Here is a 72,089-nt window from a genome sequence, read left to right as displayed (position 1 = left end):
TCTGAATTTGGCTAGGTTCACACAGTGTTTTAGTGTAATGTGCCTAATGTTTACATTTTATATACATGAAAAAGAAAAATAATATTTTAAAGAAAAGTAAAAACTGATGTAGCTGTATGCCATAAAGCAGAATCCATTTCCCACTGACTTACATTATTTAAAGGGCAACTCCGGCATTTTTTTTTTTTTTTTTAGCTTATTTAACACACATTACAAAGCTATAAAAGTTTGTAATGTGTCTAATCAGCCTATTTGGCTCCGATCCCCCCCTTTCCGACCAGCGATCAACCCCCCCCCCACCCCCCCCCAATTACGGTCGACCCTGTCCTCTTCTCCCGGGCGCCATTTTGTGACGATGTTATCACAGCAGGGGGCGGGCCTGGTCTTCATCCTCTTTGGCGTCTTCTGTTGAAGTGAATGGGACATGAAAGGACTGCATCACATGGATCCCAGCTTGCTCAGCCCCGATTTGCTGAGCTTGCTGAAACCATGTGATGCCCTCCAGCCAATGAAAAGGCTGCTGGTGCGCATGCGCATCGGCAGTCTTTCTCTCCCATTTACTTCACACAGACCCGGAAGTGAGGGAGTTCTGATGATCGGAGCCGGAGGTGACGGAGTCGGGGGCGGCGGGGGATTCAAGTGCCAATCGTCACCGGAGGGATGGTGAGTATGATCTCTGTGTGTGTCTGTGGTTTTTTTTTTTTTCCATCCCGCAGGAGTTGTCCTTTAAGTATTGCTAACCATATATTTGTGTATGTCAAAATTCAAAGTATTGTAACAGACACATTGAAACGGTCACATACACAATGCGAACCTAAATAGCCAGTGACTGAAAATCTGGCTTAGGCCGCTTTCACACTACGTTTTTCCTGTCCGCATTTGTGTGCATCCGTTTTGATCCAATTTTCCACTTACTCCCATAAAATAAAATAAAAATTAAACATTAAACATGGCACCAGACTCAAGAGGGAAAAGGCGGCCTCCCTGATAAAAGCATTTGCCAAGGTTTCCTCCCTCGAGCTTGCCCACAAACATGCCCTCTTTCAATTTTGAGGGCCGTCTGTTGCAGACTTGTCGTAGTAAATTTTACGAATACGGCAACAAATGAGGGCGTATGTTGGCAAGGGCCCTGAGGGATAGACAGACGCAATCACATATCCCATGTATACGGACCACTGCGAATGTGACCACTCATGTCACCCCAGAAATCTGCTTGATGGACCAATTTTATAAAGTGCTCCAAGAATCCTTAACCCCGATTATGCTTTTGGCTTTTAACTCCATATCCGATGCTACACTATCCTTACCGCAACACACTACTATGGTCCATGTTGCACTCATCCCTAAGCCTGGGAAGGATCCTCAGTCTTGTGGGAGCTATAGGCCCATATGCCTCTTAAATGTAGACTTTATGCCAAATTAATTGCCCATAGATTGAATCCACAACTGCCCATCTTTATCCACCCTGATCAAGTGGGTTTTGTACCAGGAAGGGAAGCCCGTGATAATACTCTCAAGACACTGGACATCATTCATCATGCTCAATCCAGTAATGTCCCCCTGATGTTTTTTTCGTTAGATGCGGAGAAGGCTTTTGATAGGATCTTGTGGCCCTTCCGAGTACAAACCCTGCAGCATATAGGTTTAGGTCCCTCTTTTCTCTCCAAAATATTAACCCTTTACCATCCCACCTCTGCTCAGCTAAAGGTCAATGGTACATTGTCGGCACCCTTTTCTATTTCCAATGGAACTAGAAAGGGCTGCCCCCTGTCCCCCCTCCTCTATGTTCTTCTTATGGAAAATTTGATGTCCACCATTCGCTCTGACCCAGACATACGGGGTATCACCATCGGAACCCATGAGTATAAATGTTCTGCTTTTGCGGACGATCTATTGGTCTATGTTATAAACCCACACATTTCTTTCCCTTCCCTTATGTCTCGTTTAGAACAGTTTGGCATGTGGTCCAATTTTAAAATTAATCTCTCTAAATCTGAAGCACTTCTTTGGACGACGCCACAGTGCGCACTCTTCAAGAGAGCTTCCCATTTGCATGGCCCTCAACAGGCATGACGTATCTAGGTATATGTATTCCCCCTAAATTGTCCCAACCCTCCCCCTATTAGCATGTTTCCATACAGACTTAAAGACCTGGACCCAGAAGGATTTTTCATGGTTCGTGAGAATCAATATCCTAAAATGACCCTCCTACCTTGATTGCTCTATCTCTTGCAGACCATCCCCGTTTAATTCTTAGTTTCTTTCTGTAAACAAGTGCAGCATTGTTTCTCATCCCTTGTCTGGTCGTCCCAGAATCGGACGTGAAGTTCTTTCACGATCTAAAGATGGGGGGGAGGCGGGGGTGAAGGTTGGTCTGCCAGATTGCTGTCTTTACTATTTAGCCTGTGTCCACGCACGGATTCTGGACCTGTTTCACCATTCTACCTCTAAACTTTGGGTGCAGTTGGCACAGGCCCAATGTTCCCATCCTTTGTTCACGCTCCCATGGACATGGTCTCCTACTTTGGAAGACCATACGTCTATGTCATACACTACTTGTCATACCCTTGCATCTCTGCCTGCTGCCGGGACTCCTTGTGCTTTGCTGGACAAGTGTGGTCCTATGACCCCTATTAAAGATAACACAAATTTTCAACCAGGACTGTCCCAGACCTTTCTGGGTACGTCTAAAGGCCTCCCTCTCCACTTTTATCAAGTGGTCAAACAGGGAGCTTTGCTGCCTTTGACATTCTTACCACTGTACAACCCACACCTAGACACTTGTTTGAATAGGCTCAGCTGCAGCATTATTATACAACCTCTTTACGTACTCACACTTTTCATAAGGAGCTGTCTGACTTTAAAAAAACTGCCACCTTCCTGTGCCCCACACGTCATCTCTCTTATTTATCAATTGTTGCTTTCTTCCAGATCAGATCACCTGCCCCCCTATTGCTCGGTATGAGAGACAAAGTTGGGGAAGACCTTTACGCAGCAACAATGGTCAAAAGCTTTTTATCTCTCCCACAAAGCCACTATCGCTTGTAAGGCACAGGAGACTAGTTATAAGATTAGTTCCCAATGGTACAGGGTCCCAGCTGCCCTTCATAACTGTCAGTCCCTCAGTCCCTGATGTCTGTTGGCGATGTGGGGGCATGGGAGGTAACATGACACACATTTGGAGGGGTTGCCCGAAATTACGGACGTTCTGGATTACAGTTCTGCGTCTTATTAAAGAGATCACTGGTATTGTTATCCCCAACACTCCTAAAGCGACACTACTTTTCGTGTTTCCCACGGCCCAATTACGTTTAAAAAATCATTGGTGCGCTACTTGCTCGAAGCTGCAAAATCTGTTCTTCCCCGGAAATGGAAATCTGCGGACCCTCCAACAACATTGATGAATGGTTTGCAGAGATTGCTCAAACACATCATATGGAGAATCTTATTGCTGTTATCCCGGCGGTGGTGAAAAGATATACTGTCACATGGGGTCAATGGCTTGCATTCCAGGATTCTGATTCCTTTAGAACCACTATCACTTAGAGCTGTTTCCTTGTATTTGGATGCTCGGAGTGCACTCCCCTCCCTCCCCGCCATCAGGAACGGCTGCCAACTTGTGACTCCCTTTGTTATCTTGTCCTGTATGTCATGCCTTTCCCTTCTTCTCCCCTGTTTTCTTTCTAAAGTGCGGTTCAGACATGGTTGTACATCATTTTTATTGTTGAATTGTGGAGCAACTGGTCAAGATTTCTGTCTCTACTCTCTTGGTTACTTAACAAATTTTTGCTATCTGCTCATTGGTTTTTCTTTATGTTTTATGTTCCATGATTGCATTTGGATCAATACGTTGTGTGCATTTATATCCTTTCTTGTATTTTCCCTTCCCCTTTACAGGGACTTGGAGTCCCGTGTTCCCATTTGTATTGTACATCTTTTTTGTGTTTGGAAAAATAAAAAACCTTAAATTAAAAAAAAAACAACACAAAATGAGGTCAGCTACGTTTTTGTGTCCGTTAAAAAAAAGGATCCATTTTCATCAGTTTTTTTTTTATAATAAAAGTCAATGGAAAATGGATCAAAATGGATGCACACATGGATTCATCCATTTTGTGTGGATCCCCACTTCACACAATGGAGCGTGCGACCGCACGTTAAATTGTGTGAACTGCCAGTTCTCTGCGGCTGCTATTTAATGAAGGTGGCCGCGGAAAACTGACACATCAATCTTTTTGCGGGGCCGCTAGTGATCCCAGACGGAGAGCATACTATGGGGGACATAAGGTAAAAAGGGGTATTTTTCAGCGGAGAGGGGCCAGATGCGAATAAATTTATTCACTTCTGGCCACTTTCCGCCCGGTATGCCAAGGGGGCAGGGGGCGGACCGGGGGGCACGGACTCAGAGTCCGCTCTTTTCATAATTTGTTTTGCTTAAAAATAGTAAGCAAACCTACTCCAGCTCTAAGTTGGCATAGGTTTCCTGGTGCGCGCACTGGTACACACGGGATTTATGTAGAGGCAGTGCGCCTCTACATAAATCTCCGTACCGCTGGTGATGCGGAGACATTTTTAAGTCCTACGCAGAAAACGCCGGATAAATGTCCCCCTATGTGTGTAGACTCTGGCCGTGATTCCATAGGCAGCAGCACTACGTAAGTTCCGTATTAATCATGGCTGTTGTTGCATATTGGCAACAACAGCTGTGATTAATAAGAAACTTACGTAGTGTGAAGAGTATTTTGGTATTTTGAACCAAACCAGGAGTGGATTGAAAAGAGAGAAAGGCTATGATCACACACTGTTGAAATTGAGTGGATGGTTGCCATTTAATGGCAAATAACGGCCGTTGTTTTAAAATAACTATAATTAATTATTTGCCATTAAATTATGAACATCCACTAAATTGCAACAGTGTGAGAACAGAGCCTTTCTGTGTTTTAATCCACTCCTGGTTTTGGTTGCAAAATACTGACCAAAATACTGAGAAAAAATACTGTGTGTGAAAAAAGCCTAAATGAGAAAATTCCTGATTTATTTTCATCAGTATTTTAGTTTAGATTGGAAAGATTGCAGACACAACAATTGTGAACTCCTCTGAATGATTAAAAAACGTTTCCCCAAACAAATGTCTTTTGTGGGTGAATTGCAACTTGTGCACGTTGCTCCCTTCCTGCCAGCAGCGAGATGACATTCTGTACGGCTGTGTATTGCTTGCTGCAGGATGGCAATGAACTCATCTTTTGCCAGTCAGTTCCTGCGAGCTGCTTCCACACGGTGTCACAGAATTCTAATGACAGGTACCAATTCACTCCCTCTCTTCCAGCCGAATAACAAAGAACGGGATGGATTTGTCAAGGTGATACTAATTAACAAATACTTCTCCATTGATAGAGAATGAATTCACTAGCAGGGAAAGAACACAAATGATACAAATGAAGAGAGAACAGCATACACCATCTCTAGTACTATGAAAACAGTACACGCACAGCATGTTTTCTTATATAACAGCGTGGTAACAAGCCAGATGAAGCGTGAATAGCAGAACTCAAGTCAATAAAAAATATAAAACGTTTTAAATTGCTTTTATTTCATTTAGACATACTTCTTTCTATTTTTTTTTTAACTCTGTAATACAGTGTAATGGGAAACATAAGAAAAAAGATACAGCAGTGGTACCATTCCATTTGCTGATTATGTATTTCTTATATCTGCCTGGGTTCCACATAATTACATACCTAAACATTATGCAACATTAGGCCATGTTCACACAACGTATGTTTTACATAAATCAAGGCCGTTGTTGCAATTTGCAACAACGGCCGTGATTTATGCAAAACATACGTTGCGTTTTAATCAATGGAATCCCGTCCAGACCATATACACATAGTATACACTCCGGCCGTGATTCTATCCAGCCGGAGTGACATGTCAGTTTTCTAAGACAGCTATTTATTGAATAGCGGCCACACAATGGCCATGCTTCATTGTGTGCAGCGGTAAATTGCTATGCGGGCGCTCACGGGTGCGTCTGCATCCCAATTCATCAGAAATGAAGATCATCTTCTCTGGCACCGGCTGTTCTGTGACCTGGCCGGGTCACAGATCGTCCGGTGTCTTACACCGTGTGAACATGGCCTAACACACATAGAAACATCAAAACATTCACTCTAACTTTTGCACATGAATAGAATTCCACCGGCTTGGGGAAGCCGGTGCTGCGGTTCCCTTTTTAAACCGTGGTCCGGTTCCAGCGTACAGCGCCAATCTATTACCAAGCACCACTCTGGACTAAAGCACCAGAGGTGGGCCGGCACCCCCCCTCTTGGGGGGGAAACCTGCCCTCTATGATGCGGCTCCATTAAAATCAATTAATCAATTATAATCACCATGGTTGGCCAAAGGAACCCATAGAAAAAAAAATTACAGTTGAAAATAAAAAAGAAACTCACCTGTCCTAATCCCCTGCAAATGTTCCTGCTGTTGTTCCTATGCTCCTATTCAGTTTGGTTGGGACTGGAAGAGCCAGAATGGCAGCTATAGGGAATCAGAGCAGGTGAGTATGACTTCCTTTTTTAACTTCACTAAATTTGCCAATTGTGCATTTTCTTCTGTAGCTAGACATCTCCTTTAAGTCCCTTTCTATTATTCTGCATTAATTACTTCTTTATTTTATCACCCTTCCATGTTTAAATTTTTATCCTCAAGAAAATCTCAATAAAAATATGCAGCAAAAACTATGCAAACCCCTGATGTGATCTGTATGATATAAATTATAAATTATAGCATGTGGGACATTTCAATATTGTATTATAATGGATAAGGAGATTGTCCGGCATAATCTGGCATAACTCACAATCTGTCATCGTTTTTACAACGTCCTCTCACGTGCCGCTCCCAAGGGAAAAGGCCACCAAGTATAGACCCCACTATTCTATGCTATGCACTATGTTCGGCAGCCATTTCCTGTGGCGGAAGTTGTCTAAACAATGACAGCAGGGGGCGTGGCCTGGACATGGCACTGACCGGACGCGTGGTGTGAGAGCTCCGTCCCGCCGCCGGCCCGAACCGCCCCTCATCAGCGTCTGTCAGCTTCAGCATTGAGCCCACATGCCGGGGAAGCCCCGCCGCAGGTCCCCGTGCGTCTCTACAGCCCCCCCGGGTCGCACCAGAAGCGGTATTCGGCAGTTTCTCCTGGACACTGCCGGCACTAGCCAGACCGCGCAAGGATCCAAGATGGCCGCCCGCAACACTCTTACTGCTGCGCACCGGAGCCCTCTGCAGGACGCGGCACCCGCTCTCTCACAGGACTTTCCTGCCCTGTTACGGGAACAACCACCTCCCGACCAGCCTGCCACCTCCACCTTCAGCCTGCCTGGGCCATCGGGTAAGGAACTGCAAACTTTACAGTCCCATATAGCTGCAATGCCCACAAAATCAGATATGGAGGGCTACATAGCCCGCATGGAGGCCGTTTGCAAGTCTGAAATTAGATCCTTAAAGGATGACCTGGTCTCTCTCACTACCACGGTGCAGGCCCTAGAACACACTACAGGGGACCTACAGGACGAACAGCAAACGCTGCGATCCCAGCTTGATCTCCATACGCAGCAGATCCAGATGTTGTTTGATATGGCGGATGACGCCGAAAATCGAAACCGCCGGAACAACATCCGGGTAAGGGGGATCCCAGAATCGATTAAGCCCCCGGACCTCATGTCCACTTTGCAGGGACTCTTTAACCACTTACTGGGGAAACCCCCCACTGCACCCCTGGAAATAGACCGTGCTCATAGGACGCTAGGCCCACCTAGCAATGACCCTGCCAGACCCCGAGACATAGTGTGCAGGGTGCATTATTTTCAAATCAAAGAGACTATAATGCGCAAAGCCAGAGATCGCGATCACATTGACTTTCATGGTGCCGCTATTCAGCTACTAACGGACCTGTCCAGGACCACCCTGGCTAAGCGGAGAGCGCTTCGTCCCTTGCTATCCCTACTCCGAGAGCGCAATGTCCCTTACTCGTGGGGCTACCCGTTCCAGCTCCAGATCCGCCACGAGGGAGGCCAGATTCATCTTCGTACACCTTCGGACCTATCACATGTTCTGGAGACCCTGGACCTCCCCCGCTTAGAGATCCCGGAATGGCCGTTTCAGCCTCCCCTGCCACAGGGTGCAGCGCGAGCAGACCGACCAAGACCCCCACGGGAGCGGAGACGTGGACGTCGCTCTCCAGAAAGGGTGTGACCTGATGGTTACACAGGAACCGTCTCTACTTAGCCCACATGAATGACTTCCATCACATGTTGGGGCCTCGTTGGTGATTGCAGAGACTATTGCGGACGCTGTGATTGCGATATCACCGCCATAGAAGTTGAGAAGGCCTCACTCCCCCCGCTCCCTCCCCACCCCTCCCCTCCGCCTTCCTTCTCCCCCCTTCCCTCACTCCTTCCCCCCTCCCTCCCCCTTCCCTCTCCCCCCCCCCCTCCCTCCCCCTTCCCTCTCCCCCCCCCCCCTCCCTCCCCCTTCCCTCTCCCCCCTCCCTCTCCCCCCCCTCCTCCCCCTTCCCTCTCCCCCCCCCCTCCTCCCCCTTCCCTCTCCCCCCCTCTCCTCCCCCTTCCCTCCCCTCCTTCCCTCTCCCTTTCACCCCTTCCTTCCCTTGGAGTGTTGTGTCCCCCTCATTGGGGGCCATAAAGGAGGTCATTCATCGTGGACTTTATAGCCCTGGTTAAGGTTGGCATGTATGTCAGATGTTAGGAGGTGGCGGGGATGCTGCTTGTTTGGGGGCCGGCCTGGGGTGGTCTCTCGCTTAGGCACCCTGTCAGGGGCCGAATGTGGAGCCGCTCTCGCGGTCAGTTATTATTACCTGCAGATTGTTGGGACCCACCCGGGGCCGGCTACCCATGTATTCCGTAATCCTGACTGGCCAAATGTTGCTCTACCGCCAGGCTGGGTTTTGTGTTGTCTTATCCTGGTGTATTGCGGCCTTTGATCGAAGGCTACCCCTGTGTCGGGTGTCCCGGTCACATACGGGCATGGGCTGCAAATGAGGGGGACCGCGTGTGTGAGTTCGAGTCGGGTGTGTGATAACATACCTAGTGGCATGGCTGTGCCCTGATTTTACTCTGCGGACCACATACGCGCTCCACCTCAGCTCTCCCTCATATATTTCTTTTTTTGGGGTTCCCCCCTTGGGGGTAGTTTATGTATGTTCATACCCTCTGGGTTTGCTGACACAAGATGTTTAGGCGGCGAGGTGCTGGAGGCGTTTGGCGCATATGTTGGTGTCACTCCAGTCACTTCCCCACATAGCCTACTTTTGGTGTTTACTATAAACACGATAACACGTAAGTGTTTATACTTTCCTCTGTCCTTAGTGGATTGAGGCGGGCAGAATCTATCCTTCTGCCTTTTTTCTTTCCGTCAGTGTTTTCATTCATCTACCTATCTGCCTCTTCTCTTTCTTCTGCTCCCTACCCTCCGCCTTCCTCTCCTTCCTTGATACCACCCTTTCCCTCTCCACCTCCCTATACCCACCATGACGTCCCTACGGGTCACGACATTAAATGTGCGGGGTTTTAACAAGCCTGAAAAACGCTCACAAATTCTTTACCATATGCACAAAAAACGGATTCATGTTTTACTCCTTCAGGAAACCCATTTCAGAACGGGCCATGTCCCGGCGCTACCCACCCGCCATTACAACTTATGGTACCATAGTACCAACGCAGCTGCTAAGACAAAGGGCGTCAGTATTGCCCTGCATAAATCACTGGCGGCATCGGTGGTGGATACCTGTGTAGACACTGAGGGACGGTACCTTTTTTTAAAACTTAAACTTTCTGGGAGAATGTTTACTATTGCTAATTTTTATCTTCCCAATCATAATCAGGTACAGGTGGGCAGACGATACCTCCGGGAGTTCAGCCGCTTCGCGGAAGGCCTTCTCATCACGGCAGGTGATTTCAATTTGGTGATGGACCGACAGTCGGACTCCTCCGCGGGTAGATCCTCAATTTCCTCCTCACAGCTTCGCGCTCTGAAAAGAACGCTATTCGACAATAGGCTAGTAGATGTCTGGAGGATTCTCCACCCAGGGGTAAGAGACTACACGTATTACTCATCTGTGCATGACTCCTATAGCCGGATTGATCTCATCCTTGTAGATCACCACCTCCTCTCCTGGCGCCCTCAAGTAGTCATAGATCCGATCATATGGGCAGACCATGCCGCAGTAACCCTGTCACTCCCTCTTCCTGATCAGGTACCGCGTGAGTGGACGTGGCGCCTGAATCCTAATTTACTGAAAGATATAGTGTGCCAAGCCCAGGTCAGGTCCGCCATCTCGGATTTTCTTGCCACCCACGGGGCTGATGACACCCAGTTACCCCTACAATGGGAAGCACTCAAGTGCGTAATTAGGGGGGTTTTCATCCAAAACGGAGCTAGACTTAAGAAAGACAATGGCCTTAAAATTCAAAAACTCCTTTCCCAAATACAGGCTGCTGAACTCACACACAAACAGACACGGGATGCGGAGGTCCTGGCGACCCTCCTGGAAGCCAGAACTCAACTAAAAGCCCTTATTGATCAAAAGTATACACGTTTCCGGGAACGCCTACGGCGTTCTTATTACGAACACTCCAACAAATGTGGCGCACCACTAGCCAGATTCCTGCACCCCAAATCGGGCAGTACATTTATCCCTTCCATAGACTCTGGACATGGAACTAAACATAACCCGACGGACATAGTTACGGTTTTCAGAGAGTACTACCACAACCTATATAACCTGAAAGGACCCTTGCACGACATGGCCCCGGCTGCCTTCTCGGACAGGGTGGAATCATACATCACGTCTAGCGCGTTACCAGCCCTTTCGGGGGAGGCGGTTGATTTGTTAGAGGCCCCATTTTCTGAGATTGAGCTATCCACAGTCATTAAAAATACACCAAGTGGGAAGAGCCCGGGTCCTGACGGGTATACCGCACAGTTCTATAAGCAGTTCTCTGACCAGCTCGCGCCCTTTCTTGCCCGGGTTTTCAACTCCATTTCCCCGACCTGTCCCTTCCCACCCCAGTCCCTAATGGCCACAATTGTTGTGATTCCTAAACCGGGTAAAGACACGTCTTCGTGCGCCAACTACCGGCCAATCTCCCTGATTAACTCAGACATCAAATTCTTCTCTAAAATGATAGCCGGCAGACTGGCCCCCTCGCTCCCCTCGATCATACATACTGATCAGGTGGGTTTTGTCCCGAGACGTGAAGCGAGGGACAACCTCAATAAAACGTTACTGTTGATGTCTCATGCCCAGGGGACGCGGTCCCCAGCGTGTATGCTGTCAATCGACGCTGAGAAAGCATTTGACCGCGTCCACTGGGCATTTCTCTGGGCCACCCTACGCCAGCTGGGCATGGGAGATGGGATGATGGGCAGGATAGGCGCCTTATACCACGGACCAACAGCCAGGGTCAAAGTAAATGGACTCCTTTCAGCCCCCCTTACAATTGCAAATGGGACACGTCAGGGGTGCCCGCTTTCTCCTCTGCTATATGTCCTGGTTATGGAGCACTTGGCGGTGGCACTGCGGGCATCTCCTGATATAGCGGGCATACGTTTGAAGGGCTCCCATTATAAGGCGGCACTTTACGCAGACGACCTGTTGCTGTATATATCTAACCCTGCTACAACCCTTCCAGCAGTCCTGCGGGAACTAGAGCTTTATGGCCAGGTCAGCAATTTCAAGGTCAACTACTCAAAAACAGAGGCCTTAAACATTTCCCTCCCGGCCCCTATGGCGCGGCAGCTCAGGGATGCCTTTTCATTTAAATGGCAATCACAAGCCCTCAAATATCTGGGAATCTGGGTTCCCACGGATCTATCATTGCTGTTCTCTCTAAATTTCTCCCCGTTGCTGGCTCGAACAAAGACTGACCTTTCTAACTATAATCGCTCCCTCCTCTCCTGGTTCGGGAGAATCAACGTGATCAAAATGGATGTCCTGCCTAGATTTTTGTATCTCTTCCAGGCCCTCCCTTTACACATACCCAGCTCGTTCTTTAAACAACTGCGAACCGTTGTCCGGAACTTTGTCTGGGGCTCTGCCAGACCCCGCATCAAATACAAGACGCTCACGCGTGCGAAGCACTCGGGAGGCGCTGGATTACCAGATTTCTCCATCTACAGTAAGGCATGTACGCTGTTGCGCCTTGTGGATTGGTTCCACAGAGCCTCAGACAAACAGTGGGTGGGGTTGGAGGAGGCCCTGTCCCCTGTCCCATTAAAGTCCCTGCCTTGGGTGCTTCCTGTAGACCGCCCTGCTATCTCCGCCTTTCCCCCGCTGACTGGACAGTTCCTGTCGGTGTGGGACAGGCTCCTCCCGTTATATAGTCTCTCACGTCGCCCGGGTCTCATGAGCCCTTTGTTTGGGGACCCAGCTTTCCCTCCAGCGTGCGGTAGGGAGTCTTTTCTGCTTTGGTCAGCCCCAGAGGGCACCCGGATAGCCCAGGTCTTGGGAGCTAATGCCACTCTTCCACCGTTAGCGTCCATGCAACAACTTTGCCCCGAGAAAAATCTATCCTGGTTCGAGCATGCACAGTTGAGAGCGTACCTGACCCTGCATTTCCCAGGAGGAGTCCGCACTGTAGAACAAACTGACTTGGAGTCCTTGCTCCTGTCACCGTCGCCGCCCGAGAGGGTTGTCTCCCGGCTGTATCGCCTTCTCATGGCTAAAGATGCAGACACGGCTCTTGCTTTCATTTCAGCCTGGGAAACAGACCTAGGCATCACATTCTCAGAGCCAGACTTGCAGAAAATCTTCACCCTGACGCATAAATGGCCACTGGCTTGTCACGCGCAGGAGAAGAACTTTAAGATACTCACCCGATGGTACCGTTGTCCCTCGCTGCTTCACAGGTTCTACCCAGAAGTGCCCGACTCATGTTGGCGCTGCGCCATAGGGGTGGGATCTATGCTCCACATTTGGTGGGACTGCCCGGTCCTGCGCCCCTTCTGGAATGCAGTTTTCGAAATCTATACCACGGTTACGGACAAGAGGTTGGTCCCTTCCCCTGCTCTTGCCCTGCTCTCCTTAGTCCCGGGCCCTCCCTCGGCCGCCAAGAAAGGCCTACTTCGTCACTTTCTGACAGCTGCCAGAGCTGTTATTCCTAGGTACTGGAAGTCCTCAGCAGCCCCTTCTATTGCTGATTGGCTAGCCGAGATGGACTCCCTCTATAGAATGGAATCCTTGACGGCGGAGGAACATGGCCGCAGTAAAAAAGTGGATCATACCTGGCTCCCGTGGGTGACCTTCAAAGCCAGCCCCTCCCTTGCAAGGTGGCTCACATGAGCTGTCAGGATGAGGCTAGCCCTCTCCCGGACCCCGTTGTTGGGGGTTGTCTTTTCTACTCTGGGAACGTCATGGCCCCCCCCCCCCCACCCTCACGTATACCCCCCCCTCCCTGATCCCCTCCTTCCCCCACATGTTCCCCCCTCCCTCCTTGATCCCTCACATGTACCCCCCCCCCCTCCCTGACCCCCCCCTCCTTCCTCTTTTCTTCTTTTTCTTACTTCTTTTCTTATTCTTCTGACGAGGAGTAGAATTACGCACCATATGCCTCTTCTCTTCTACTCTGCACTTCTTTTTTTTTTCTCCTCTTTTACAGAGGGGTGCTTTGAACAAGTTAACCGCCTAGACGGGCGTTTCTGTTACGCTATTGAATTGTATGGTGGACACAAAAGCTCACAGTTCCGTCCTGGGTGGGCGGAATTGTTCCAATATACTGCTTGCTTTAACGAATACCTCGAACTGTTCCTCTACTAGACTACTGGCTGTCTGAGGACTCATTATTTGTTGGATTCAGATTGGTCTACCATTACTTTACTACTTTATTACTTTGTTCTGGTCTGCTTTGTTGTTGTGACATACCTTTCAATAAAAGCCTGATTTACAAAAAAAAAAAAAAAAACAAAAAAAAAACAATGACAGCAGTGTCGGATCGGTGGCCCTGGAACGGCAGTTTAGGAGGAGCAGGACAAGTAAGTATACAGTACTGTAATATCCCACAACTCCCCAGCAGCATTGCAGATTATGAGTTTATGCTGGACAACCCCTTTAATCAATAATGCTACTTGCAATGTGAGGTTCAGATTTGTACAAGACAAGACAAAAATATCACTATGCAAATGTGGGAAATCTCCTCTAGTCAATACAGTAGAAATATACATTTTACTTAGGAATAGTTGGAGGTCTTTCAGCTTCATCTGTCAGGATTCCAAGTTCCATGATTTATCTAGCCGGTCAGAGGTTATGGAACATCGAAATGTAATTTCTTCCTCACCTTGGCTTCATTCTTCTTGAGCAACTTAAAATGTCATAACCAATATTCTGCCCGCAACAAATGGGTCTTTCTAGGGCTAATATTGAATAGTCAGTCCTTTTTTTAGAGACAGATTTACCTTTCAAGACAGAAAATTGTTTCATTCAGCTGAGAAATTGTCTACATGCTCACAATGTATATCACATTAATGTATCACATGGAAAGGCTGTTTTATAGAATCTGTTGAAGTGAGGGATTTTTCTTTATATTACAATATATTTCCAGATAAAAAGTTTTCTGGATATCTTTGTCACAATGTTTAAAAAAAAATGTTACACACTTAGGCTATGTTCATACTACGTCAGTTCCTTAGTAATCATGGCCGTTGTACGGAACTTACGTTGTGCTAAAGGCTGAGGAAATCCCGGCCGGAGTGTATACACATAGTATACACCCTGTCAGTTGACACAATGGAGCAAGAGGCTCTGGCCACACGCTTCATTCTGTGCAGCGGGGAATTCGGATGCAGGCGCTCACAGATGTGCCCGCATCCGAATTCAGCAGCGGCAAAGATAATAAGGATGATCTTATCTAAGACCAGCCGTTCCATGACCCGGTCGGGTCACGGAAAGGCCGGTGTCATACAGCGTCTGAACATAGCCTTATAGTTATATCTCAGGATGCACCTTCTCAGGATGGTAGAAATAGTAGAGCTGGGTTCATACTGTGTAACCTTAACATCAAACTCACCTATAGAAGTGATCCAAGAAAGGTAGAGTTTTTGGATATCTTGATTGAGAGTGATGATGTGGGTATGCTACAGACGGACGTGTTCCGTAAAAAAACCTCCACAAACTCACTGCTCCATGCATCCTCAGCACATACACCGGCAACCATTAGGGCAATCCCGACTGGACAGTTCCTAAGGATGCGTCGTATATGCTCCTCTGAGTCCAAATTTGAGACCCAAGCGGAGGATTTGAGAAACCGGTTCAGAGAGAGAGGGTATAGTAAAAGAGTGATAGAGAGGGGTTTCAGACGAGCCAAGCAGACCAAAAGGGAGGACACCCTACAGATAGGGTTAAGAAATAATAATAAAAAAAGGGATGGGACAGTGAGATTTGTGTCAACATATAACTGCAGATGGGAAATGATGAGGAAAATACTGCATAAACACTGGCAGGTCTTAATTACAGACCCAGTGTTGGCGTGTAAACTTCTTCCAGCCCCGGCAATGACAGCTAAAAGGGGAAAAAACTTAAAAGATCTCTTGGTGAAGAGCCACTATGTTCCAAAAGTGGAGAATCCATTTGGGCAAACTACCCGGAAGCAAGGGTGTTTCCCATGTGGAAACTGTGTAGCATGCCCAAATGTCATGAGGGTAGGGACTTTTCAAAATGCCGATAATACAAGACAATATATGATTCGTGACTATGTGTCTTGCAGCAGTACACATGTGGTGTATTACGCCACGTGTGGCTGTGGCAAGATATATGTGGGCTTGACTGCACGTGAATTAAAAGTGAGAGTAAGGGAACATGTGAGAGGTATAGTGGCAGCCAGAGATATAGACGATATTGATTCCCTTAAAACCATCCCCCGACATTTTAAATTATTCCATGGAAGTGATCCAAAAAGTTTTCTAGTTAGAGGGATCGAAAAGGTCAAGGTCGGTATTAGAGGAGGCAATGTGAGGAAGACCTTGGCGCAGAAGGAGTGCCGCTGGATTACAGTGTTAGGTACGGTAGCCCCTTCAGGACTTAATGAAAATTGTAGCTTTGTTCCATTTTTATGAATCCATAATTGTTTTTAATTGTTTGATTTTGATACTAATGTCTTTCTTTTTCCTTCCATCTTTCTTTTATTATATTTCTTTCTATTCTAAACTCTACCATATAGTTTTTCTATCTATATTTAGGTTCCGGGTACCTCAAGAAGTTAAGAACATTTGACAGCGGTGATATTATTGGAAGAAAAAGTTTTTAGTAATGGATAATATATATAAAATAACAGTAATTATACCAATAAATTTTTATAATAAAAAATCTATTTTGTTAACACTTATTCACTTTATGCGTTTTTTGCACTTGCGGTTTTTGATGCGTTTCTGTACGCTGCACACTTTTTTGTCTAGCAATATCATTTTTATATTCGCAGTATAGCACTAGTCACTTTTTATGCAATATATAGACAATTATGAGTATTTTTTATGTAATAATCATTGGTTATATTCAGCACTGGTCACTTTATGTATACTTATTAATATAATGTATTTATGACTTAATCACTTTATATGATGAATTGGTATATTTATGTTGTATGTTATGATATTATTTATGAGGAGTGTGGTAGGGGATGTGAATAACTACTGCTTGTATCACCAAAATGTGTCCCATACCACTGCTATTCCTATCACCGCTGTCCCAGCTATGCTAGAGTTAAAAATGGGAAGTCACCGCAGATGGGTGTACGCGCCTGGCCGGTTGCTGACGCTGCGGTCACTTCCGGGTGGCCTCAATACTCCTAGTGCGCATGTCCGTGACGTCATACGTCGCGGCCGTGCGTACGTGGGGTGAGCTGCTAACCCGGAAGTGACGCGGTCTTCGCTTCCGGTCAGGCGCGCCGACAAGCCCGGAAGCGGGGTGACTCCATAATGAGGCCCGGTATGTATATAAGGGAGAGGGGGAGTTAGGGGGACAGTTCCCTGAAGAAGCCCGGTTGCGGTGAAACGTACGTAGGGACAGCTGTGACCCTCATAGGACAGATGGGTGAGTGGCATTACGGTTTATGATTACTTGTGTGGGTCTTGAGCCATACGATTGCTGGAATAGCAGGTTTACTCTGAGGGAGGACACACCAGTGTGGTTTATTATCTTTTATTTTTGATCACCCATCTATCCTATGTTGTTGTCTATTTTACATGTATGGTACCTGGTTGTTTTTTAAACACTTTTTAATGATATTTTATATGAAATCTCTATCATGTTATTATTATAATTATGATAAATAAATTTTGCAGTGATTCAGAATCTATGCCCATGGTTGTTTTTGTATTCATCTTTATGGTGGGTTTTTCTGGTATTTGAGTAGAGTGACACCCATAGCTATAACTAATTAGTAAGCTATACTGTGAATTAGGGTGATTAAGTCCCTCTACCGTGAACCTTTGTGTATATATTCATACTGTGTATAGCAGAGTTTGTTTAGCACATTTTGCAGCTAGTAGGGCTGTCCTTATTTTATTGGGACTTCCAGGGAGACTGTATACAGCATACTGCCTATGTGCTGAATGATGCCACATATATAGCAGTTGTAATAAATGCAGCAGGTGCTGCAACCTCACAGATGAAAAATGAGATGTTCTGGATGGGGAACTGGCAGAAGTGCTGTGGAAAGTGAGTCGGGAAGGTGGGAGGGCTGTGATGGAGAGCTGCAGGAAAGCAGTGCATTCTGGGAACAGCAGTACTGAGCAACAATAAAAAAAAAACAGGCAGTACAGAACTAAAACCCAATGAATCAAATGGATTATTGGTGGTTTCAGAACAGGGGCAGACATGTAAGCACTGCTATATGGTTCTGCAGCATATTTATTCATTTACCTTAAATTGGAATACCCCTTGAGAGCACCCTTATACCAGCTAGGCTATTTCCATCCTGAAGTGTAAACACATGTTATTCCATTATTAAGGCCTTAACAATCACTAATTAAATGGGAGCTTTGCAAAGCAAGTTAAAATTCATGATCTGTTCACAGCTTAAACACCATACCCTACTGAGTGTAAGTACAGCTTGTTAAGACCTATAAGTAGTTCACTGTATGTGGCACATCATTCATTTAATCAGGGCTCGGGAGTCAACTATGGTCCATTTTATATTCACTTCATAGAAAACTGCCGGCATGGGGTGTAATTACAAGTTAAATAAACCATTGGTGTTTTTATAAATGAAAATCACATATAGACAAGAAAGACCATTATTAGCATTTTATCTAATAATGGAAATGATTTACTCCATAATACAGCACAGTAGGATGAGAGATGTCTTAATTAGAACCTAATACAATTAATACTGAGATTTAGACTACTTGAAGATTCTTTTTCATATTTATGTAAGCAAGAGAGCAGTGACTCTTGATATGAAAAGGCAGACTCATAAAACCATTGAAGTTCCAAAGGAAAAAGTTTAGAGCGGCATGCGGCCGCTGTTTGGTAACTATTGCTACTTGCCTTGGGCTAATAGAGTACAGCAGGGAAAGTAAAATGGTTTCTCAGATGAGCTCAGATTAATAGATTTTAACAAATTGTAATACTGTTTATTGTTCTTCATCATGTACAAGGTCAGATCTTAGCAGAGTTAACAGGAAAATAGGAACCCCTGCAGACACATTTCTCCATGTTACAGTATAGTTAAAGCTATTATGTATTCATATAGGAAAATCTAACTCTGAGATGATACATGGAGTGACCCATTACTTTCATGGCCTAAAGAGAATGGGAAACATTAGATGTCCTAGGCTGGAATAAAAAGAAAAGCTAAGTATTTTGATCTGTTAGCTTATATTTTGATCTGTTAAAGGGCATATGCATGCTGCAGCGATGGCATGGCAGTATTTCCATGTTCTGTATGTGCCATTCTGGTCCTGTCAGCTTCCATGTGACCTCTCCCCTGATCCTCTGACTGTCCTAAGTCTATAGAGGCCAGAAGTCTTATATGAGTGTCTATGAGAGTGATCTCATGGCTTCAGCCATATGCATTTACCAGCATGTGGGAACGTGACCTTAGTCATCCTCTTTCCTCGCACCTCTTCAAGTCTCCCTCCCCAGCTGTCAATGTTCACCTTACTAAAATATTTAACCTGTCTCTTTCTTCTGACATCTTTCCCTCCTTTTTTAAACAAGCTGTTATAACCCCATTATTAGAAAAACCATCTCCCAGACCCTCCTGCACTGCTATCAGCCAAATCTCCCTTCATCTCTAAATTGGAATGTTTGTTCTACTCTCCTAATCAGCTACCTCTCTGATAACTCTCTTCTCCGCAGATAATCTAATCTGGTTTTCACACTCTACAGAAACCACCCCGTCAAATAATCTCTTGGTGACCAAATGTAATGGGAAATACTCTCTATTGATTCTTCGGGATCTATCTGTAACACTTTAGGTCAACATCTCCTACTCAGTATTCGCCATTCTACTGATCTTGAAGAGGCTGTCTCACTAACAGGGGAAAGGTGTAGGATCACTGGGGGTCTGGTCACAGCGATCTAAAAAATGAGGGTCCCAATTCTACCATATTAATGAAGCAGCAGTCATTCATGCACACTGTTTCTTCATTCACTCTCTATAGCTTGCTTACCTTCAGCTGTCCCATATACAATAAATGGAGTGACAGTGTGCACCCTTGAAGTAGTCCACGACTCTATTAAAGAGGTAGTGCGGCGCTAATCATTTATTCACAAAATAACACACATTACAAAGTTATACAACTTTGTAATGTGTGTTATGTATGTGAATGGCCCCCTTCCCCGTGTTTCCCCCCATCCACGCTAGACCCGGAAGTGTTGGTGCATTATACTCACCACATTTGTGTCGACCCCCGTCCGGTAAGTGTAATGCACCAACACTTCCGGGTCTAGCGTGGGTGGGGGGAAAAACGGGGAAGGGGGCCATCCACATACATAACACACACATTACAAAGTTGTATAACTTTGTAATGTGTGTTATTTTGTGAATAAATGTTTAGCGCCGCACTACCCCTTTAAGATTGGCAACTCAGGACAAACCCTTTAAGGATACTACTCTTTCTTGGTGTTCTCTTTCCCTTTTTGCTACTGCAGTGTGTCAATTTCTTGTCGTATGTCTCCTCTTTTCCTTTCTGTTGAGGTTCCTCCTATTTTCTCTTTACCCAACCCCATCAGATAACCAATCAGCAGCTTTGGCGTTCAGTACTATCTGTAGGCCGATGACTAGAGATGATCGAACAGGGCTGAGGTTAAGGTTCGTACGAACCCGAACCATCGGCATTTGGCTCCCCCTGCCTTCCCGTTCCGTGGGAAAGGTAGAGACAGCTCGAGTACCGCCTAGAAATCAGGGATACAGCCTATTACCTAGGCTGTATCCCTGTTTTCCAGGCGGTACTCGGGCTGTCTCCACCTTCCCCACGGAACGGGAAGGCAGGGGGAGCCAAATGCTGATGGTTCGGGTTCGTACGAACCTGAACCTCGGCCCTGTTTGATCATCCAACTACACAGGACACCTCTTCCCATGAAATCACTCCTGCACATCTATAAAACATCAGCGATTGTTCACTGTCTTTAAAATAATGTTTCTCTTCATCCAAAATGGAACCTTTCAACAACTGCAGTTTCCACCATCTGAAGTTTACCTGAACATAATATTTTTATCTCAGTGTGTGGCATTACCATAATTCCCAGGCAGCATGCCCTCTATCCTGGGGATATGTAAGACGCAGATGTGTATTGTACAACCTATATTAAATCACATGCTGATCCTCTTTACCCAATGTGAAAACATGCAAAAAAAAAGGGTCAGTGGAGCCTCAGTTGCGAGTCTCAAAACACGGGAATTGCCAAATATCCCTTCAGAGAAGGAAAACCTGTTGCCAAGGGGTGCCTGCCTACTAGGAAACCCTTTGGCAACAGGTTTTCCTTTCCTGGAGGGATATCTGGTTATTCCCGTGTTTTAAACTCGCAACTAAGGCACCACAAACCCCTTTTTTGCATATTTAAATTTATAGGGGGCAATGTATCAATGGAGACTTTTGAGTGATTACTTCCTTGGATTTTTTTTCACTGATCTCCCTGAGCTCAGTGATTGCAATGTGAAAACAGACAAATCTGCTATTCCTGCTCTGATTCATTAGTGCCTTGATTACTGTAACTCTTTACTAGCCAGTCTTAAGGCTGTTTTACATGGCACAATATTTAAAGGGAATTAAGCGTCCACCTGTCAGTTCAGTGCTCGCTTCCCCCTCATTCACTGTCTGTGCTATTACATGCAGAGACAGAGAGCAGGGAGCAGCAGGAGGAGCTGCCTGGGTGATCCTTAGATTGTTCGGGGTGCCCATTAAAGTCAGCGGTGGTCTGCTGCTGCAGTATGGCCGATAATCGTTTAGTGTAATAGGGTCTTAACCCTTCTCAACCTCTCTCTCCTCAATGTATCCAGAATACAGTACATTTATTTATCTTGTTACCCAGCTGCTACAATAACACCCCCACCCTGTACCAGTCACTGAACTGGTTGCTTGTTCACTTTAGAACTCATTATAAACTTTTTTTTTTAATTGGCTAATTACAATTTAATTAGACAAGTGACACGCTACTGACAATCCAATGGTCCTCAAGGGCTGACACTGACAACCTTTAATTTTGTGTCAAAGTTTATTAACTACATTTGCATTAATATATTTTACTCATCAAAAAGTAAAGAGGAGTTGATATACAATATTAAAGCATAGTGAATCAAAATTGATGAGTACAAACTGTAGGTCGCAAATGTTAAGGTATGGACAAAGTCATCTATATAGAATGATAATTTGTATAAGTAAACCCAAATAGAATCTCACAGGTATAAGGAAAAATCTGAAAAAAGCGTGTACATTATAGCGTATACATTATAAGGCTATGTTCACACAACCTATTTATGCAATTAACAACGGCTGTTGTTGCAGATTGCAACACCGGCCATTATTAATTGAATAAATACATTGCATTTACTTCTATGGAATCCTGGCCGGAGTGTATACACACAGTATACACTCTGGCCAGGATTCCTTGTGGCTTCACCGAAGATTTTGTTTATTAAAAAGCGGCTGCACAAGACTGACAATGCAGACAGTGTAAAGTGCAGCTCCGGCCACACTTTACATTTTTGGCTATGGTTAATTGGAATGCGGGCACACCTGAATGTATCTGCATCCCAATTAAAAAGAAATAAAGTACATCCGGGTGGTACTGCAGTGTAGGGATAGACAGCTGGAAGGCTTAATTACTAATTATTTAAAGGGGTATTCCGAAGCCTGAAAAAAACTTTGTTTATATAACTTTATTAAAATACAAAACAATAATTTTTTTTTATTTACATGTACACTTCAATTGACTGGCAGCAGCCCCCACTACTGCAACCAGTGTTTGTGCTGGGGCTACTTAGGCCCTGCAGTTCCCAATCCCCAGCTCTGATCAAGCGCTGCTGAACAGCACTATCACTATACAGAGTAGGGTCCCATTCCCTCCCCCTCATGTATTGTATATACAGCGGTTCAGGGAAGAAACAGAGTGCTGCACCTCACACCTATGGCTGATACTAGTGCCGCTTGGCTAAATAAAAAACACATCAGAATTTTGTGTATGAATTGATCAAGCCATACTGCCCCATGTACCTCGTGCCGGTATCTGATACACATGGGTCCCTACACTAAGTCCACACCGTGCCAGTCAGTGGCCACCAACCCCGCAGGCGTGCACAGCCAGGGAACGGGGGCCATGGGACGGCCCTGCGACCCCCATGCCACAGGACCAGACCCAAAAACACCAAACCAGAACCCGGCCAGCACCGCCGGCGGAGAAGGTCGCCCCCAAGCAGCACAAGTCTGGATAAGGTATTGCGCTCACCATAGCTGCAGCAAACAGAATGGGAAAAAACAGGAGGGATTAAAACCATGTGCACTCAGGTGTCTCCTGCTAATTGCGGTCATGTGGGTCTCACCAGGAGGAGTGCAATACACGGAGAAAAGAGAGAAACTGACTGGCACGGTGTGGACTTAGTGTAGGGACCCATGTGTATCAGATACCGGCACGAGGTACATGGGGCAGTATGGCTTGATCAATTCATACACAAAATTCTGATGTGTTTTTTATTTAGCCAAGCGGCACTAGTATCAGCCATAGGTGTGATGTGCAGCACTCTGTTTCTTCCCTGAGCCACATATTGTATATACAGTACCCAGGGTGGAGGCTGCCTGACATGACCGATGTGTATTGTATATACAGTACCCAGGGTGGAGGCTGCCTGACATGACCGATGTGTGCAGCAGCCTCTTTACAGTGAGCAGTGATTTCTGAGATGGTGTAGGGACATGAAATAGATGAAATCCTTTCACATGGCCCAACCTGAGGGAGCAAATCCTTTACAAGACTATCATTGTTTGCAAGGCCTATTTAAATTCATTGTTAGCAGCTACCCATCCCCTCTTTATTGTGTGCGGCTAATAACTGATAGCCGATAACTATCATTAAAACAGCCACACAATCAGCAGACAAACAAGTACTCGCTTGCTCATCAACTGAACGTTGGCTCTTTTACTTTGTCCGAATATTGGGAAGGAGCTGAAAAAAACACCTCTTCTTTTCTTCAATAGGGGGAAGGTTAAGGCCTTTAATTCTAGGTTCTAGTCCTAGGGCCCTTTTACGAGAAGAGATTCAGCACCACATGTGAGCACAGATCAGCGAGATCGGTGCCTGTTTGCTGAACATTTACAAGGCTCAATTAATCGTGTGTTAGGGCCACACAGGAGATCACTGGATCATTTATGTGGACTATTAACTTTATGATAGTTGCCTGCATATTCCAGTCTGCATGGGAAGATCTACGGACAACTATCGATGATCTTAATGCCTACACAAAAATTGTGAACAGTTGACAAATGAGAGATTTCTCGTTCATGGGGTAATTGCTAGCCCTTTTACAAAGTCCCATCATCAGCAGAGAGCATTCCTGCCTGCCAAAACGGGCCTGCTCCTGTATTACAAAGTCCTCTCATTTGATTTGCAAGAGGTTCAACTGCCAAAGTAAATAAATGGCACAATGGGGCATCTCTGGCAAGTACCTCTAATCAAATAGGTTTTAGGTACCTATGCATTTATAGCTATACTACAGCATGTAGCTGAATATAATAAATGGTCCGATTGGACAAAAGTTACTCCAAAATTAAATCTTGTAGCGATAAGGAAATCCAATTCTATAGAATCAAATGCTTTAATGTTATCTAATGATACTATTATTCTAGTACCTACTTCATCAGGTGTAGCATGTATATTTCTGAATAAACTACAGAAATTAGGCAGTTGACTTTTCAGCCATAAAGACTATTGTGATGGCATGAATAATAGGATGGCAGAGTTCAGTGCCAGACAAAAGTTTGGTAAGGACGGTGACATAAATTGATATAGGTAAATACCATGGCTAAACAGGAGCCATAAGCTCTCTGCCCTTTCAAGCACCCTAAAAGGCCACAGGCAGTTCAAGCCTGCCATCTACAAGACCTGATACAGGCCAGAGCGATGCAGTGATGTCATTGCAGCTGTATGCATCATGAAGCTTGCACCATGCCACTAACAGCATATTCCATAGGCGCAAAGAGCCGTACTCATCATGTGACTGGCAGTTCAGTGAGTATTATTATTATTATTTTTTTTTTGAAGGCGCACTCACTGCATCGTGATACCCCAACTGTTAGGGGGCACTATCAACCCCTAGCTGCACCAGTCAGTCCTGGTAGGAGGTTAGTTTCAGCAGTTTCAGTTAGTTTCAGCAGAAAATATAAACTAGCTCGCCGTTGACAGGCGACGAGGACATTACTGAAGTAATCTTAGAGGGTGGGGCAATAATTAGAAAATGTGTTATTAGTGAAAGATGGCAGGAAAAATACTTTAAGCTTTCTCACTCAGCATTGTATGGGTTCAATATTCTTCCGTCACCATCCTTCCCTGGTAGGATCACAGAATGTCCTAAGTGTCATACCCCCCTAACTAATCTGTGGCATGGAGTGTGGACATGCCAATCCACAGTCTTCTATTGGACCAGGATAATGTCGTACATCCATACCAATTATAGGATTACACTAGATTTGGCCCCTAAAGTGCTCCTGTTTCACCTATTGAGACCCCCAAAGCAGCAGCTGATAACAGGGTAATACCCCAGTTGGTTCATATCACCTTACTGGTTGCCTTACGGTGCTTATTCACTAACTGGTTATTGCCCACTGTACCCGATATTGCTATGGTAGTAGCACAACTGAAAGTATTTTTTGGTGTTGACAAGATACAGAGAGGCATAAAGACTCTGGAACTAAGAAGTTTTATTATTTTAGAACCTTTATTTTAAAACATTATGATTTACAAGCAATCCACAACATTGTTAGACCATTCCAATTCACAAAATGGTATTGTATGGAGTCGCTGAAGGGAAATTTGGGAGTTTTGCAACTTCCATGATACATTCCATTTTCCATTGCTCTTGTTGTTTCACATTTTTGCCTGTTTTGTGGTGAAGCCACAATCTTGCTTTGTGTGCTATACAGTTATCGTGCCGTGTATGGCACTTTATGTTTCTATGCCCTGTTTTATATGAAAATTTAATAAAAATATTTTGAAAAAATAAATAAATAAATAATAATAAAAAAAAAAAAAAAAAAAAAAAATATATATATATATATATATATATATATATATATATATAAACTAACTGGGCTTTGCCTGATACTGAAAGCCTACTGCAGTCTAGTTGGTTCAATATATATATATATATATATATATATATATATATATATATATATATATATATATAGATAGATAGATATTCCAATTAAAAATAATTTGTCTTTTATCCACAGTTTAGGGCATAAGTGTCAGATAATGGGGGATTAAGCCACTGTGACAACCCTTCCCCCCCCCCCCCAGGTGGGGCAATAATTAGATAATCCCCCAGATAATGGGGGATTAAGCCACTGTGACAACCCTTCACCCCCCCCCCCCCCCCCCCCCCATGACCTCCAGGATGGGGCTCTTACTCGAAGCAGCATAATGCATTCTCGACTTGGCACTCAATTAATAACCATCATTCAGGGCGAGTTATTTGAGTTGCTTTAGTTGGAGTTGATAGCTGGCCTTATTAGGGCTTGTACCCTGTTGTCCTGTATTATGAACTCGTAAGCACTTTGTGTGCCGTCATGTGGTGCCTCTACATGATACAGTATCCTCCCCAGCAGCACTGTATAAATATGTCATAGAGTACAATGCTGGCACACAGATTGTTATTGATGCCATATTACGAAACCAGGCAACACAAATCTGTTGTGTGCATGAAGTTTTAGCACATATAAAGTGCACTGAAATATATGCTTCCAAAGTTTGGTCCCCAGAAGATGCCTCTGTAGCTATACACTCTGAAATACTACTTTACACCAGTCATAGAACCTAATACATCCCATTATCAGCATATTATAAATCCTGGGTTTAGAGATGTGGCAGAAAACATGAATATTTCATTCTAGTTAATTAGTTCCTATTATACAACCTCAAGAGCCTGGTGTATTTCCATTCAATGTTCTTGTACTGCAGGGTTACATATAAAGTATATTGCTATAGTTATATAGTCTGTAAACTTGTAAAAAAGACACAAGTCTAAACTTGAAAAAAGACACGAGTCCATCTTGTCTAGCCTGTTGATATTTCGTATTGATCCCTGATCTCTGCCTCCTGACAACTACTATTCTAAGATGGCCTGTGATAGAAGTTTAACTCTTCAGTGCCATCTTTCAGTCACTTGTGGTACTGCAAAGAGGATATTGTTCTCCCACAGTTCTTTTTATTTGTACCCCTAAAGGCATCGAATGGCTCAGTAAGATCAATTGTGCAATTAATGATTTACTAGTTGGTTAAAAAGAATAATACAGCAGAATCCTTATTCTAGGACTAAGGACCAACTATGGGATGTTGCATAACTCAACAGAGGTCATCTCTAGAGCATCTCCAGCCACACAAAGAGATAGTATAAAGGTTTCGAAAGCATCTAGTTGCTGTCATGATTCTTTGCTGTTTGGAGGTTTCCTGCTAATACAGCAATAAACACCAGAAGCAGAGCGGAAGGAATCCTACCTTGCATTTGCTTTTGCAGTATTATGTCATTTTATTATGCATTTTAGGTGTAGCAGTTTAGCAGCAATTTGGAAAGTTCTACGTGAGCAAAAAGTAACACACAGCAGCAGCAGGATCACAGCAAGGAAAGGGTTACAATAAAAATTGAGCTCCTACTGTTGTTGTTACTGTTGATTACACTGCAGCACTTTAGATATACCGTTGTAAGTACACTGCCGTGTATATATGGGACAGCTGCCCTGAACTTTATGGGTCAGAGATAATAAGGAATATGTATGACTAGCCCAGCTTTAAGGTACACAGCCCAGATTGTCTCAGGCTCTCTCCCTCTGTCTTGTACCTAGCACATGCTAAGCTCCACCCCCACTTACTGTACGTTGTCCAGATCTAGCTGTTACTAGAAATATATTTCCCCTGGCGACAGGCAGTAGACAGCAGATTGCAGAGGAGTAAGGCACCTAGTGGTCAAAACTTTAGAGCTGTTTTCTGGGGTAAGGAGTAATTTTTGGTTAGTGAAGTGATATACGTATGTTATAAATCACATTGGGGATCAAATAGAGAAACGTTGTTTGAAACGACAGTACCCAGTTGAAGATTATGAGATTAAAGAGTATGATTTAATGAATCCATATTATGTTTTTCAAGTTTCCCCACAACTCTCCCACCCATCCGGAACTTTAATACGTAAGGTTTGGACTTTAACCCCTTAAGGTAAAGGACAATTGTCATTTTTGCTTTTTCCACTTTATTTTTATAAGGCCGTAGCGCTTGCATTTTTTCACCTAGAGACCGATATGAGCCCTTATTTTTTGCCAATTGTACTTTGCAATGACAGGCTTTATTTTCCCATTAAATATGCTGTGAAACCGGAAAAAATAATTTGCGCTGTCAAATTGAAAAAAAAAGGAATTTGTTTTCATTTCAGGGAGTTTCGTGTTAAGGCCCTATGGTAAAACTGACATGTTATCAGTACGATTACAATAATATGTAACTTGTATAACTTTTATATTATTTGATGGCTTTTAAAAAATTAAAACCTTTAAAAAAAAACTAAATGTGTTTTATTTTTTGGTCTATGGGGCTGTTTGAGGTGTCATTTCTTGCGCCATGATGTGTTTTTTCTATCTATCGATACCTTGTTTGCACATATGCGACTTTTTGATCACTTTTTATAAAAAATTTTCTGGATTTGATGCGACCAAAAATGCACAATTTAGTTCCGGCGATTACACACGCGGCGAAACCAAATATGTTTGTTTATTTGTTTATTTATTTATTTATATTTATAAAATGGTTAATTAAAGGGGGGTGATTTGGACTTTTATTAGGGGAGGGGATTTTTTAAGTCCCCCTGGGGGATTTCTATATACACAGCAATGATCAATGAGGCCAGAGCAATGTATTGCCAAGCCGGGAGCAGCAACAGTGCGACGCTGAGGCCCAACCCAGCCAGAAGAATGGATCCCTCCCACTAGACACCAAAGACATCAGGTATAAAGCATTTGAATGCAGCTGTCAGGTTTGACATCTGCATTTAAATGCTTAATTAGCCGACACGGCAACGGGACCTGCGGCAGCTAATGGAGGCGCTCCCCGGCTGCAGATAACCCCGGCAGGACCCCTCTCTGAATTCCCCTCGCCCCGCCATGACGTACCAGGTACGTCATGGGACGCAAAGGGGTTAAGGGCCCTTTCACACTATGGAAAACAGGCGGAGATTCCCAGTGGAACCCCTGACTGCGGACTTGGTGTGAATTCTGCTCGGAATACCGCCTGCCATCTGCTTTAAAGGGATGCCTCGCGCGCAGTGGCGGATTATAATACGGGCGGTTTGGGCGGCCCGGGGCCCAAGGCTCAGGGGGGCCCATGCCCCGCCGCCCACATTATAATCCGCCACTGAGTCTTAGGCCCCCGGCTGATGCGCGGCTGCCGGAGGTGTCCCGTCCTATCCCCGGCAGCGCGCATCAGAGAGCTCCCCGTGCACCTGTGGCTGTGACTTCCGGCGTACGGGGAGCTCTGATGCGCGCGCTGCTGGGGACAGGATGGGACACCTCCGGCAGCCGCACATCAGCCGGAGGCTGCAGAAGGAGAGAGGCTCAACGGGTGAACGCGGGGTAGGTGAGTTGTGTTGTTTTGTTTTTTTTGTTTTGTTTTATCTGCTGGGGGGGGGGAGGGGGACCATCTATAAGGGAGGGGGGAGAGGGGGACCATCTATAAAGGAGGGAGAGGGGGACCATCTATAAGGGGGGGGAGAGGGGGACCATCTATAAGGGGGGGGAGAGGTGGACCATCTATAAGGGGGGGGGAGAGGTGGACCATCTATAAGGGGTGGGGAGAGGTGGACCATCTATAAGGGAGGGGGGAGAGGGGGACAATCTATAAGGGAGGGGGGAGAGGGGGACCATCTATAAGGGGGGGAGAGGGGGATCATCTATAAGGGGGGGGAGAGGGGGACCATCTATAAGGGAGGGGGGAGTGGGGGACCAATCTATAAGGGAGGGGGGAGAGGGGGACAATCTATAAGGGAGGGGGCAGTGGGGGACAAATCTATAAGGGAGGGGGAGAGGGGGGACCATCTATAAGGGAGGGGGGAGAGGGGGACCATCTATAAGGGAGGGGGGAGAGGGGGACCATCTATGGGGGAGAGGGGGGACAATCTATAAGGGAGAGGGGGGAGAGGGGGACCATCTATAAGGGAGGGGGGAGAGGGGGACCATCTATAAGGGAGGGGGGAAAGAGGGACCATCTATAAGGGAGGGGGGAGAGGGGGGACAATCTATAAGGGAGAGGGGGGAGGGGGGCCATCTATAAGGGAGAGGGGGACCATCTATAAGGGAGGGGGGAGAGGGGGGACAATCTATAAGGGAGAGGGGGCATCTATAAGGGAGGGGGTAGAGGGGGACAATCTATAAGGGAGGGGGGACAATCTATAAGGGAGGGGGGAGAGGGGACCATCTATAAGGGAGGGGGGAGAGGGGGACCATCTATAAGGGATGAGGGAGAGGGGGACCATCTATAAGGAAGGGGGGAGAGGGGGACCATCTATAAGGAAGGGGGGAGAGGGGGACAATCTATAAGGGAGGGGGGAGAGGGGGACCATCTATAAGGGAGGGGGGAGAGGGGGACCATCTATAAGGGAGGGGGGAGAGGGGGGCAATCTATAAGGGAGGGGGGAGAGGGGGCCCATCTATAAGGGAGGGGGGAGGGGGGACCATCTATAAGGGGGGGAAGAGGGGGACCATCTCCTATAAGATCAGCACCCTCCTCTCCTGACATCCTCTGTGCTGCTCGGACCTCTCCTATAGATCAGCACCCTACTCTCCTGACATCCTCTGTGCTGCTGTGACACTGTGTCCTCTCCTATAGGATCAGCACCCTCTTCTCCTGACATCCTCTGTGCTGCTATGACCTCCCCTATAGATCAGCACCCTCCTCTCCTGACATCCTCTGTGCTGCTGTAACCTCCCCTATAGATCAGCACCCTCCTCTCCTGACATCCTCTGTGCTGCTGGGACTTCTCCTATAGGATTAGCACCCTCCTCTCCTGACATCCTCTGTGCTGCTGGGACCTCTCCTATAGGATTAGCACCCTCATCTCCTGACATCCTCTGTGCTGCTGGGACCTCCCCTATAAGATCAGCCCCCTCCTCTCCTGACATCCTCTGTGCTGCTGTGACCTCCCCTATAAGATCAGCCCCTCCTCTCCTGACATCCTCTGTGCTGCTGTGACCTCCCCTATAAGATCAGCCCCTCCTCTCCTGACATCCTCTGTGCTGCTGTGACCTCCCCTAGAAGATCAGCCCCTTCTCTCCTGACATCCTCTGTGCAGGGTACATTTAATCCGCCACTGCTCGCACGCCTCCGCTCTCCGCACCTCTCCGCACAAAGTATCGTTTAACTGTTCCGCATGTAAGACATAGATTTTGGTGTCATCATAAAATGACCTATTCTTTAAATTAAGTTATGTTAAACAAATTTTTAAAGATTTTTGGGTGATTTTATTTTCCATTTTACTATCTACTGTATATTAAAAAAAATGTCCATTTTGGCCAATAGGCTTAAAACTAAGCTGAGACCTCTTGTGCTGTACAGATCATTTCCCAGCAATGTCCTTTTTTATCAGCACAGAGAGGAGCACAGTGAAAGGTGATATTATTATATATAAGTGGTATAGATAACAGAGGTACACACAATAGCTGCTGCTCACAACTCAGCCCCGATTCTCTGGAATAATTACATGTTCACAAATATGTACCATACATAAATACAGTACAGGGTCTAAAGATGTTCATTGTATCTATGTCCATGAGGCTTGCTGTTAAAAACGGCTTAGGCAAGATGGCAGCCCCCATAGCAATATAACTACAAATAAAACAAAGAAATTACAATAAGGAAATAGAAATAGAATAGAAGAAAGATGTTCTAGTATCTGGTTCTGATTAGAAAAAACAACTGTAGGTCATACGTTCCCTATAAGCTGCCCTTTATTAATTTTTCTTAAATGCATTAGAAGTAGAGTGGAAATGTTTGCAATGTCCCAGAAAGGGGTCTACTGTTTTTTCTAAGCAAATATAGGTCCGTACCATATCTGTGCATAACCTCTGAGACTGAGGTCTGTAGCATGCAACTCCTGCCACTAGATGTCACTGTTCTACTGCACGGCTGATAGCTAAAAGTGTACAAGGGTTAACTGATGTCTTTATTATTGATTGTATATTTCCTGCCACTGTCTTTTGATTTCTGCTAAGCAAACCCTGAACTAGCCAACTCAGGAGTATCTACCTATCACAGAAGGTTATTCTACGCTTATTGCCCAGTCAGATCCCCTCCTGTTAGCCATAAATATATATATATATATATATATATATAGAGAGAGAGAGAGAGAGAGAGAGAGAGAGAGAGAGAGAGAGAGAGAGAGAGAGAGAGAGAGACATATCTGGCTAGAGCAGGACTAACCTTTTTACACTTGGGGACATGTGTTCTTGGACTGTGGTGTGTGCACCATTTTTTGTGGTGCCCAACTGCCAGGATGATGTTATGACGGTGGTTGGAATACAGCTCAGCCAATGGTGGTATAGTCGTGACGCCAGAGCATTTAGTTTATGTGGCTGGCCGTATTGACCCCCAATTGTCAGTGACCTGCCAGATTGTGATGGGTCCCTTGGCCTCTTTTCACGGTGGTCCGGAGTGGAGAGATGACCTACCCGGATTGTCGGTGCCGCCACCCACACAAAGGGGAAAATGACACAAGAATGGTGTAGCCTGTGAGTATAGGTTCTGGTGCAGTAGAATAAACAAGCTGATCTTTACTGACAAGTCTCTTGCAATACAGGGTAATAGGGTAACAAGTGACTTCTGAGATACAGACTGGAGTTCACTGAATCTATACTGATAGATACTGAAGTGCTGAAGTGCTGAAGTAGAGTAGCAGTACTGGTTCAGTTGAGTGCTGAGTAGATGAAAAGAGTTCAGAGGGAGAGGAGTTTGACGGGAGAGCCCCAACCCAGTGTAGTAATGTGCTCTGTCGAAACTTGTGAGAAGAAATACTTGAACAAGAAATACTTGAGAGAAGAAGAATACTTGTGCCTGTGTGTCGACCTGAGTGTAGCTAAACCACCTTCTGCCCTGCAGTGTCGGGTTACCCGTCCTACGAGGGTGACACAAGCCCCAGTCTTTGTTACCTGAGCTAAGTGTTTGAGCGTGTCCCAGTGTCACCCGCATTGCAAGATAGAGTACGTAGGCCTTGAATATGGCTGCTTTCCTCTATCTGGGTCAGTTCCTCTGCTTTAGGATACCGCCCTGCACTGTATAGAGAGCACTACATAGTGTCTGTAAATGTAGCTTTAAAAAGTAAGTCTCTGCGTTTTCCATACGTGTCTGTTCACTATTACACACTAGACTAGACTAGACTGTCCCATAGGGGTTGTGAGTGCAGAGATAGGCAGAAAAAGAACAGCATCTCTCATTGGCTGTCACAGACCATGTGGTACAAAAACAGTAATCCTCTAGTGACTACAGCTGTGCAACATATACCAGAACCTAAACATAACAGTGACACCTTGAGGTAAAACTAGAGAATGCACCTTCATTACCACTGAAGGGATAACTTTCTAACCAGTGCCTAAAGCACTTAACTGAGGGACACCACATTCTATACTTTTGCTACCTCTGAAGAATTCTACAAGCATATTATGGTACCAACTCCAATCAGTAGTTTAGCTAACTGCAAAGGCTAAGTCTCTACTGCAATTTCCTAATGTTTCTCTTGAGGGTCTCAGGGACAACCAGCTCTTCCACTAGGTGGACCTGAACTCCCTATTATTGTGTCACTCTGTGCCCCCATAATAGCCTAAGGTGGATGTCTCTTTACCTATTTCAACTAACTAGCAGTGTATTTCAATGTACAGTGGTGCCTTGGATTACGAGCATAATTCGTTCCGATACTTTGATTGTAATACATATCACTCTAAACCAAAGCAAATTTTTCCAGAAGAAATCACTGAATTGCTGACTATTGGTTCCACAACCCAAAATGAATGATTTTTTTAAATTCTGAATAACATGTAAAACAGATAAAACAAACATTGAGAAACAGCTGAATGTGTCATATTATAAGTTACTGTACAGTATAGCCATCAGCATGTGGTGTATAATGTATACTATGTGCATAAACCTGAAAAACAGCAGCAGTTTGTAGATACAGGATGGAGCTGCAGATACCCATAATGCAGTAGCGTAGTACAACAGGCTAGAATAGAGAAGCAGGGTTGCTGTCAGAGTGGCCACATGACAGTAATGAAGAAGGGGAGTGTGTGCAGCATGGACCAATCAGGAACAGTGACAAAAACTTTTCTATACAGCAGCGTGTATAGCTGAGTGTAAGTGCAGGCACATTATAGCAGCAGTGACACATAAATGCAGTGCTCTCTGACTGGGGAGAGTGGGGTTACAGCTATGAGGAGATTACCTCCACAGTCCTGTCCCCTGATGTAAGCCCCAGCCTGAAGGGGATCTCCCATGATTTGGAAGGTAAGGGAGACTTCCTGGGTCAGAGTACAGTGCTGTAGACCCCGCTATGCAGACCATGCCCCTTCCCCACTCCCCATCCCACCCAGTACAGGGAGCACTTAAACCAAAGCAATGCTCTTACACTAAGTCACAATTTTGAAAAACTGTGAGCTCTTAAACCAAAACGCTCTTAAACCAAGTTACTCTTAACCCAAGGTACCACTGTATATTCAACTCAAGTGCTATATTCTCAAGTGTATCTCAACTCAACTACTGTATTCCAAGTATATCTCAAGCAGATATTTTATTGAAAGTGTATTCCATTATCTATTGTAGCTAAGTAGCTATTGTCTTCTAAAGATTGTCAAGTTCAGTGTTTGTGGATTTTGTATCTCTGTATAAAGCATTTGAGAACTTTGCCAGTGTACTACCTCCCTACCGGAGTGATTGTCGCCTTGAACAAGAGGCTATTGTATTCTTCTCTAACCTATAAAAGCAACTACAATTGCTAGCACTCTGTTGGTGCCGAGCCAGTATCCAGGGGTGGCCAGCCTATTCCATTTCTGGCTCACCATGACAAGTGCCCATGTGGTGCTCCATCTTCCCCAACATCTGCCCCCCTGGGTTGCTGGTACACCAAATGTTTTTCCATGTTTTATCTACAGTATAATAAAGGTTGTGGAAAATAAAGGTCACCAGGGGAAAAGTGCATCCTGTTCATTCTGCTCTACTGTTTATTACATAATTGACTAGATATGATTTTTTTGGGGGGGATAAAAGAGGTTGTCCAAGATGAGGGAGACAGAAGGGGTCACCCCTCCCCCCTTCTGTCTGTCAGCCTTACCTTGTATTGCAGCTCATCAAACATGTTGGTTCTGTTGAGATGACAGATGTCCCTTTTTGGAGAAAATGCTAATCTTTTGTTCTAAAGCTTGAAATCCCTTTAAACTTGCCACATACAACCTCTTTATTACTAAGCAATCTAATAAGGAGGGCAATATGAGGATCACATAGAATAGTGTTTACAATAACTGTTACAGCACAAGAAGCTAAAAACATGTTTCTGGGGAGTAAGTGTATATATCTCACGGTCTACTGTGTTTCCCCCAAAATAAAACGCCCTCCTAAAATAAGACACCCCAAATACCCTACTTGGTCCATGGCCCCCAGGTTCTCCGCAAGTCCCGCCACACGTCCCAATGCACACCGCTGCACGCTGCCGCCCATCCCGCAAGGATGTGAGTATTCTGGTGAGGTCCAGGGTGGGATACCTTATTACTCTCCCCCCGGCCGGGGGAGAGAAATAAGACGTACCCCGAAAATAAGACATAGTGCCTGTTTTTGAGTGAAAATTAATAAAAGGCACTGTCTTATTTTCGGGGGAAACACAGTATATAGCCATGGCAGGATCGAGAGGTTGCTGACCGGCACCAACAGATAAATAATGCACTGTACAAGGACAGTATATAGCCAGCTTGGAAGATGATTTAGATTTACACACATGATTAGTTATGATTCATATGGAAAAATCAGGGATAAACTATAGTACAAAGGTATTTTTTCTTGTTGGCAAAAACTGATCTCCCACACATACAGATGCATATAACTTGTGGTTCTCTGATGTGTTCTATTGTACTATATTACTAGATTAAGGAAGTATGCAAATCTAGTTACTCACTGTATAAACAACCTCCCTCTAATAAACATTCTAAGGACAGACCATCCATATTATCCCAGAATCCACTTTACAAGTCTGCCATTATAAGTATAAGGAGACTGTCTTTTAGAGATGCCCGTCACAATTCATTGCAAGTCAATCTTATCAGAATGAAACAGAAGGCACAAAATCAAAGAGGTTTTGCTGGAATTTAACACTATGTTCATCGGTTTGTGAATGACTTTTTTCTTCAGATATTATTTCATTGTGATTTTCACGCATGCAGTTCAACAGGTGTCAGTCTCTGTTCACACCTTGGTATTTGAATATATTCAACATATGCAAAAAAAAAAAAAGGCCACAGTACACAGAAAACAATGCATGGATATGGCCATATGCAAACCAGTGTCCTGTTGACATACCGAGTTTATTGTATAGATATATATATTTTTTTGTACTGTGAGAGACAAGTGGCAATACATGCCTATATAGTGCCATGTGTTCCAGGCTTTCATCAAAGGTATATGAGAACACTCCGAATGTATACCAAGTAAAAATAAGGTGCAGACCGAGCCTAAGCAGTGTATAACTTAATGATATGGTGTGTATTATCATGGAGGAACCCCGTTTTAAGGTGGAACTACAAGTCAGTAAAATAGAAAGTAGGGTAACTTTTACAAATAAGTAAAGACATTTTTGGTAATGGGCACAATCAGTGGGAAGCACAACTCCCAGGGGTATCACTGCCAGCCTGTCAATAGCTTATAGACTATTTGTTTATTATAAAGCTGTTCATACACAAAGGGCCTCATTTGCTAACAATGTACGTTATGCTGTCGGATGTGTCTGTTTTGCCCTAAGTAAATCTGGAAGGTTTTTCACATTACAAAACTAAAACCTGGCCATCCCACCACACTAGAAGTGGCTGGTTTTTAGAATAGAGAACCTGTCAAAAAAATATAGTTTGCTTAATAAATCTGTCAGTTGAGTCAGGTTTTAAAAGAACACACCCCTGACACGCCCACAGCATGGCTACTTGGTGGGTTTTTGGACAACAATGACAGGTTTGTTGGGATTTTTGTCGGGCTGGGTTGCACACCTTTAGTAAATGTCATATCAACAGTAATACGAAAGGGAAAATGGATAAAACCCCAACAATTTGCTGCTGGGAACACATTAGTAAATCAGCCCCAATACATGTAAATCAAGCAAACATACTGATTTGGGTCATACCAGATAACTATTTATGACTTTCCTAATGGCAGATGTTGGAGGAAAGAAGGATCGGGCATGCTGGATTTCAATAGACCCAATCCTTTGTTTTTGCAAGAAATAAGCCAGTGCCAGATTAATCTGGAAACAATCATTTCTTTGAGTATGTGTATGGACTAGCTGTCAGCCGTAAAAGGATTCTGTCCAAAACTATATAAGGCTATGCTCACACTTGGTTTAACAGTGTCTGTTCCAGAGCAACGGACACTGTTAAACTGCCGGCTACTAGGCTGCATTTAGGACGTTCCTTCAACTGATACTTTTATATTGGCAGCAGGAACGTTCGTTTTTTTAACATTGACTTGCGGGCACCTTTGGGTGTGCCCGCAAACCAATTAGCCATTCATATAAATTTTAAATCAATATTTTAAATAATTAACATAATAATGTGTGCATACAGCGGATGGCATTACATTGACTACAATGCAATGCCGCCCCTGCAGTAAAGAAAGGACGCTGATTGCATTGCCTCATTATTACATTGCGTGATTCCATTGTGTGATTATTACTAAAATGTACATTCCATTGCTGCCTATAGGATCCCGGCCGGAGCTTATACACGTAGTATACGCTCCAGCCAGGATCCTTCGCGGTGCCGCAAAGGACTGACATGTCAGTTTTCTGTGGCCACTATTCAGTGAATAGCGGCCGCAGAAAGCCCTGTCAGTAAACACTATGAAGCGAGTGGCTGCGGCCGCTTGCTTCATAGTGTGCTGTGAGGAGTTCTGAGAACTCTGCGACAGGAAAGATCATCCGGCCGGTACTGCCAGAACGGCCCGTATCTTACGATCTCTTATGAACATGGCCAAAGACTGCTTTCACACAGGCTAAACTTTTTGAAAAAATTAGCAAAAATGTTGTGTGCAGGTGTTAACTGTGAGTCAATGAAATTTTGTGAAATGCCGTACATACATGGCGGCTGTTCTTTTGTGGAATTTTATCTCTATTCACATAAATCTATTTTTGACCTACCAATGGAGTCACAGACTGTATGGTGTATAGAGAACTGCAGACTATGTTTGAGCTATATTAGTGTGAAACTAGAGGCTGTAGGATGACCAATGGTAAATGCACACTTTTGTGATCCTATTACCATGAAAATCAATGTAAAACTGCAGCCCACACCTACATATGCATCACACTGTGTTTTCACAACATCCCCACGGGACCACACATACAGAGCTGCAAACACACGCCATTGTATGCTGTACTTTGCATCTCTCTCGGCGTCTCACACATTCCCGCACTTTTACCATTATGGAAACCGATTAACCCTTCAGGATGTTTAGAGAGATGTTTTACTTCTCCCTGTTATCTGCAACATTGGTATTATTTGTTCTCAGTTGCAAAGATTACCTGTAAAGCATTTGCCATACATTCCGATTTAATGGGATTTTCTTTAATTTTATACATTAGTAAGCGTTGATATTGTGCAGCCTTATAGTATAATAAGAACGAATCTCATTTGTATGCCATGATTCTTATAATTGAAAACTATTTGTCATGCACCGCGTTTCCTTTATAACAATGGAACGCAAGTCGGGACAACAGACATCTTTCAGCAAAATCCAAATTAGTTTTGCTTCAATATGTACATTGTGCAGGCTCCTTTTTCATCTCCATAAGTTGAGCTGGTAAGAAATTAATTCAGCTCTAGGGCTTCTTGCAGAAAAAGGCTCGTGCAGAGGAACTAATTCATTATTGATTTGCCAATAAGATTTTTCTCCCTATAACTTGTTTCGTGAGAGAACAATATTAATTTGTAACTTGCAAACAGAGGATTCAACAGAGAAATATTGCCGAGTTCAACCGAGTCGTTTGAGCTAAATTTTGAGCTGAAAACAAAATGAATTCCACTAGAACATACATTTGCCATGGTAAATGTAAAGTCAATATATTTTTAAGTCCTACTTTCTCATGTAAGAAAGTAGTGTGCATAACCCGACACAGCAAATAATTCCTTTTTGCGGTTGTTATGCAGAGAAAATAAGAAAAAAAAAACACACTAAGAAGAACATTAAAGGCAAAGTATTATTCAACGGGCAAGGAAGATTGGTTGCCAGTTGCCAAGACATGCTTGGCTACCTACAAAAAAATGTTGCAATGGAGAAAGTAGATGCACTGTGCATAGCAAATTTTACATTTAAATATTATAACCACATCCCACTACTATACCCACCCCTATTTACGCAGTATGCTGCCTCCATCCCCAAGCACTAGCCTACTAATGCCTGTAGATTAAAGGAGAAATCTGGCCCTGGCAATATGACAGGCGGCAGGGGAGATCATAAAAACCAATCCTTACTTACCTCTCCCCGTGCCTACAATGTGCCGTGTTACTGTCTCCAGGACCCCCGATGGAAGGCATTTGATGACATTAAGACCCTAGTCCTGCCCTAATTCCTGCCCTAGTCACTGACTAGCTGAGTGGGCTGTCCATCAACCGGGTTGCAATGTCGGCTCTGCTAGAAATCTCATAGCGCAGCGGTGGTCCCGGAGTGGTCATCTACTGCTGGAGAGGAACGGGAGAGATGAGTCTCGATAGTTTATGTTACTCCCTACAGTTTGAAAAAAAAATGTACATGGCCAGACTTCTCATTTAGACTATTTACCCATAATGCCACCCATAGTGCCCACCTAGTAAACCCACCGTGTAAAGTTACCACAGCACTCTTCTACAATGGTTGGTAAGCAATATAATATCATAGTAACAGATACAACCACAGTGTCTCCACAAGACAATGAGACACAGCTGAACAAGTTACAACGCCCACCTACTAAAGATGGCCATACACATTTATTCGGCCAACAGTTATCTCTCATGGCTAAATGGTTATGTGTTGTCTATGGGGAGGGGAGGAGGAAGCCTCAACTGGACGGCACTGACATCTCTCCCAGACCAAAAGGGTCAGGTGGTGAGAATCCATCAAGCCTCCCAACCCTTCTCTACAATGACATCACCTGTTTGTGAAGAGTAAGTAGGCCGCCATACTCCTTAGAGACTTGCACAAAAAACTGTAGCCACAATAACAGCTGCCATTCTCAAATAAAATGGGAATATCCTGTAAGTGTGTGTGTGGGGGGGATTCCATAGGGGTTAATGCGATCGGCCGATGTGATTAAACAATAGCTGTTGTTGCAAACCTGCAACAATGGCCATTGTTTAATGAAAAAAAATACATTGTGTGAAATTGGTCTCAAACATATGAAGTATATCTGATACCACAAAGGGCAATAATTAGCACACCACACATATTCAGTATTACAACAATAAAATGAAGTGATTCCACGTCAGCCCCTGGATCACCACGCGCGTAGCTGATGTTTGTACATGCTAACAATCTTGCCAAGCCCCATCACATGTCTTGTTAGTGTATTTTATTTAGCTATTTTTAATTCAACAGGATTGTTTGAAGTTCAACCTTTGATTTCCATTAAAAAATGTATATATTCTTTTTGTAATACATTTGTACAGTTTATAGCTGGGTTCACACACTGTATACTTCAGGCAGTATTTGGTCCTCAAGTCAGGTCCTCATAGCAACCAAAACCAGGAGTGGATTGAAAACACAGAAAGGCTCTGTTCACACAATGTTGAAATTGAGTGGATGGCCGTCATATAACGGTAAATAACTGCCATTATTTCAATATAACAGCCGTTGTTTTAAAATAACAGCAAAAATTTGCCATTAAATGACGGCCATCCACTCAATTACAACATTATGTGAACATAGCCTTTCTGTGTTTTCAATCCACTCCTGGTTTTGGTTGCTATACAGCCTCACAAATACAGCCTCAAATATACATAGTGTGAACCCAGCCTAAAGTTGTAAAAGCATAGTTAACTAGAGTTTTCAATATATATTTGAGGATGCTGTATCCTGGTGTATAACAGCCAGATTTTTCTGACACATGATTAACAATTGAAATGAATGGGTGCAGGTGTTGGATAATTTTCCTAGCATGTACACTGACTATAAACCAAAGGTTTGGTGTAAACTGAGACTTAAGGGGCCTATTACACAGGGAAATTGTTATACAGAAATCGTTATACAGAATGATAATCGTTCTGTGTAATCACAGGCAACAATTGAAAAATTGTCTATGTGGCATTAATAGTTGATTTTAGACACTAAAATCATCATTAATTGTTCACTAATCGTTCAGGGTAGTCCCACATATGTAGTTCATTCTTTTGCTCGGATCAGATGGAGTAAATGATTGTAATAACGATTGTTGTAACAATCATAACTAAAGACTATCAATCTGTGTAATATGATAAAGGATTTCAGGTTAACCATAAATGATCTAATTTGCAATTGTTTATTGTTAATCGTTAAAAATGGTTTAGTCTAATAGGACTCTCACAAAGCCATTGTATTAGATCTAGTGCTTCCCATAAGGGTTCATTTACACAAAAAAGATTATCGGACAGATAATTTGCCAAAGATTTGAAGCCAAAGCCAGGAACAGACTATAACAGAGATTAGGTCATAAAGGAAAGCCTGAGATTTATCCTCTCTTCAAATCCATTCCTAGCTTTGGCTTCAAATCTTTGGCAGATAATCTGTCAGATAATCTTTCTGTGTAAACGGACCCTAAGGGTCCTATTCCATGGGCCGAGCAGGGCCCGATCAAAGATGTAAACGAGCGGCGATCTGCTAGATCGCCGCTCATTTACTGGGCCTATTCCACGGCCCGATGATCGTTGAGCGAGGGCTGCAAGGACATGGTTACCGATGTCCTTGCAGCCCCTGCAGCATACATTACCTGGCAGGTCTTCTCCTCCGCGCTGTCTTCATCTCCGGGTCCCGCGCGCTCTATCTTCTGAACGGCCGGTCAGCGCGGCGGTCCCGGCCTGTGATTGGCTGAGCGCCCCGTCAGCTGACCGGCCATTCGGAAGATAGAGCACGCGGGACCCGGGGATGAAGACAGCGCAGAGAAGAAGACCTGACAGGTAATGTATGCTGCTGCTGCTTCTGAAATCGTCGGTCGCTCGCAGCGCACCGCTATTCAACCGTAGCGATCCACGGTGGGGGAACGATGATTTTAGGTCTGGCCCTAAATGAACGATCAGCCGATGACACGATCATCGGCTGATCGTTCTCTCTAGTTCACCCAACGATAATAGGCCGAATCGGGCCAAATGGGGCCGATTCGGCCGATTATCGTTACTGTGGAATAGGGCCCTAAGACACCATACAGTGGCACATGTACATGAGCCTAAAAAAAGGGCTGACCCTTTGATTGACAGGCAACATTCTGTAAAGAAGACCAAGTGGTTGGGTATTATATTTCCCTTGATTAACATGAAAATACTCCCGCTTCACTTTTTGCTTCCCCCAGTGCTGAATTAAAACATGTCATTTGCGGAAAATTTGATCTACAATCTTGTATTGTTTTTAGCTACTACTTTGCTGTAATCTAAATTAATGGACAAAATGCCAATGTCAGATGTGACAGATTACATAGAATATGAAAATAGGCATGGAGCCTTTATTGCAGTATAGAACTGACACATACAGAGATATGGCAGAATAAAGTCCTTTTACAGCTCAAAATGTTATAACAATGTTATCTTGCCTCCAGTTTTCTCCTTGTTGTTCCTTAACGGGGGTGTTCAGTAAATAATTTTAAAAGGGGCAGACTAGCTTAAAAAGATAAATCATTAACAGGTACAGGACCTAGGTGGAAGGATAGGCTGTGGCACCCCTTGCCGGATCACCCAATGGCAATTCCAGATGAGAATTGCCACCAAGGGACCATTCAGACAAGAATGCAGCCTTCTGCAGGTTTTTTTTTTTTTTTAAACAACCGGAATAACAAGTGCAGCCTTAAGTCTTTAACATTAGAAAGCAAGCTATTAGATACAGCCTAGACACTTGTCTAGGCTGTGACTGCTGTCACCTGTAGTGCAGCTTTTGATGATTCACTGTCTATAACAGAACAGAAGGAGCTTAGAGCTGTATTACACTAAATCTACTAGATCGACGCTTGTTTACTCAGCCTATTACACAGCTCAGTTATCATGCAGCAAGGCCCTTGCCTTTAGTGAAAAATAATACATTTCATGCATACCTGTCCATGCTCCCTGGTGCCTCTGCTAGCTCCCTGGCTCTGAAATTTGTTGGCTGTAGGACTGGGCAAAAGCCAGGAAGATATTGGGGAGCAAATTGTCAGATTATTGCTCAGTGTAATAGGGCCCTTACTTCTCTCACCTGTGGTTGTAGATGAGGTAGCTGTCCTGCAGTCTAGATGCAGCCAACAGTGGAGTTAGGGCTTAGGCCTTGTGTACACGACCCGTATTGAAGTCCATAATTACGGACTCACAATTATGTACTTGAGAAAGTGCCCATTGATTTCTATTGGGCTATTTACACAATCAGTAAATTTCAAGTATGCAATCTGATCCGCATAAAAAAGGACATGTCTTAGTGCAGACCTGTTTTTTTTTATGGCTTCACCAATAAAAGTCCATAGTATCTGCTATTTTTTATGGATTGTAACTAGAGATGAGCGAACCTCGAGCATGCTCGAGTCCATCCGCACCCGATCGCTCGGCATTTGATTAGCGGAGGCTGCTGAAGTTGGATAAAGCCCTAAGGCTATGTGGAATTAGATATAGTCATTGGCTGTATCCATGTTTTCCAGACAACCTTAGAGCTTTATCCAAGTTCAGCAGCCTCCACTAATCAAATACCGAACGTTCGGGTTCGGATCGTCTCGAACCCGAACCCGGTTCATTCATCTCTAATTGTAACCTTTTGACATCTGTATCGTCCGCATAAAAATGTGTATCTGCAATGGGCAAACTGGATACATTCTTTTTAACCTGACCAACTTTATTAAACTAGTACAGTACAGATTTAACAGATCCGCAAAAAAATTTTGGATTGTGGATGCACTATAGATGAACAATCCGTATTGCGAATGTTGATAGCGTAAAGAATATATTACTCACCTGCCTACCTTTCCAAAGCTCACCACATGGTCCTGTACTGACACATAGGAAATGCCCACTACTCTGCCCCGATAAAGAAACATATTTTAAATGTAGAAGCATTCCTAAAAATCTACTGTTTGAGAGATGTATAATTACTGATTGCATACGTTGCTGCTTTGTTTAGATGTCCTTAGTTATGTCTGATAAAATGGGGCCAGTCCTGCTCATTTCAACTGCCATCTCCTGTTCTGTCCTGGAAGTACTGTCTTAGTTGATTGTGGAAAAGTGTTTGTACAGCCACAGCTCAGAGAGGAAACCAGGAAGTGATGAGATCCATGGGGGAGAAGAACTGTACAGCGATGTTAGTTACATTTGTACTCCTTTGAAGATTTGTATGTGGTACACATCAGATTTTACCAACTTTGCTTTGTGAGACAACCTCTTTGAGGCCCCAATAGTAAAAGATCAGCAGAACTACCGGTATCTGTATCAGTTTAGTTCAATGTTTTGCTATGAGGAATTAATAAGGATCTCACTTATGGTAATATGAATCAGCTCTGAGCTGCAACCAATTCCTCATTTTAATCTACAGAGATGTGTGGGAGAAAGGATCTCCTTTATGTGACCGACAAGGGACCTTAGACAAGTCTGATAACTCAGGCTATGTCTATGCCAACACCTTTGTGTCTCTTTTGGCTGTTTGCTCAGACCTAGGTAAGTACTAGGCATACAAGTACTCATTTAAGCATGTGGGCAGTCTAGAGCTAGTTATGGCTGGCAGGAAATCTTGCCTACAATCTTGCCTCCCTGGGAGCATTGGCAGAGTTACAAAGGGGTCATCTCTGAGCATTGACGCTTCCAGGGAGGCGTGATTGTCAGCAAGATTTCCCACAGCTATGACTAGTTAGGAGCTCTGGACCACCTACATGACTAGATGAATCATTTTCAAAAAGTACTCCTTCAGAACATAAGTAACACTCACAGCATTTACTTATATGCCTGAAAACAGTGCTGGGGCATATAAGAGCTTATTTATTGCTGTAACAACAATTTTTGAATGATTGGTTCCCTTTAAAGTGTCACGGTCATTACAACTTTCACAATCTAAATCAACAGTAGATGTGATAAAAAGCAAGTTTGCTATTTACAGTCATGATTTATTTATTTTTTTAGTTATCATGGAAAACATGGCACTTCCTGTTTTCTGACTCTTTTTTTTCTAAAAAAAAACAGGAAACAGTCAGAAAACAGGAAGTCCTGTGTATCCCAGGTCATCTGAGCACTCACAGAGAAGGCAGTCATGTTATTGATGGACACATTGGGCCGTGACTCTCTGTACTGGCCGCAATTCCTGTGTTTAGTCTGTTTTTTTTTTACAGCATGATAACAAAAAAAAATTATAAATGTAAATTGTAAACTTGCTTTATATCTACTGTTGATTTAGGTTTTGAAAGTTATAACGACAGCGACAATTTAATTTTACTTAAGCACCTAAGCCAGTGCTTCTCAATTCCAGTCCTCAGGCCTCACCAACAGATCATGTTTTGAGGATTTCCCATACAAAGAACACCTGTGATATTACCTGATTATATTTACTGTGAAATACTAAGGAAATACTCAAAACATGACCTGTTGGTGGTCTATGAGGACTGGAATTGAGAAGCACTGATCTAAGCAGAACTGTGAAAAGTCAAGTCATTTATTCATTCCACCCAGCTTATTCAAAACAACTTTGTACCCACAATCTGACGCCCCCCCCCCTCCCCCAAACCACTTGTACCTTCAGATAGCTGCTTTTAATCCAAGATCTGTCCTGGGGTCCGTTCGGGAGGTGATGCAGTTATTGTCCTAAAAAAATACTTTTAAACTTGCAGTCCCGTGCCCAACAGGAGTATCTGTGCCCTAACTTTGCACCACCCCTACGTCCCTCCTCCCCACCCTCTTCATCATAAGGAATGCCACTGGAACATTTTCTCCATGCTGAACATTGCCCAGGTGCCTTAACGATCCAGCCCATGTGCCGTGCTGACACAGCTGACGAATAGGAGACAATCTGCCTGGAGCATTCCTAATGATGAGAAGGGTGGGGAGGAGGGACAGTGAGGTTGTGCCAGCCTAATGCATACACAATCTAAGCCCCGGCCGTTGGGCTGCCAGTTTAAAAGTTGTTCTTTAGGACAGTGACTGCACCTACCAAAGGACCCCAGGACAGATCTTGGATTAAAAGCAGCTATTCGAAGGTACAATCGGTTTGGGGGGGGGGGGGTCAGGTTATGGGTACAGAGTTGCTTTAAAAGGAACTCATCACTATGTAAATGCTACCTATGCTCTCAGCGTCATGTTATAGAGCAAAAGGAGCTGGGAGGATTGATATACAGTGGTCCCTTGGTTTAAGAGTAACTTGGATTGAGAGCGTTTTGCAAGACGAGCTTACAGTTTTTCAAAATTGTAACTTGGGTTAAGAGCTTTGGATGAAGAGCTCCCTGTACTGGGTGGGAGGGGGAGTGGGGGAGGGGCAGGGTCTGCATAGTGTGGTCAACAGCACTGTTCTCTGACCCAGGAAGTCTCCCTCACCTTCCAAATCATGGCAGATCCACTTCAGGCTAGGGCTTACATCAGGGGACAGGACTGTGGAGGTAATCTCTCCATAGCTGTAACCCCTCTCTCCCCGGACAGAGAGAGCTGCATGTATGTGCCACCATCTGTCCTGCTTATTCCTTCATGCTCCCTGCAGTCTCTGTCAGCCCTTGTGTTTCCCATCCTCTCCATTCGTACTATAATCTGCCTGCATTTACTCTCAGCTATACACACTGCTGCAGAGCGCCCTTCATATCAGGTGGGGGCTGGTTTCAATGAGCAGCCAGGCCCTCACCGTTAATGACAGACTGCAGCTGCACCCTGTCATTAACGGCGTTTAAGTGTGACAGGGGGTGACAGTGTGACTGTGGGGGTCCCGATCGCTTTAACGGACCGCCAGAGGTCTTTTACCTCCCTCTGTGTGGTCTAATCTGCACAGGCAGGCTCAATCAGCAGAACGCCTATTACACTGATCAATGCTATGCCTATGGCTGTATCCCAGTTTTCCAGGCGTTCCTTAAGATGTATTCACCCGCTGCACGGAGGGAGCAGGCAGCGGGAGTCAGCCGTTGAGATTTCTGATTCATATGAACCATAAATCCGGCTGGTTCGCTCATCTCTACTTAAAAGATCCTCCCGGTTAGTACTGCAGTACTGGCCGGATGATCTTTCCAGCCGCAGGGTTCTGATGCGAGCGCATCAGCGTGCGCCCGCATCAGAACTCTCATAGCACACAATGAAGCAAGCGTCCGGAGCCGCTCGCCTCATAGTGTGAACTGACATGTCAGTTCTTTGCGGCGCTGCATGGGATCCCGGCCGGAGCGTATAAGATGTGTATACGCCCCACCCGGGATCCCATAGAAGAATAGGCAGTGTTCCACACCGTACAAAGTACGCCCATTGTTGCCGATGGAAACAACAGCCATACTTGTACTTTCATGCTGTGTAAACATAGCCTAAGGATGCGTTCACACGTACAGGATCCACAGCAGATTTGGTGCTGTAGATCGGTATGTGTGAAGCTACCCTTAACATGTGTTTGCATGGGTTTCTTAGCCGGCCTGTATTTTAGCACTGTATGTTTTGTGATGGATGATTGTAAATAAAGCTGTTTTTATTAAAAAAAAAAAAACTAATAACATTTTATACTTGGTGAATTTGTATTTCTCCCTCACATTCGCCGTCCTCCCCTCTGCTCAGAGGCAGCAGTGTGAGCTGTAACCGGAAGCTGCTGAGGACGCTGCAGAACAAAGCCACGCGCCCACCTCCATTTTACATCCATTGTTCTCCCCGTGTACGTGTCGTTGGTGGACAATAAAGTTACGCGGAAGGGGGATAACGTGGGCGTGGCTTGCGCTCTCGCGAGAACTCGCATCGGTTGCGCACTTGGTGAAGAAGAGGCGTTGCGGCCTTTTGAATCTTTCTTTGCTGACTGTCGCACTGTGAGGAAGGCCTCTGAGAAAGGAAAGATGGCAGAGCTCGACCAGAACGACTCCCAGGATGCCCTGAACAACGGCAGCGACAACAACAGCCTGTGCGACGACCAGTGTGACGCCAGCATGGCGGAGGAGAGCAATTCCAATGGGGTGAAGAAGTAGGTGCAGGCGTCTGAGCAGGAAATGGCCGCCGGTGTATGAGGAAGGGGGAGGGCGGGAGAGCGCGGCCTTGTTCCCTGTGTACGGGCATAACGCGCTCGGTATAATAGCGCTCACAGTCTTCTAGTGATAGCGCCATGCTGCCTCACGTATCCCCGCTGACTCCGGCCAGCGGCCCCCACCGAGGCGCCATTTTTTTTCTTAGTCGTGACCGGCAGCGATAGTGCTGCCGCTTCCTATGTGACCGCCGCTTGTCAGCACAGCCCGTGTTTCCCTCTCCGCCGGTGGGATGCGCCGCCCTGCTCGCTGGCTCTGTAGTGTTAGCGCCGCCGCCATTATATCCCATATGTGAGGGCTGTAGGCCGCGCTCGGCCATCTATTGTGTGAGGTGTCTGCCCTGTGAGGAGTAGTGGAGGTCAGGCTCCATCCATGGCCTCACGCCTCACCACAACGTCCCATAAAGTAATAGTAGTAGATATTATAGGGGAGATTTATCAAACATGGTGGCTCAGTTGCCCCTAGCAACCAATCAGATTCCACCTTTCATTCCTCAGACTCGGTTGGTTGCTAGGGGCAACTGAGCCAGTTTCACTTTACACCATGTTTGATAAAACTCCCCCATTGTGGCAGTCCTGTGCCTTACAGGAAGCTGCTGTAGCCATGGTACTGTGTGGCATCTGTGTGTGAGGCCAGCAGTGCTGGATGTAAGGCTGCATTCACACGTTCCGGGAAGTTGTCCGTGCGCACGGACAATTTTACAGCCCATTGCTTTCTATTGGGCTATTCAGATGTTCCGTGATTTCACGGATCCGTGATCCATTCTGTTAAAAAATAGGACATGTCATTACTCGGAACGGATGCACGGAAAGGATTCCCCATAGAAATCAATGTGACATCCGTGTTCATCCGTGAAAAACACAGATGTGATGTAATCAATGTAATTTAAAATGCTTTAACACAGATCCATGAAAAAAACGGACACTGATACAAGACGGATGAAAAACGGACTGTTTTGCACGGATCATGGAGGTAGCTGCCGGACCACAATCACGGACCGGGAAAAACACTGAACGTGTGAATGCAGCCTAAGGCTAGGCTCACCTATACAAACTAGCTTCTTCTTTGTGGTGTATATCAGCAAGTTACCGCTCACTATACCGATGTATATACCTCAGCGTATTGGAAGCCATTTTCTGTGTGCCAGACTAGAAAGCCCCTTAGGGCCCTATTACACGGGACTATTATCGTGCGAAAAATAGTTAAATCGTTCGAATTTAAACGATCGCTCTGTGTAATTGCAGGCAACGATCGAAAAATCGTTCGTATGTTGTTGATTTAGATCTGAACCTGAAATTATCGTTAATCGTTCTCTGTAATTCCACGTTCGTTCGCTCAAGTTCCGCATTTTTTCACTAATCGTTCAGTGTAATTGCACATTGCCCATTGTTTTGCTGGGATCAGATGGAGTAAACGATCATAGTAACGACCATAACTGACGGTTATCGTTCTTTGTAATATGGTGAACGATCTCAGGTTAACTGTAAACAATCTCTTTTGCGATCGTTAGTCGTTAATCGTTGAAAATAGCTCAGTGTAATAAGAACCCAACCTAGTCTAAATTCACCCTGTAAATGCGCCATGGAAAAATGAATCTAAAAATGAGTCTAGCAGGGATATGCAGGTTTTGTTTACTGTCCAACAGTTGTCAGCAAGCAGAAGTATTGGTAGATGCCCTGGAGTGTGCTGTATGCAGTGTTGTAGGGGTAAGTACAGACATTATAGCTAATGCACCATCAGGTACATTCGCTTTAGGATGACCCACAGGTTGGCGCAGAGAAATCCCCCGCCCCTCTATGACGTGGCTCAGTTAGAATCCATGGAGCCGTGTCATAGAGGGCCGGGGGATTCCTCCTACTGGGGTGGCCTGGCCCGCCTTCATTGCTTCAGCCCCGGCCCTGTACCCATGGATAGAATAGCGCCGTACACAGGAACCAGGCAACGGTTCAAAAAATGGACCGTGGCACCGATCTATCCGTGGGTTATCTTAAAGCGAATGTACCTGATGGTACATTTGCTTTAACTACGTGGTTTATGGTGCCATAAGAGAATGCGCTTTGTGGTGGAACCCACTGTGCCAAATGCCAAATGTTAGCTAGACCACATAGATTATTGCTGTCCCTAGTGAATCTGTGACCCCTTGACTCTACTCAGCTGGTGGCCATGCTGGGTAGATATCAATAAAAACATTCTAAACATACCTTTTTGCCTTCTCTTTGTTATTTTCATAAACACCTTTTATTTGGGTTGTGAACGGGGTCAGAGGCGGAGCCTATTCTTTACGTCTGACCGCATTACTGTACATACCTTACATACAGCCTGCCTCTTGCATAATCTGCGATGTGCACTGTGCTTACAACAGTGAGGCCTAGTGGTGCTAGGGTCTGGGAAACAATAGACTCTGCTTTTTTGACACTTAACATAAAAATTAGTGTTTTTATGGAAATAGACACCGGCAGCAAAGGTATAATCTGAATGCTTTTATTTATCCAGCAAATCCATCAGTTTGGGAAACAGTCCGAGGGTTACAGAATTGCTTTAACCGTGGCCTTGATTCGAGACACCTTTTTGGCAATCAATCACCGCTTGGCTTACGGGGTTGTCTGGGACTACAGTACAAACAGTATATTGTGATAACTAGTCGTGTGATATTGGATAAGCTCAGCATTCATTTTCTCAATGTGCTTGTTTCCCATAACCTAGGGACAATGAAGACTCTAAAGAAGATAAGCCACTTAAGGAAAAATCTGGGGGTAACAGAAAGGGAAACAGGTTTCATCCGTATGGGAAAGATAAGTCAGGCTCTGGTGACAAGAAGGGTCATAGTCGGAATAGGGTGTTCATCAGCAATATTCCCTATGACATGAAGTGGCAAGCTATCAAGGACCTCATGAGGGATAGAGGTAAACATTGGCTCTATCATATATGTGCATTACCAGCCATAAATGTACTTTTCTTAACTTCCCAAAGTCTTAATTCAGCAGGTAACCCAGGTAAAGTACTTAGTTTTATGCGGTAATCACAATGCCAGCTAACTGAAAAGTATTGACTTATAAAGTGGTGGCATTTAACGTACTGCAGTTACTTTAAGGGATCAGGCCTATAAAGTAAAGTTCTGATAAACGTAAAAGCAGTGATTGCTTGTTTGTCATGTAGTGACAATATTGGAAGAAGGGGCAATTTTGGTGATATGGTTTCTAATGCAAAAGACTGTCGTTGTGCAGTTCTTGTTTAGTGCCTCTTGCAGTGGTGAAATTGGCTAAATTACTACCAAATTTGGGTCGGGTGGGATTTATTTGCCTATAAGATTTTTAGTGGAAATGGTTAAAATCCAAAATGTAGACTTTGGTGTCACGGTAGCGTGTTCAACATTGTAATATTTGTAATTGTCTTTGGTGTCTCTGTTGTAAGGTGACATGACTATTTGATTGGTTTTACTCACTGTATACCTTTGCTTGTAGCTTGCTGTGAAATGCATTGATTTTTGTTAATTTGGATCTTATGACAATCTTTACCATTGAAGACATTCAGGTAGAAAGTCACCTTAAAACAGTTGTGAGTTGGATGAAAAACTTACATTTTTTTAAATATTTATCCTAACAAGTTGTTTAGGGACTATTTTCACATCTGAATTTGTACACCAACTATATCATACCAAATAATTCTACATCCAGTAATGAGGTGTAAAATGTGGTAGATTGTATTGCTCTCGATAATGTGGCTGCTTTGCAATCCTGACAAGTATCTAAATGACAATAGCCATTGGTATGTTGGTCCTGTGTCTGAGTGTTGGTGAAGAATAATAGGTCATCTGTTCTGTAGAGCTGTGCACAGGGCACAGTAAAGAAACTGGTTACTGGTGTTAAATGCTTTGTTTCTTGGTATTTTCCCTTTGTATGTCTTATGTAGTTGGTGAGGTTACATACGTGGAGCTCTTTAAGGATGCTGAAGGAAAATCAAGGGTAAGTGCCGTGGGCAACAAGCTGTTTGAGGTGTAAAGTCCCTCATCAGTTTTCACTGTACAAGTTTTTATTTGGAAAGTAAGTTTCATTTTCCTATACTGTATTGCAGTATGAATGTACCAAGGCTTATAGCCTGCTACACTCCATCCAAATTACATGAGGTTGCATTTCCATTGTTTCCAAGCATTTTCTCGAACAATTGTTTGCTGCTCAAAGCAGACGTATGTAAGGTTCTGTATACTGGTCCTTAAACTTGTTCTTTGCTCAAATCCACTGGCAAACCTGACAGTTCTTGGGATTGTACTGAATTTGTCTAGAATATATTTTTGAAATGCCTGTTGTGGCTTGTGGGCTGCGCAACTGTCAGTGCTGTAAACGTATTGAGTCATTGAGCTAGACTCTTTAATTGAAACTGAATAAACTGGTTAAGGCTTCCATTTTACTGCTGAGACAAGCGAGTCATTGGGTATGGTTTAGGAGAATAATCTGTATCCTGGGATCCATTTTATTTTTGTAACGCTTAAACTTAATGCTAAACGTTGTACTCCTTTATAATATGGAAATTGTATTTGGATGCTACACTTGTGTAAGATTAAATCTAGGATAAAATGTCTGACATTTTTTGTAAGTGGCTAAAGGCCTAGTTTTAATTTTTTTTTTTTTTTTTTAAATATCCCATATTTCCAGCAAAGTTAACCTATTGAAATCCTTATGAACGTTTGACATTTTCAAAGTTATTTCACATGCTAACTATGTTCTTTTGTTTTTTTTATTTTATTTCTTTTCATGGGACGTGTTGGATTCAGGGTTGTGGGTAAGTGCTCCTATATTCAATTTACATACTAAAGGTAGATGTATTTTTGGTATGGTGTGCCGTATATATTGCTAACTTCTTTTTTTTTTTTTTCCTCATGCAGTGTGGTGGAGTTTAAAGATATGGAATTTGTAACAAAGGCCATTGATTTAATGAATAAGCATGATCTTAATGGAAGACCCCTCAACATTAAAGCAGTAAGGACATTTTTTTTCCCCGTTTTCTTTAAAGTGAATACTTTCAAGGGACACTGCCAGTTTCATGCAGCATGAAACTGGGACAGTTTACCTTAGGACATCAGTCTTGCATGGTTGCTGTCTTGCATGGTTGCTTTGAAATGATGTAGTGTTTCAGAGAATTGGTTTAAACAGGAACAGGATTTAGTTACCTGAGGGTTATAGCCAGCTTCTCCCTGTGCCTCCAGATTTATCTTTCCTTGTTTATATATAGGGTGAGAACAATAAGTCAAGCCTGGCCGGGATACATGGGCTGTACATTGCTTGCTCTCTTTAAGCCCAGGCTTTGGACAGCATGAAACGGTCGATCTTTTAACCCCTTTAACAACGGAGCCAATTTTCATTTTTGAGTTTGTTTTTTTTCTCTGCGTGTTTAAAAGGCCATAGCACTTGTATTTTTTCACCTACAGACCTACATGAGCCCTTTTTTTTTCTTTTTTTTTTTTTTTTTTTTTTTTTAGTGCCACTAATTTTACTTTGCAATGACAGACTTAATTTTTGCAAAAAATAAGCTGCGAAATCAGAAAAACTTATATGCGCGGTGAAATTGATAAAAAAAAAAAAAAAAAAAAGGTAGTATATGAAATTGCCGTAGTTTCATAGGCTTGCAACGCAGTATACTTTCAACCAAAATCAGAAGTGGGTTGAAAACACAAACTGCTAATATTACCATTATATTTTTACACTCTGTTCCATTCCATATTTTGGATAAAAATACTGACACTGACCAAAATACAGTGTGTGAATATCGCCTTGAAATCATAGTTAACCTTTAAGCATGCCTTGAAAATATTAGAAACACATGAAGTACATGTGGTGGACTTTGTTTCTTGTTGGTGCTTATTATTCTGTGACCTTGTGCACGGTTTATTGGAACTTGTAACTCGAGTAAAGAAATCTAATTACCAAGAAAGGCAATTGTTTGTATATATAACGGACTGCCTAATGTTCTCTTGGTAGGATCCAGATGGAGAGCATGCACGCAGAGTTCTGCAGCGCGGTGGGGGTCCATTTCCTGGGGGTCACAACGCAGACATGGGTCCTGGTCTAATGAACCTCCCTCCTTCAATTGTCAACAATCCCAACATCCCACCTGAGATAATCAGTGCATTGAGGGCTGGAAGACTTGGAACAACAGTTTTTGTTGCAAATGTAAGTTTGGCTTTCTTTTCAAGGGTGTTGTCTTAGAAAATTAAATAAAGCCCTCTTATTTAGTGGCATTTTGTCCAGTTAGGTTTAATGTACAATGTACATTCTAAAGTTATCTTAAATACAAATGTATTTACGCTAAAGACTAAAACTTTAAACATACTATATCTGTGTGGTAATTCTTCACATGTAAGCTTTATATCAGGATTTTTTTTATTTTACAGCTTGATTTTAAAGTTGGTTGGAAGAAACTGAAAGAAGTATTCAGCATTGCTGGAAATGTGAAAAGGGCAGATATAAAGGAGGACAAAGATGGCAAAAGCCGAGGAATGGGAACGGTCACCTTTGAACAAGCGATAGAAGCAGTGCAAGCAATCTGTATCCTTTATGTACAAATGTTGACTGTGCAGTAACAAGGTTGTAGTTCTTGGTGAAACTGTACTGTTTACAGTGTAACTTGTTTTCTTGGGTTTTGCATATGCAATTTCCAGTGCAAAACAGGGAAATAGTTCTGATATCCAAATGTACATTGGCTTTTACTAGCTCCTGAATTGTGTTTAATGGACAAATTAACCACGAGTCACTGCAGCGCAACTGTTCCTTAACTGGTTTCTAACAGCTATGTTCAATGGACAGTTTTTGTTTGATCGTCCAATGCATGTGAAAATGGTACGTAGGTTTCAAGCCAAAAATAGAACAATTAAACATGTTTGTGCTTTTGAAAATAGCCTAATTAGCTATATCCACAAAATGCTTTGTTTTGATTAGGACGACAAGTCTTTTCCTCCAGATGACTTCCATGCCATAGAAAAAGGGCCGCAGTTACCACGTAAGTAGAAAATAGCATTAGCTGCTTTACTGTAAAAGTGTTGTCAGTGTGGATGATGTTGACTTTCTGAAAAGAATTCTGAGGAAGACCAATGCAGAGCAATTCTGTTAAATGTCTTTTTCCCATTTTTCTAAAAAATTAAGCCAATTTAGTATTACCCCATGCAGAATTGTTTATCATAAAATTCCTGATTCCACATGGTCAACCATGTAAACGCAAAAAAAGCCTAAGTACAAAACTATTTTTTTTATTTTATTTTTGACACAACACTGGAAAAAATGGAATAAAGCCCTGCAAATGTACGGACAAACTAAAGGCCATGGTTCAGCTTTTCGCTGTGCATTTTTGGTAGTGTCACTGAGTACAATTGGTCCCGCAATAGTGTTTGGGTCCTTTTAATCACACATAAAATTGCTAAATCTTATTTAGCAGTTGACAAGTGATTTGTTTTCTTTAAAACAATGGGCATTTTGAAGATAAATTTCTTTGAAAAGTCGTTAATGTGATAGTAATTAAATTTGTATATATTCTGTGAATATTCATAATTACTTTCATATCTATATACTGTGAATGATGAGTGTTTACTCTGAAAGACTTGAACGATTAACAATGATTTTGAGGTCAGCTCAAAAGATGCTATCAACATACAAAGGTTTTTTCGTTTGCTTGATCATTGCAACTTTTACACCAAAAGATTATCCCTTAAATTTGAACGATTTTGTGTTTTGTTTTTTTGTTTTTTTTTTCCCGCATGATGATCGGCCCTTCACATATTTTTCTCAGTGTACATCACAGAAGGCAAGGAAGGACTTCATTGCCATGCCATTGTTGTGCTGGTCCTGAATTTTGTTCTTTAGAAGGGGTTACCTCGTTGGTTTAAATAGTGTTGCTTTCAACTCGCGCCTATATATATATATATATATATATATATATATATATATATATATATATATATATATAATTATAATATAAATTTTTTTTTTTTCTTTTTCCCAGGTGGCCTGGGAGGCATAGGTATGGGACTTGGACCTGGTGGACAGCCGATTAGCGCAACACAGATTGGAATGGGTGGTGGAGGAATGGGCAGTATGGGTCCATCAGGCAAGTATTTGACATTCACTCCAAAAACACTACACATTGTTACAAGTGAAACAAATATTCTGTTATATATCATTTTATTTTTTATTTTTTTTAATGAAGGTATGGATGGTCCTGGCTTTGGTGGAATGAGTAGAATGGGAGGTAAGTTCACCTTTCATGCATCCAAATGTTAAACTTTTCAGCAATAGTGACAGAATGGACATCTATTTATTTATTTGTTTATTTATTTTTCTCCCCACCTTCAGCAGCTAGTGGTTTTGGGGGCATGGATGGAATAAGTAACATGTCTGGATTTAGTGGAGTGAGCCGAATGACAGGTATGTGACTTTTGCATATGTTATGTGTTTTGGCTAGAGATGAGCGAACCGGGTTCAGGTTCGAGTCGATCCGAACCCGAACGATCGGCATTTGATTAGCAGGGGCTGCTTAACTTGGATAAAGCTCTAAGGTTGTCTGGAAAACATGGATACAGCCAATGACTATATCCATGTTTTCCACATAGCCTTAGGGCTTTATCCAAGTTTAGCAGCCACCGCTAATCAGATACCGAAAGCTCGGGTTCGGATCGACTCGAGCATGCTCGAGGTTCGCTCATCTCTAGTTTTGGCATATGGCAGATTAACGTATTAAATTTAAACACTACTTAACCCATCTGCTGCTTGGACATTTTTCACACTTTAAGAATGCAGAAATGAGTCTAAATTATGTAAAACCAATATAGTTATACTGTGACTTGCATATAATGACAGTACCAGCTAGGGCTGGGCGATTAATCAAATTAATTTGATTAATTCGCCCAGAAAGTTAGAATCGATTTTATTTTTTGTGAAAATCGTAAATTCGATTTTCATAAATTGCGGGCGGAGCGGTGCAGGGACGGGCGGCGCGATAAAGTGTCGGGCCCGGAGAGTGTCAGGGCGGCGCTGTGAGGTGCAGGGCCGGCAGTCAGGAGAGATGTGGTACCGGCAGCTCCAGCATCTCCACAGAGCCGCGGCTGATCTGCGTCCGGTTCCCTTCCTGTCACATGTGCAGGTCCCCAGTCTGAGGAGGAGGAAGCAGCAGAAGGAGATAGCGTTGTTGTCCGCTGTACAGCTCCAGGACCCGTAGCGACGCTATCTCCTTCTGCTGCAGTCTGTGCCGCCTCCTCCTCAGACTGGGGACCTGCACGTGTGACAAGAAGGGAACCGGACGCAGGTCAGTGCGGCTCTGCCGTGTAAGGAGCGGGGATAGGTCAGCCACGGCTCTGTGGAGAGGCTGGAGCTGCCGGTACCACATCTCTCCTGACTGCCGGCCCTGCACCTCACTGCGCCGGACACGACATTTTACCACGCCTGCCTTAGTCCCCCACAGCTGCCCCATACCCAACTCGGTTATCCCCAGTCTGCCCCATACCCAGTCGGTTATCCCCAGTCTGCCCCATACCCAGTCGGTTATCCCCAGTCTGCCCCATACCCAGTCGGTTATCCCCAGTCTGCCCCATACCCAGTCGGTTATCCCCAGTCTGCCCCATACCCAGTCGGTTATCCCCAGTCTGCCCCATACCCACTCGGTTATCCCCAGTCTGCCCCATACCCAGTCGGTTATCCCCAGTCTGCCCCATACCCAGTCGGTTATCCCCAGTCTGCCCCATACCCAGTCGGTTATCCCCAGTCTGCCCCATACCCACTCGGTTATCCCCAGTCTGCCCCATACCCACTCGGTTATCCCCAGTCTGCCCCATACCCACTCGGTTATCCCCAGTCGCCTCAGCCCCTCTAATCTATTCCTGTACTACTACACATCATTTATACCTGTACTATTACACCCTACCTAGATGGAGGCACATAGAAGATCTCCTATACTATATGGGGGCACAGAGTACATAGGGCACATATTTGGGAAAACTACTTATATGGGACACAGAGGGGGCTTGTCTACTACATGGGGGCACAGGTGGAGCACTGTTTCACTAGGAAGCAATACAGTTGTCTCAAACGTTAATAAAATAGAATCTGATGCTGCAGGGAGAAAAATGCCCTGTTTAGCAAAAAGGAAAAAAATCGAGATTTAAATCGAGAATCGTCCAAAAATTTTTAAAAATCGAGATTTTATTTTTTGGGCCATATCGCCCAGCCCTAGTACCATCAAACCATGTTTTCATGTAAAATTGCATCAATGCACCTATTAGTGTGAAGTAAATCTAAAATTCATACCCATTAAATTTCATGATTGTAGCTAGAAGACACAACTTTAAACACGCACCACCTAAAAAGGTTGATATGCAGGGTCCTATCAGACAAAGTAATTTTTTTTACTTTTTGCGAACAAGCGTTTTTGGTAATGACCTGATAACGTTTACTATAACACAGAACAGTAGTCTTTAGTTACGATTAGCAAATTTGTCAGCTTAAAAAATGCGAACAATGTGACACACTATTTTTCGATTGTTGCATGTATACTTGTGGAAAGATTGTTTAAATTCGAACAATATTACAAAGGCCGATTTTTAGTGTGAAAAATTGTTATAAGGCCCTTAATAAAGATGCAGCTTATCTCACTACTTTAGTAGAATGTTGGTCAGAGCACGTTTCCTTTCTGATTTTAAGTTATGGTAAACCTGAGATCCTTTAACACCCTTCTGGAGTAACACTGGCAAGTTGTATAGGGAGGGATTTTTGTAACACTTTTTTTCCGTATTTTGTTTCTGTATAGGTATGGGTGGTGTTGATGACTTCAGGGGCAGTATAGGATCTGGCATGAGTGGAAGCATGTCAAGTAGCATGGCAGGCATGGGAAGCATGGCAAGCAGCATGGGAGGTAAGGAGCTAAAATACAAGGAGAACTACTTGATTTTATAAACTACATTATTTAATACACATCCTTTATTTTAGACATGTACAGAGGAGGCATGGGGAGCAGCATGGACAGAGATTTCAGTCGAAGTGACATTGGATTAAGCCGGGGTTTTGGAGATTCATTTGGAGGAATGAGTAAGTTTTTTTTTTTTTTGTTTTTTTTTTTTTAAATCTGATGGAAAGGATCCACATACGTCAAATCAAAGTGTTGTAGCATTAACAATTCAGCCATAAATAGTGCAAGGTAAAGAAAAATGACATGAGTCAGGTGTCCTTCTGTGTCTGCTTGTCTTGTGACATAGAATGGTAATTTTAGGGGAAAATACAAGGTCGATAATTTCGATCCAGGCTAGGATTTTTTTTTTGATTTTTTTTTTTTGATTTTTTTTTTATGGGCCATCAATATCCATTTTGTGGGTCCAGCTCATGGTGCTTGCCCTGATCATCTAATTAAAGAAACTCTGCTTTTGTTTTTTAATAGGTAGTGCCATGGTTGGAAGCTTTGGTGGCATGGGCTCTTCTTCACTCGGTCCTTTAGGATCTGGCATCAGTAAGTTATCTGGCATGTTTGCTTTGTTGCTGAAATTCTTTTTTTTTTTTTCCTCAGTAACTAAGGGTATGTTCACATCTCATTTTTGGCAGCACGTCAGGCTACACGTCAGAAATCGGTGAAAAAGGGATGCTGGCGTGCGGCCAATAACGAGATGTGAACATACCCTACATTGCAGCTGTCCTGAACTCTATAGATCTTAAAGGTAACAATCAGCCCGGTCGGGCTGATATGGTTCCCTGAACCGCTGTACAGCTCCTGCAGCAGCTGGTACTGGCCGCAGCAGCTGTATACCCAAAAAGGGGCAAATCTGTGCCTTCTCCTTGACATATAACAGTGGCGCAGCATTTGTAGATGTCCCTCAAGGTTTCTACCCTTGTTCAGCTTTCATTTTACAAGAGCCATCTTGAGAAATAAAAGCTGCACTGTATTTTATTCCTCAGCACCCTCACTATACTGTAAACCGTAAGCACCGCTGGATTTATATTAATGACACCAACTGCAAGCATAGAAAATGCTATTTAAGTAATACCTTTTTTAAATTTTCAGGTTCTGGAATGAATGCTGTTAATAGCATGAGTATGGGGCTTGGCATGGACAGAATGAGCTCCAGTTTTGATCGTATTGGAGGTGGCTTGGACAGAACCATGGATATGGATCGAGGATTTGGCGGGTTTGGCTCCACTTCAATAGGAAGTGGCATTAGAGAGCGAGGAAACAAAGGATGTCAAATATTTGTTAGAAATGTAAGGACGTAATATCTGTCTTACTAATCAATTTATAGTATGATTTTTTTCAAGCTGTTGAAGCTGCTAGCATATAAAGTTAATGTCCATAGTCCCTCATTAGCTCGCTTTTTTTAGGGTAAATGTGTCCTTTTGGCTTCTACTTTGGGATTTTCCCTTCCTGGGTTGCCATTTTCTGCTGCATTGAATCTGATTGTTTACAACTCACTGCAGCTCTTTTCTTTGTCTCTAGGGCTAACTAGCATCCAGTCTAAAGTGGAGACATAGGCTGCGTTCACACATCTGATGTTTTGTCTCTAACCTAGATGTCAAACTCAGGCCCTCCAGCTGTTGCAAAACTACAATTTCCATCATACCTGGACAGCCAAAGCTTTAGCTTTAGCTGTCCCGGCATGATGGGAATTGTAGTTTTGCAACAGCTGGTGGGCCTGAGTTTGACACCACTGGTCCATAAGATTGATGTATATCATAGACAACAAATGGTACTCCCTGCATCATAGCTTATTATAATTCAGTGAGCTCTGTATCATTTAAATACGCTGTTGAATGGACACAGCTTTGTCATTTCAGCAACTTACTGCTCTGGCTGTCTTCTGTACCGTAAAAAAAACTATGATGCAGGAAGTCCTGTAGTTTAGTCCTTGATATACAAGCGTATGCACCGTATGGCACTTACGTGAGACTCTGGCCTTAGGCTCACTTTTTGTTTCTGTTTAATGTATACGTTAACATGGATTTAATAACTGATAGTAAAAAGGATGCTGCTTGATGTAATACTGCAGAAGCTGTTTCCTATTGACTTAAACAATGAAGGATTGGAACAGATCAGTTTTTACCCACATCTCTCTGTATGCTTAAATGAAATGTACTGAAAATGTAGTGTCAAACTAGCCTTAAATTAATTAATACCTATGTATGATGAAGGCAACTGTGGCGTTTGAATGAAAGGTAATTGTGTGTGTGTATATATATATATATTTTTTTTTTTAGCTCCCTTTCGACTTGACCTGGCAAAAACTGAAAGAGAAGTTCAGTCAGTGTGGTAAGTTGTTTTGCTTTAAACAATGTCCTGATTTTTTTTTTTTTCTACAGATTTTAATGACTCTCAATGCTTAACTTTCTGTAGGTCGAGTAATGTTTGCAGAGATAAAAATGGAGAATGGCAAATCTAAGGGCTGCGGAACTGTAAGATATGATGTCCCAGAAACTGCAGACAAGGCATGCAGACTAATGAATGGAATTAAAATCAATGGTAGAGAAATTGATGTCCGCATAGATCGCAATGCATAATTCCATATTTTGTTCAGTGGCATTCCCACATTTGTTCAGTCCTTTTTGGTAAATACATTTTAGTAAACGTTGTTAGAGCAGAGAAGGCTTGTTTTAGGTGCAAGCCTGTGCTTGTGTGGTGTTTAATGTACTTTTTGTTATATATTTTGATTTTTAAACACCATGTCTCTAGTAATTCAGTTTATATGAATTGACTTACTGTTTTTAATAAAGCCAATTTCTCACAGCTAGTTTGAAAGTCTACATTGTGGGGTTCTAATGCTGTATTTTGTTTTTGACATCTCCAGCACAGCCCAAATCTCCCATATTGACTAAATAAAAATTTAAGTGGTTGAGTGAAACTGGTAAATGATCTGTCCAGTGTGTTTTTTTTCCTTTGTTGTTTTTGAGTAGACCAAGGTGTGTGTGTGTGTGTGTGTGTGTGTGTTTAATTTATGTAACACAAGTTGTCCACTAGATACAAGTGAGTTGGTAAAACACATACTGAAAGAACGATCTGTATAAAAACAATTCATTTTTTTGTTTTATTAGGAGGGAACTAAAACTGCAACCCCTTTTTAAAGAGGAACTGTTACTAGCTGAATGTGGGGAAATGCCTCCTGGATTTCCAGTGATGCTTGTTCCATGGTTGTAGAACTGCTGGCTAGTCATCAGAGACTGAAGGCCAGTTATTTACTTTATGAGGAATTAAAACTGCTGTGGCCATGGGACAAGAATTGCTGGAAATTGGGAGGCAGAGATTGTTAGGTGCGCCTCTTTACATTCAGCTGTTGTAGTTTGTAAGAACATTAGCAGCTGTTTGACAAAAATAAATGCCTGCTAAGGTATTAAAATAAACTACTTACCCGTTTCACTGAGTTTATCTTTGATAGATGCCAAATCTAGAAGACTGTAATAGGTCACCACATGAGGGCCTCTGCATCCAGAATGCCCATTGGGAAACTGCTCCACTGTTTTGTTTGTTTTTTAATAGGAATTTTTTAGATCATATGTATAAAGCTGACCATACAGAATTGAGTCAACGGGGCATCATAACGAAGCTTGGAGACTTAGACCATTGCTGCTACACTGAGAATTCTGGGAAGAAAGGATGTGCAAAATAGCTCACACCTTGAGGAAAGAGATGTTCGTTCAAGTCAAGTCTCGCTCAGTCAAGGAGCTTTGACCCATGCTGATAGACCTCTCACTGGCCAGCCAAGACCCTGCTCTGCACAGATGGGAAATCTTTCCTATTGGAGAGATTGTTTGGCTTGGCATAAAATCCCCAGTCAATGTTCTTAGGCTCCTTGATTGAGCTAGACACAACACAATATTTTCAACACAGTGGTTATTTTAGAATCAATTAATATTGTAAGTTGAGGGTGCACTGTACATATTAGGAACACAAGTATTTACACTAGGAACTACTACCTGGATTGTTTTGTGCAGAAAGTCTTGAGTTACCTTTTAGGCACAATGTAGACCCTCTGACGGAGGCAGGCTGACTTGGCTTGCATGCATAAATAGTTAAACTGCATAGTGCTATAAAATCTTACCCACTTCCTGTAATCAAGATGTTGCTAAAGATGGTCTGTGCTTAACCCATTATGGACCGGGCCAATTTTGATTTTTGCGCTTTCGTTTTTTACTCCTTGTGCTTAAAAGGCCATAGCACTTGCATTTTTCCACCTAGAAACCCACATGAGCCCTTATTTTTTTGCGCCACTAATAGTACTTTGCAATGACAGGCTGAATTTTTTCATAAAGTACACTGTGAAACCAGAAAAAAATAAACATGGTGAAATTGAAAAACAAAAACCAGAAAAACACATTTTGTTTATTTGGGGGGTATTTGTTTTACACCATTCGCCCTAGGGTAAAATTGACTTGTTATATGTTCCTCAAGTTGTTACGATTACGACGATATGTAACATGTATAACTTTTATATTATGTGATGGCCTGTAAGAAATTCAAACCATTGTTATCAAATATATGTTCCTTAAAATCTCTCTATTCCCAGGCTTATAGCGCTTTTTTCCTTTGGTCTATAGGGCTGTGTGAGGTGTTATTTTTTTAGCGCCATGATGTGTTCTTTCTATCGGTACCTTGATTGGGCATATGTGACTTTTTGATCGCTTTTTTTTACAATTTTTCTGGATTTGATGCTACCCAAAATGCTCAATTTTGCACTTTGGTATTTTTTTTGCGCTTACGCCATTTACCGTGCGAGATCAGGAATGTGATAGACTAACAGTATGGGCGATTCAGAATGTGTTGATAGCAAACATTTATTTGTAAAAGGGGGTGATTCTGACTTTTATTAGGGGGCTTTTTTTCCCTTCTCGCCCTATGACAGCACCCCTGGAGAGCGTCCATCCCCCTTCTCATGAGACAGGAAACAGCCGCCAGGCAATCAATCAATCAAGCTTTAAAAGGAGCCGCATCCACCCCTTACACCAGTTCTGTTTCCTGTCTTCTGAGAAGAAGGATAGTGGAGGGTGCAGCTCCTCTGCACCTTCCCAGAAGTCGCCAGGATCAAGTGAAGCTGTGGGCGCCCGGTTCCTAAAGATTGATAGCCCGGGTTACCCTACCGGTGTAAGCCTCTTACCTGAAAAGAGCCACCTGGTCAGTCTGCGGTCCTCCTGGTTCCCCTCCGGTGTTGCTTGGATTCCCTTCTACCTCCGGCCAGGGTGAGTTCCTTTCGCCGGGTCCCGGACCTGCAGGAAGGATCAGGTCGTTCATGGCAGCGGCGTCTTCCGGCGGACGCGGGCGTACGTACGTACGTACGTGCGTGCCCGCGTCGGCGTGGTGACGTCGCGGGGCCATGTGATGCGGCCTACTTCCGGTGGGCGCCCTAGGTGCGCAGGGACTTCCGGTTCGCGCCGTGCGTACTGCGCCGGCGTGGACGGGGGCAGGGCTGCGCGGGGGGCTCCGGGGCTTGGAGGGAGGATCAGGTCACCCACCTGAAGCGGGGCGGCTATCAGGGGCTCGGAGGGGCGGTCCGCTGTCGGCAGTGTTCGGCAGCTCGCCACCGATTGGTGAGAGGGAGAGGGGGGCGGTCCCCCTCTACGAATTTAAGCGGGAGTGTGGCTTGCCAAGTGTGTGCTAATCGGAACAGGAACCCAGCCAGCTTCTGGACCAGCATACTAGCAGGTGGAGGTGCTTCCCACTACTGCGGCTGCAGCTTCTTCAGCTTCATCATGGAGGAAGAAGCTGAACACACTGAGACACAGGAATCCCAGGCAGAGGTTCGCATGGTGGTGAGAGGGGTTGTACCCCAAATGAATTTCCTGTGTTTGATTTTTCCTGAGGGTTGTTTTTTTCTACTATGGGATTCTTCTAAGAAAGGAAAAAGTAGAAAGGAATGCCTGATGTGTCATAAGAAACTGCATTCCTCTTATTCTAAATCCCTATGCAATATGTGTCTTTCTAAAGTTATGGAAGAAGAGTCTCCTTCCTTTATGAAAAGCATTAAGTGAGGTTTATCTGCTTTCTTTATTTTTAGATGTGTATTATGCTGGTCCAATGGTTCCCTTAAAGTTATCTCGCTTGCACTTGCAGGGGTTTGATTAGAGATGAAGTTACAAAAGCTATACCCAAGGAGAGGTCAGCTGCCTCTACCACAGCCTCTACCTCGGCTTCTGCAGCCTCTACATCCAGAACCGAGGTGTCTGTATCCCACTCTTCTAGTCCCGTTATTACGCTGGAATCTGATCCAGAGGAAGAGGGGGAATGTCAGGTATCTTCAGATAATTCATCAGATGAATTATCAGGCAAACCGTTATTCCCGGTAGAAAAAGTAGAATCCTTAGTTAAGGCGGTTAGAGCCACAATGAATTTGGAGGAATCTAAAGAGACTTTATCTATCCAAGATAAGATGTTTGAAAGTCTGGCTCCTAGGAAGAAGAAAGTCTTTCCAATACATCAGACTATGAAAGATCTTATAGAAAGAGAATGGAAAAAACCAGATAAAAAGTTTTTTGTACCAAGGGCTATGAAGCGCAAATATCCCTTTGACGAAACCGAGACGGAAAGATGGGATAGAGCCCCTATGATTGACCCTCCAGTATCTAAGATAACAAAAAATCAAGGGGCTCTGCCTTTTGAAGATACGGGCACATTGAAGGATCCCATGGATAGGAGGGCAGATAGTTTTCTTAGGAAAGATTGGGAGGCGGCTACAGCTATATTTAAGCCCATGGTAGCCAGTACTTCAGTTGGTAGATCCGTAAAGCTCTGGTTAGAGGAATTAGAGTCCAATATCAGAGAGGGTACGCCCAGGGAAGATCTTCTTAAAGCCTTCCCAACTATTTTTGGAGCAGTGGATTTCATGACTGACGCCTCGGCAGATACCCTTAGATTAGCCGCTAGAGCTACAGCGGTCTCCAACTCAGCTCGTAGAGCTATTTGGGTAAAAGATTGGAAGGGGGAAGCTACCTCTAAATCTAAATTGTGTGCCCTTCCATGCCAAGGAGAATTGTTGTTTGGTCCAGCGCTGGATTCTATATTAGAGAAAGCCTCGGACCGTAAACGAAAGTTCCCCTCTGTTCCTCCTCCCCCCAAGAGGCCCTTTCATGGCAAGGGAAGGGGGGGGGGCTCAAACATCTTACCCAAAGCAGAGAAATTGGAAAGCCCCTGGTAAAGGGAGGGGTTATTTGTTCTCCAAAATTAACACCTCCAAGAAAGATGATAAAAAATGACGCCAGGGGGCCTGTGGGGGGACGCCTGAGGCGATTCTCTCAGCAATGGGAGTTGATAACCTCAAGCAAGTGGGTGAAGGAGTCAATAAAGCATGGATTAAAACTAAAAATTCTGTCTCCCCCAGGTCATCGTTTTATTATAACAGATTTGAGCCGATATCCAGAGAAACAGACAGCTTTAGAATCAGAAGTCCTTTCTCTTCTCCAGAAAGAGGTGCTGGTTCAGGTTCCCAGTTCGGAACAGGGGTCGGCATATTACCATCTCCCCATTCACCTGGACCACCAGAATCTGTTGAGAGTGGCAATTCGCATGGGAGGGGGGATTCACCATTATCAATACAGGGCTCTCCCCTTCGGTTTGTGCCAGGCACCCAGAGTATTTACAAAGCTGATAGCGGAAGTCATGGCTCATGTCAGAGAACAAGACATTGTCATAATACCATACTTAGACGACTTTCTGATAGTAGGACCATCAGAGAAGGTAGTCTCCCAGCATTGCCTCTCAGTCCAGAACATCTTCTCCCGTCTAGGTCTGGAGGTAAATCTGGAGAAGTCCTGCCTGCGCCCAAACCAGATTTGCTCCTTTTTGGGGATAAGGCTAGATTCTTTGGTTCAACGTTCTTTCCTTCCTCCCCAAAAAGTGGACCTGATCATAACAAGAGTAAAAGATCTTTTAACCCGGGGTTCCTGTTCCCTAAGACAGGCCATGTCAGTCCTGGGACTCATGACGTCAGCCATTCCAGCAGTTGCTTGGGCACAGTACCATTCCCGGACTCTACAGGCACAGATTTTAGACACCTGGGACAGACAGAGAGAGTCGCTGGACAAGACTTTTGCACTATCCCCCCCAGTACTAAGGTCCCTACAGTGGTGGGTGACGCGAAGAAACCTGACGGGGGGGAGTGGCTTAGTCATGGTGCTGTGAGGACGTGTTCTCTTGGAGCTCCGTGCCAGAGGCCGTGTCAGACACGATAACCGGGACTCACCGGGCTCAGATGTGATGCCCACCCGTCAGAAGACTGTAGCAGATCACCCACTCCGCCCAGTGACCCGCTCGGTGGCTTCCTCCGGTGGCATAGACCGTTTTTTCATCCCGGCGGGAACCCCAGCGAGCCGGAGCAACATGGCGCCCACGGCCTCCTCACAGCAGAGGATGGGAGAACAGCGCGGATTCCCGCTCACGGGGCCAGAGGACTGTGGCTCTCCACCCGACCCCTTCGGGGACAACGGCGACTTAGTCACCGACTCGCCCGGCACGCAACTACTGGCGCAAAGAGACCCTCCGGCGACAGCGATGCAGTCTGAGCTGCTTATGCTCCGGACCCTGATTCAGGCGCTGCCGTCCAAACAGGACTTGGACTCCCTTGCCCACCGCATAGAAGCGGCCCATCAACAAGCCCTCAGCGCGGTGCGGGAGGAAGTGGTAGAGATCTCGGCCAGAACGACCGCTACTGAAGACGCTATAGCGGCACTGACCACGCGAGTCTCGGCACTTGAAACCGAAACTGAGCTGGGGAGACGCCACACACAGACCCTTACACTGCTGCTGGACGACCAGGAAAATAGAGGACGTCGGAACAATGTCCGCATTAAAGGTTTGCCAGAGCGGGGGTCCCGAGATAATTTGTTGCAAAGGACCACCTCCCTGTTTAATCAAGTCACAGGACGCCCGGCAGAGGCCACATATGTCATAGACCGGGTGCACCGTGTGTCCAGATTCCAACAGGAAGCAGGTACCCCTAGAGACATCCTGTGTAGACTGCACCTTTTTACTGATAAGGAAGCCATACTAAGAGCTGCCAGGGATGTGGAAGGGGACATTATGTATGAGGGCACTGTACTTCGGCTGTTCCCGGACGTTTCAGCCCGGACATTGTATATGAGAAGACTCCTACAACCGCTATTGGCCTGTGTACGTGAGCGAGGCGCCTCCTATCGCTGGGGACACCCCTTCCATGTGATAGTGAAAAGGGAGGAGCGTACATACGTGGTTCGCACGCCGGGGGATCTGCCGGGTCTCTTCTCCTTTCTGGATACCTCACCTGTGTCGGTTCCGGACTGGCTGGCCGTGGACCGCGCTCCTGTTTTGCAGCCCAGATCCCGCTCCAGAGGGGGCACAAGACGCCGCCGCGAGAGATCGCCATCCCCTATAGGGGATGTCCCCTTGGGTCCGGACCTGTCCGCCGGTCTCCCGCTGGAGGCCTGAACGACCTAACCTAGCCTACATTTGGACAAGGGACTTATCTACATACCGCGCAGCTGTGAGGGGACACTGGTAACCGGGACTCTGCACACCGTAATTATGAGGGAGGAGGGGGGAAACGTGGGGTCTCAGAGAATCTAGGGACCTATCTGTCCGCGTGTTTAAGCCCTGGGAGCCCCTGCTGCCGTGGTCCCCCCCCTGTCCGGACCAGGGCTGTCCCCCTGGCTGTGTGATTTTTTCTTTCTTTCCCCCGGCGTCCGGGGATTCACAAACTCCACTCCATTTGTAGGCTCTGTGATGCTGCCATTGCATTTATTCTCATGTTATAGTTGAACCCTGGTTTAAGCTTTGTGCCCTGTGGGGTCTGGGCTCTGTTTCCTCCCTATCTTTTCGGGGATGGGGCGGACTTGGCCCCCACGGTGTTTTCTGTAACTCATTAAGACGGTTTCTGGCCACGGACCTCCCCCATGGTTTTCCATTACCCTCTTTCTTTTCCTTTCCACCTGGGACTTCCTGCGGATCTTCCTAGTGGATCTTTCTTCTGGGCATAGCCCTCCTCTCTACTTTTCCTCCACTCTCCTCTTTCTCCCACCCCTGGACCACCGCTCCCACCAATTTGTGGGGGTGGTCGATCCCTTCTTTTTGGGTGCACCTATCTCTTTTTCCTAGTCTCTTTCTGCACTCTCCCCGCTTACCTTCTTTCTTTGCCCTTGTGTTTTTCCCCCTTGCCCGCCCTTCCCTGCTCCCCCACCCCTCCCCCCCCATCTAACCCCCCCCCACCTAACCCCTCCCTCCCCTCCCTTCTCTCCCTTTTGGAGATGGCGGCGGCTGTGCCCCTTCGGGTAGGCTCCCTCAATGTTAAGGGCCTTCATGACCCGGGGAAACGGTCCATTTTACTGAACCTCCTCAGGAAACAGAAACTTCAGGTGGTCTTTTTGCAGGAGACGCACCTTAATGCTTCTAATCTGATCACGCTGTCTAACTCCCTCTTCCCTTTTGCATACCACAGTTACTCTCCCAACCCGAAGGCATGCGGTACCTGTATCTTGATATCCAAAAATCTGCCGTGGGAGCATGTGGAGACTTCTTGCGATGAAGCAGGTAGGATGGTGCTCCTTAAGGGTCGCATCGCCACACACACTTTCACATTTGCCTCCCTCTACCTGCCCAACGCAAATCAAGGGCCGGCCCTATCTGGAATGTTGGACACACTGGAGGACTTTACTGGGGGGACCCTGGTGCTGGGGGGCGACCTTAATGTTGCGCTGGAACCACGACTGGACACCTCCACGGGGTCCTCCCATGTCAGCGCCTCCGCCTTACGGCGTATTCGCCTGACCTTGCATGAACACAGACTGGTAGATGTATGGCGCATCTGCCACCCCGCCGACAAAGACTTCACATTTTACTCACCCGTACATGACTCATACTCCAGACTGGACTACTTTTTTCTCCACCATGGCGACCTTCCCCTCATTACGCAGACACATATCGATAGCATAACTTTCTCAGACCACGCCTTGATAGTTCTGTCTCTTGAGTTACCTTTCCTCCGAACCCCGCAATGGCAATGGCGTCTCAATAGCTCCCTCCTACAAGATGTGGTGGTGCAGCAGGAGATTAAGACCGCATTGGAGTCATATTTTCCACTAAATGACACACCAGAGGTCTCACCGATGTCAGTGTGGGAAGCCCATAAATGTGTAGTCAGAGGCATCCTCGTGAAGCACGGGGCCCGTCTTAAAAAGGAGAGGTCACTCAAGACGGAGAAGCTCTTGGCACAGCTGAAAGAGTTGGAGACAGCCCATAAACAGACCCAGACTGCCGACACTACAGGACAGCTCCTTTCCAAGCGGGAGGAACTCAGGGCGCACCTCATACATAAAGCCAAGGCTACACTATCCAAATGCAAAAGGCACTACTATGAACATGGTAATAAGCCTGGGAGAGCACTGGCAAGGGCACTGCGGGCTCAGCAGCTTCGATCCTATATTCCGGTGGTGCAGTCGGAGTCCCGAGCCCTGATACACACTCCCTCCGAAATTGCGCAAGAATTTCGGTCGTTCTATGCAAAACTATACTCCGTGGACGCGACTAACCCCGCGACCATGAGCAATGATTTTCTGACGCGCGTTCAGAGGTACTTAGCTGCCTCCGGTATGCCCCACTTAGATGAATCATTCACAGAGGCCCTGGAGAGTCCTCTCTCCGTAGGGGAGCTCTTAGCAGCCATCCAGGACACACAGACGGGGAAGGCCCCGGGCCCTGATGGGTTTTCCCTAACATACTATAAGAGGTTTCAAACTCTACTGGCCCCCCCCTTCATCAAAGCATTCAATACAGTCTCCGGGGCGGGGGAGTTGCCCCTGGACTCCACACGGGCACACATCACAGTGATTCCGAAAGAGGGGAAGGATAGTACCCTATGTAGCAATTATCGCCCCATCTCGCTCCTCAATGTAGACTTGAAATTATTCTCTAAGATCCTCGCCACCAGATTATCTCAAGCCATGGGGACGATCATTCACCCTGACCAAGTGGGTTTCATGCCCGGTCGTGAGGCCAGGGACAACACCATGCGGGCGATTGCTCTGCTCCACAAAGCCAAATCACTTGATATGCCTTTGATGCTGCTGTCAACGGATGCGGAAAAGGCGTTCGACAGAGTCAATTGGGCCTTCATGGTGGAGTCCCTGAGATACATGGGCCTAGGCCCAAACTTTATGAACTGGGTATCGGCACTCTACTGCAACCCGACAGCACGGGTCAGGGTGAATGGCCTCCTCTCAGAGGAGTTCCCCATAAAAAATGGAACGAGGCAGGGGTGCCCGCTCTCCCCACTCATTTTCATCCTTACCCTTGAACCCCTCCTCTGCCGTATCCGAGCAAATGTGGATGTGGGGGGAATACCGGTGGGTGGCGTGGTTCATAAAACTGCCGCTTACGCAGACGACCTGCTTTTCTTCGTCTCGAACCCATCGGTGTCCCTCCCTTCCATTGTGAGGGAATTGGCAGAGTATGCCCGTGTATCCAATTTTAAGATAAATTTTTCTAAATCGGAGGCAATGAGTGTGGGATTGGCTGATAGAACGGTGCTGGCGCTCCGCGAATCATTCAGCTTCAGATGGGCGAGAGAAGCGATTAAGTACCTGGGGATCTTACTTCCTGCAGACTTGCGCAAACTATTTCCTTTAAATTTCCCCCCTATGCTCTCCAAAATGCAATCTCAGTGTGCCGTGTGGACCAGGGGTTACTTCTCGTGGTTCGGTAGATGTGCAATTTTCAAAATGTCACTGCTCCCCCGTTTGCTATACCTTTTTCAGTGTGTCCCTGCTAAGATCCCGAACTCTTTCTTTAAGGCGCTAGCTTCCCTGC

At 44.6% G+C, this 72,089-nt stretch overlaps 1 protein-coding gene across 2 annotated transcripts; it reads left to right on the top strand.

Annotated features, from left to right (window-relative positions):
• The first annotated feature begins 48,018 nt into the window (after positions 1-48,018).
• On the top strand, positions 48,019-62,180 carry MYEF2 (myelin expression factor 2). Of its 2 annotated transcripts, XM_069983056.1 has the most exons (18): positions 48,019-48,262; positions 51,024-51,223; positions 52,230-52,282; positions 53,089-53,096; positions 53,200-53,293; positions 54,293-54,484; positions 54,706-54,859; positions 55,101-55,150; positions 55,250-55,310; positions 56,307-56,411; positions 56,511-56,552; positions 56,657-56,728; positions 59,103-59,207; positions 59,282-59,380; positions 59,727-59,795; positions 60,345-60,541; positions 61,532-61,583; positions 61,668-62,180. In XM_069983056.1, exons 1-18 carry the CDS (start codon positions 48,138-48,140, stop codon positions 61,829-61,831), a joined length of 1,842 nt encoding a protein of 613 aa, XP_069839157.1. In that variant the 5' UTR covers positions 48,019-48,137; the 3' UTR covers positions 61,832-62,180. The 2 variants fall into 2 exon arrangements, with proteins under 2 accessions (XP_069839157.1, XP_069839148.1); XM_069983047.1 differs by lacking the exons at positions 48,019-48,262; positions 51,024-51,223; positions 52,230-52,282 and having other exon boundaries at positions 52,972-53,096; positions 56,660-56,728.
• The last annotated feature ends 9,909 nt before the right edge of the window (positions 62,181-72,089 follow it).

Source organism: Dendropsophus ebraccatus, chromosome 1 (assembly GCF_027789765.1).
Source record: "Dendropsophus ebraccatus isolate aDenEbr1 chromosome 1, aDenEbr1.pat, whole genome shotgun sequence".
NCBI classification, from domain to species: Eukaryota; Metazoa; Chordata; class Amphibia; order Anura; family Hylidae; genus Dendropsophus; species Dendropsophus ebraccatus.
This window is presented reverse-complemented; position numbering and strand designations above follow the sequence as displayed.

Coding starts and splice junctions, on each gene's coding strand:
- MYEF2 (XM_069983056.1), top strand. CDS start 48,138: ATGGCAGAGCTCGACCAGAACGACTCCCAGGATGCCCTGAACAACGGC. Junction 48,263..51,023: donor AATTCCAATGGGGTGAAGAA/GTAGGTGCAGGC, acceptor CCCATAACCTAG/GGACAATGAAGACTCTAAAG. Junction 59,796..60,344: donor TCCTTTAGGATCTGGCATCA/GTAAGTTATCTG, acceptor TTAAATTTTCAG/GTTCTGGAATGAATGCTGTT.